The sequence below is a fragment of the Amaranthus tricolor genome, chromosome 16, assembly GCF_026212465.1.
Source record: "Amaranthus tricolor cultivar Red isolate AtriRed21 chromosome 16, ASM2621246v1, whole genome shotgun sequence".
Classification (NCBI taxonomy): Eukaryota; Viridiplantae; Streptophyta; class Magnoliopsida; order Caryophyllales; family Amaranthaceae; genus Amaranthus; species Amaranthus tricolor.
Window position 1 is genome coordinate 7,725,317 of NC_080062.1, and position 62,500 is coordinate 7,787,816.

The 62,500-nt window shown below is 30.3% G+C and overlaps 4 protein-coding genes and 1 long non-coding RNA gene across 6 annotated transcripts in view; 2 read left to right on the top strand and 3 right to left on the bottom strand.

The window, feature by feature from the left end:
* Positions 1-1,337, top strand: part of LOC130802492 (protein ACCELERATED CELL DEATH 6-like) — a 2,054-nt gene extending 717 nt beyond the window's left edge. The window contains exons 2-3 of the mRNA XM_057666509.1: positions 689-1,189; positions 1,242-1,337. Coding sequence (XP_057522492.1) covers positions 689-1,189; positions 1,242-1,337 — 597 coding nt within the window. The remainder of the gene's footprint in view (positions 1-688; positions 1,190-1,241) is intronic.
* Positions 1,338-9,962: 8,625 nt separating this feature from the next.
* Positions 9,963-11,802, top strand: LOC130802804 (uncharacterized). The gene has a single exon (XM_057666889.1). It carries the CDS (start codon positions 10,103-10,105, stop codon positions 11,303-11,305), a length of 1,203 nt encoding a protein of 400 aa, XP_057522872.1. The 5' UTR covers positions 9,963-10,102; the 3' UTR covers positions 11,306-11,802.
* Positions 11,803-18,303: 6,501 nt separating this feature from the next.
* Positions 18,304-21,679, bottom strand: LOC130802805 (deSI-like protein At4g17486). Of its 2 annotated transcripts, none has more exons than XM_057666891.1 (3): positions 21,151-21,679; positions 19,574-19,750; positions 18,304-18,756 (listed from the first exon to the last, which is right to left on the bottom strand). In XM_057666891.1, exons 1-3 carry the CDS (start codon positions 21,281-21,283, stop codon positions 18,494-18,496), a joined length of 573 nt encoding a protein of 190 aa, XP_057522874.1. In that variant the 5' UTR covers positions 21,284-21,679; the 3' UTR covers positions 18,304-18,493. The 2 variants fall into 2 exon arrangements, with proteins under 2 accessions (XP_057522874.1, XP_057522873.1); XM_057666890.1 differs by having other exon boundaries at positions 19,463-19,750.
* A 15,356-nt stretch (positions 21,680-37,035) lies between these two features.
* Positions 37,036-38,593, bottom strand: LOC130802807 (zinc finger protein 3-like). The gene has a single exon (XM_057666892.1). The coding sequence runs from the start codon at positions 38,336-38,338 to the stop codon at positions 37,589-37,591; it is 750 nt and encodes a 249-aa protein (XP_057522875.1). The 5' UTR covers positions 38,339-38,593; the 3' UTR covers positions 37,036-37,588.
* A 3,642-nt stretch (positions 38,594-42,235) lies between these two features.
* On the bottom strand, positions 42,236-44,748 carry LOC130802808 (uncharacterized). The gene is made up of 5 exons (XR_009039806.1): positions 44,443-44,748; positions 44,053-44,164; positions 42,987-43,393; positions 42,511-42,626; positions 42,236-42,426 (listed from the first exon to the last, which is right to left on the bottom strand). It is a non-coding gene; the product is annotated as an uncharacterized LOC130802808 (long non-coding RNA).
* Between the last annotated feature and the right edge of the window lie 17,752 nt (positions 44,749-62,500).

Below are 62,500 nucleotides of genomic sequence, written 5' to 3' on the forward strand. Positions count from 1 at the left end.
AAATTTTTTGAGTTTTAAAGTGCAAATTTAGAGAGACATAGGGAGTATTACACTCCACAAGTTTGTTTACGCAGATGGTTAAGGTCAGGATCGTCTTGTTCATTTATGGGCTTCAAAGTGAAAGATAAAAGGGCCCCTAAATATTTAAGGTGTAATAGATAATATAAAACTCGTTTTGTTTTGTATTATTGATATTTAACTTTTTATAAAAAGCCCTAACTCATATTACATAGCAAAAGCTGTAAATTATACCTAAATTTAATTTAAGTTAATCCAATTTTATACATAAAAATATATTTTTTGGGCCTTAAAAAATTTGGGTCCTTGATAGTCCACTTTGTCCGTACTAACCGACGGCCATGGTTAAGGCCCTAAAATATTTGTCATATACTCTAATATGCCCATTCATACGACAACCAATAGGGTTTGAATTATGGATGCACCACATGCTCTCTTCATACTTGAAGGCTGGTTGAGAATTGAACTCAAGTTTTCTTGTCACATTGCCTCTAATACTACATCAGCAAACCAACTTAATAAAAAATTTAAGCTGATAGCCGAGATCTTAAGATATATGTTATATAGTTTTTTTAATTGAATTTGATTTTTATCAAATGGGGCCGTGGGTCACTGCCCCACCGGCCCCAAATCAGGCACGCGATCACCTTCTAATCTAAATTTCTTGCAGTTTGTCCCAGGAAGATATAAGCAAGTCGAAAGAGGAGGAAGAATTCACAAATTCGAAAGAGATTTAGAAGTCGGGAAAGAAAATTCACACGATGGTATCGAAGAATTCGATATGGTATCACTAAAAAAGACAGCTGAAAGTCGTCTAGTAGTCGCAGCACTAATCGCAACCGTATCTTTCACTGCTGGTTTTACCCTTCCGGGTGGATTCGACCAATCAATAGGCCAAAATATGGGAATGGCAGTCCTTAAAAATAAGCGTAGTTTCAAAGTATTCTTAACATCAGATGCTATAGCCTTTTCTACCTCTACACTAGCTATACTCTTTTACTTTGTGCTTGTATCAGCTAAGTCTAAGTGGACTATTCAGAATTTCTCAATTATGGCCCTTATTTGCAACACCATTTCTTTTGGCGCATTGATGATTGCATTCATCGCCGGTGTGTGGGTCCCGCTATCGAAATCTTACCGGCTCATCTTTGCCATCATTTCCATCTCTATGGTGTTCTTTTTTTTCTATGTTTATCTAATCTATCGATCTCTTGTATTTTTAGCGGAAAACATACGAAGACCAAGGCTTTGTTATTGGCATTCTTGGTATAGATATCGTACTCTGTGAAAGGTTGTCGTTAGGATGGGATCTGACCTGAGTGCAGGGCGAGAGTATAGTGTGTGCGAGCCGAGCACTGGAACCATTACAAATAGTGTGAAATATGTTTTATACTTAAAGAAGGTCATGTTTGTAGCTATATGTAATATGTTATGTGTATGTTATTGTGAAGAATTTTACGTCTAAATATTATGAGATATGTTTTATATATTAGGAAGAACATGTTTTAATAGATGTATGTATGTTTGTATGTTATTGTGATGAACTTTGATGTAAAAGTTATAATAAAGACTTTTGTGTGAATATTAAGATGTTTGGTAAAATTTAGAATGCTAATTGATGAGATAGCTCAATGTTACCTTTGCTTAACTTAAAAGGTTTGAATATAACAAAGGAAAAATTGTCCAGAATAATTCAAACTTTGTCTAATTTCTATAAAATAATTTCATGTATTGATTAACCATGAATAATCCCATATATGGTACTTGTTTCCAATGGCATTGTTGCACGTTGAAGCTACCGGTTGCATCAAGTCAGTTTATGCCCATTAGTTGTACTTAAACTTTTCATTTACAGCTTCATCTTCCCATGAAAAATCATCCATTAAAATCTGAAAAATCCTCCATTGAGAAAATTTAGCAATTAAAGGCAAAAAAGGGACTTTGGAGGAGAGTGAAACTTTGTTGAAGATTAAAATGATCAAACATGTAAATGCACAAAAAGCTTTATGTTTTATGTTTTTAGCTTTTTGGTTATTATTTGGAATTTTCTTATTTATGTTAAGTTAGTAATGAAAAATGGCATAATGTTGTGTATGTGGGGGAAAACATGTAACATAGATGGTATATGTGCTCTTATAAATGAAAAGCATTAGCAACTGCATTGGCATAAAAATAATTTCCATCAACACTTTGTTCAAAGTAGTACATATGTGTTCAAATGCATTACATTTTTTGTTAGTTCAATATCAAAAGCTTGATATTTGCGTTTAAAAACTTCTCACTACAACAAATTTAACTTTTCGCTATTAAGTGATTTACTGACACTTTATTTGGTTTTTAGTGGATATATAATTGTAACTATAGTCTATAGTGGCATTTGTGAGAAATGTCACTAGATCATATGTCCCAAAAAGCTTAAGTGTAATTTTATATTATACTGCTAAAGGGTCTAATAAATGTCACTAAATCCTCTATTTAAACTATTAGAAATTTAAAGTTATGACATTTAAATTAAATGTCGTTAATTATATCTCACTAAAAGCAAATTATGTTGTAGTGTCTCTTATATGAGAAGTTACATTAGTAACAAAAGCAACACCAGCCTACTTAGAATATAAATCGAAATGCTACTGAAGTTCATCTGCACAATATGAATGTTACTAAAATCAGAATGTGTAAATCAAATCAAAATGACCCAATTCGGTTCAAGTTCTGGGCAATGGTAAGATGAAAGTAGGAGGTAGATGAATGGTTAGGTTAGTGGAGAGTAAATGGGATTTAGTAAAATAAAAAAATAATATAACCGGTAACAAGCAAACCAAGTATGACACTCGAAATAAGTACCAATATACAATATTATTCATGATTAATCAATACTTGTAATTATTATTGGAAAATTAAACAAGTTGAATTATTCTAGGCAATTTTACATATAACATATTATATTTTTTTGTTATCAAGTGTCCTCACATTGGCGGAAGGCAAATGACGACAATCGGATAATAGGGCAGTGTGTTTTTAGTTGGCTTGTTTAACAAGTTGCAAGTGTTTGGCTTTTTGTTTGTCATTTAAACTAGCTGGGTCGGGTGTTTATAAGATGTATGAGAAAATTAGATAATCGATGTTAAATATTTATTAGAGAAAAAATAAATCAAGCCAATAAGTCTATAAAATAAGCCAATCAAATTAACTTTACATTTTTGCTTAAAAGCTAGCTAGCTGAAAGTATTTCGCCAAATATATATATATATATATATATATATATATATATATATATATATATATATATATATATATATATATATATATATATATATATATATATATATATATATATATATATATATATATATATATATATATATATATATATATATATATTTTACTTTTGACTAATCAAAAGGTCAAAACCAAAAACGACAAAAAAACAACCTACATTTACGAAATATTATACTCCCTCCAATTCAGCACTAACGTCTCATTTGCTTTTTGAATACTATTGATCTCTTACTCTTAATTTGTATTTTATTATTAATCTACAAGTTAAAACATAGTCATGTGGGATCTTGTTTGATTCGTCTCAATGCAAGGATTATTCATATCAACTTTCCATAGTTTTTAATAATGCATAATTAAAAATATTAAGGATTGAATAAATGCATTGGATAAAGTGCATAAAGTAAATACGACGTTAATACTGAATTATTGGGAGTATATCGCTATGTATTTATCACACTTAAATGTTCCTCTAAATGCTACTAAGAATTAAATAAGTGGGCAAAGCATGTTTAGTGAACAAACATTTTTGCTAGTTTTGTCAATATCAACTTATTAAGTTGACATCAATAATTTTAAGCAACGAAATTTCCTCCTCCTTAATTTAGACGATCAATAAATGTTTCTTTAGATTTATACAGTGATGACTACGGTTCAGATTGGGCCGATTTTCATATTGATTTTGATTTTGATTCCATCCGATTCCGTTTTTATAATCTGAAATCTAATTTGGACCGTTCCAAATTGTTCCTTGACGGTTTATAAAAGTTGATTAACTATCACAAAATTAAGGGAAATACAATGGTCAAATTAGTAGAAATAAATATAAGGTTTCTTATACCCTCATGTCGTATGTTTCCTCTTCTTTTTCATTTCACAAACAGAGTTAATTGTGGGTACTTTTTCACACGGATGTTTTATTTGATAATTTGGGTTTTTTATTTTATTTTGGTTTGATATTTATCTTTTTTTCGGTAAGTAATGAATGGAATTTTTTTTGTTAAAAATACTTAATGTTTGTTTTAAGTCTTTATAAACACTATGAAATAATTTTTTTTTTAAAGTTACATAAACTATTATCTTAAATCATAAAATTTCTCCATTTAAAAACATCACAATTTTTTTAATATTATTTTGCTAATTTAATAATATATCAATTCATGTATAGTGATAAAAAAATTTGTTGGATCTATGCAATAATTAATTAACTTGACAATTGACATTCGTTATCAACTATGAAATTTCCTATATTTAATATAAAGGGTCATCTTTTCTTTAGATCCTTAGAATGAGTACCGTACATGATCCACTTCACTTCAATGTTACCCCAAAACATGCACAAAAATTAAGAGATTGGGCAAGCATACATAGTGCAAACACTATTAGTTGCATCTCCATAGAAAATATAGTGCTTTTAAAGAAAAATGATTATGTGTTAATAAATGAAAAGAAATTGAAATGTGGGTATGAAATTATAAAAAATTAAAAATATAAAAATAAAATTAAATTAAATTAGTTGATCATTTTCAAAAATAAAAATAATTCATAAAAATAAAACGGATACAATTATAGCGTCGGAGTTGAGTCATTGACACAGTATTCCGTACAAGTCATGTTCATAGAGAAGAGCATAGCATACAGATCATACCGGTGTTCTTTTCAAAACAGAACAAAAAAAATACGCACATTCAATTTATCCATAAAAAGATAAATTCTTGTAAAGAAAAGGTGAGTGATAGGAAGAGTCCGAAGAAAGTTTATCTTATTAATGTTCAAAGCCGGTGGGTGAGTTTCCACCCACTTAGCTTACAAGTTTTACTAATTATGTTTTATAAGTCTTCTTAAGCCTAAAGAGTTATGAATACTTTTGATATCGAATTTGAATATTTGAATCAACTCAGATTGAATTTGATATCAAATATCAAACTAGTTAATTTTTGAATATTAGATATTCGATTCGTCTATATATTTTAAATTGGATATTCAACTTAGCACAACCCCAATATATAAATAGCTTTAAAGAGTCTTTTTTATAAAGCTGGTACATTTATATTTTTTTAGATAAATAGCTTAAATTTTTTTACGAAAGAGTAGTTAGAAACAAAATATAAAATTTTTTTTCTCAACATATCATATATATATATATCATATATATATATATATATATAGAGGCATAGGCACGATGTTACACCAGACTGGGGTATAATTATGCGATTTATTGTATGTTTTACTCGGTCCATTTATTAATTTATAATATCATCGAATGTATTAATTTTGAATTTTTGATATATGGTTACAGTCCTTACAGATGACAGGCTAAAGGGAAATGTGACAAGTTTAATTACATCAGTGGTAATAAGCTGATGAGGTGGATATATTTTATTTCCCGCAACCTATCTTTTCTGCAGATGTAAAAATAGTTTTATTGGTATTTTAAACTGCAACAAAATCATTAATTTTGAAATAGAAATTTCTAATCGATCAATGTTATTTGTATATCACCATAAAAAAAAATATCAATAAAGTATATAAAACAAAAAAAATAAATTAAAATCTTAAAGTCTCATAAAAAAATGTCAATAAAGTATATAAAACAAAAAAATTAAATTAAAATCTTATAGTCTCACTCTATCAAACTCTTTTACATAAGAGTGATTTGTCAATATTTCAAGTCAATCTTATTAACTTCACATTAATTATTTGAATCACACTTAAATTATTTGAATTGAATTAATTATAGGGATTTATTAATTTTCCTAAAACAATTAATTTTGACTAATTGAATTTATTTTTCTAAATTTGTTTTATTTTTACGTAACTAGAATTAATTTTAGTAAACATTCATCATTATCATCCTACCCATACTAGTGGAAAAAACCTTATTTGTTGCGCAACATATGCTGCGGTTTTATAAAAACGCAACATAAAAGTAGTAGAAAAATTAGGCAAAAAAAAAGGGTATATGCTACGGTTCCTATAAGAACCGCAACATATAATATATTATATGCTGCGGTTTTCTAAGAACCGCAACATATACCCAATTTTTTTTAATAAAATCCCGCCTTCATTCATACAGCAGATTCAAAACCCACGAAAATATAATATTTGTTTCCAAAACCCACCTTACTTCCACATAATTTGCTCATTTCTCTTCATCTTCTTCAACCTTCTTCAACCCATGAAAATTTGTTGTTCTTCCTCTTTTCTTCTTCAATCTTTAACTTCTTCAAAACCCACAAAAATTGTTGTAGTTCTTCTTCTTCTTCAAAACCCACGCAATTGTTTTAGGGCTTCATTTTTAAAAGTATAATTTCTTTTTCAAATTTTTAAAGTATAATTTCTTTTTCAAAACCCACAAAAATTGTTGTTTTTCTTCTTCGTTTTTTAAGTTTTTCAAGCTTCAAGGTGTTTTAGGGCTTAGTTTTTGTATGCTAGTTATGTGAATCTCACTTAGGTTTTTTGATGGTAATGGTATTTATTGTTGTCTTCGTTTTTTAAGGTACATATTATTGTCTTCGTTTTTTGATGCAAGTTATGTGAATCTCACTTAGTTTTTGACAAATTGGTATTTGGAGATTGGTATGTGAAGCTATTCTTAGAAGCATACAATATGTGAGGGCTTTTTAAATAATCTAAGGTATAATTTCTTCAACCTTTTAGTTTTACAAGCTTCATGGTATTTTAGGGTTTATTCAAGCTTCAACCTTTGAACATATGTTGTGTACGAGTTTGTTTGTGTGTATAAGTATGAATTTTAAACTATAAGTTTAAACTTGAATGTTGGGTATAACTTGAAATGTTGTGTAAAAGTTTATTTTTGTGTAATTTAAGTATGAATTTTAACGTGTAAGTTTATAACTTGGAATGTTGTGTTTAACTTGGAATATTGTGTAAAATGTCATTGTTTATAAATTATGCAAATATAAGTTTATAACTTTAAATGTTATGTATATAGATTTGTTTTTATGTATTGTAAGTATGAATTTTAAAGTATAAGTTTATAACTTGAATGTTGTGTATAATTTGAAATGTTGTGTATAAGTACGATTGTAAGTATACGTTTATAACTTAAAATGTCATTGTGTATAAGTTATTTAAGTATAAGTTTATGACTTGAAATGTTACATAAGTTTTTTTTTTTAATATTAAAAGTATGAATTTTAAAGTATAAGTTTATAACTTGAAACGTTGTGTATATAAGTTTTTTTTGTGTATATAAGTATGAAGAAGTAAAAGTATGAATTTTAGCGTTTAAGGCATTGTATAATTTGAAATGTGGTGTATAACTTGGATTATTGTGTATAACTTTAATTATTGTGTATAACTCATTTGGAATGTTGGTAATTTTACTAGTTGATGGATATATGATATAAGTAAGAATTATGTTATTGTGCATGTATAAGTATGAATTTTAAAGTTTAAGGCATATTGAAATTGTGTTGTATTTGGTTGTAAATTGTATTATTAATTTATTAGGTTGTATAAGTATGAATTTTAAAGTTTAAGGCATATTATTTTTGTTGTAATATTAAGTTTGGTATGCACAATAAATTTCTTATGTTATGTGTTTTTTATAACTACAGTATTGAATTGCATTCCTTGAAATGCATCAAGTTATCGATCGGTGAAATGAAAAGGTTGACATGCATCAAGTTATCGATCGATGAAACGAAAAGGACAAGTTAAATCGTCGCGTTTGAACTGAATTTTTGCATAAGGTATTAGTAGATTGTAAAATATTTTTTATGAATTTTAATCAAATACGATTAGAACTATTAAAAATTAAAATATTAAATTAATTGTGAAAAAAATAAATAAGAGTGCTATATTGAATAGGATAGGAGGGAGTATGAAGTTATTACTCATTACGCATTAACATAAAATAAGGAAAGGGAGTTACTAAATATGGCCACCCTTTTCATTTTATCGCCACCCCTCTAAATGTAATTACGAATTAGCCCCTGATTTTTAAAAAATTACAAAATTGCCACTCCCTACAAATTTCTTATTTATAATAATAATAATAATAATAATAATAATAATAATAACAACAATAATAATAATAATAATAATTAACTTTTTTATATTCTTCAAAAAGAATATAAATAAAATTAATAATAATAACAGTAATAATAATAATAATAATAATAATAATAATAATAATAATAAAATTAAAATTAATAATTATTATTCAAAAAGAAAAAAAAATGAATCACCCATAATCGGGCGAATTGGATCCCGGTTCAATCGCCAAAAAGTGGCGATTGAACTGGGGTCCAATCGCCCAATTTTGGGCGATTCATTTTTGTTTTTAAAATATGAATCGCCCAAAATTGGGCGATTGGACCCCGGTTCAATCGCCACTTTTTTGGCGATTGAACCGAGGTCCAATCGCCCGATTCTGGGCGATTCAATTTTTTTTTCTTTTTGAATAATAATTATTAATTTTAATTTTATTATTGTTATTATTATTATTATTATTAATTTTATTTATATTCTTTTTGAAGAATATAAAAAGTTAATTATTATTATTATTGTTGTTATTGATATTATTATTAATATTATTATTATTATTATTATTATAAATAAGAAATTTATAGAGAGTGGCAAAATTATAATTTTTTAAAATTAGGGACAAATTCGTAATTTCATTTGGAGGGAGGAGGCGATAAAATAAAAATTGGGAAAACGAAATTCACAACAAAAACTTGCACAATTCAAAAAAATATCTCCAACTTTAGTTGACCCATAAATGATAAAACCCCTTCTTTAGGAAATCAAAAGTGCAAGTCACCCTTCGTCACCCGGTGACAATGCAATTCCAACATCCTCAAAATTTGTTAAAATACCTCTATCCTCCTCCCTCATCCTCGATTATTAATTATTATATTATTTGTTTCGATTATTTAGCCTCATTACCATCCAACATATAGACTAAAAACTTAGGTGTAGTAAATTAAAGTAACAAATTATTTTTAAAAAAAATATAAAAATAATACGATCATATTTGAAAAATATTACTTCCTTTATTTTTCAAATGTTCTTTCAATTTATTTTTTACATTGATTTTAATGCAAATTTTTAAATTAAATAGTTTTAATTATGAATTATTAAAATTTTTAAAAAATTAATATTTAAAAAGTATATATTGAAACGAGTCTAAGAAGATCCCACGTGGATATGTTTTTTCTTATAAACCAATGAGAAATCGTAATTAAAGTTTGACACTAAAATTCGTAAATTATATTTTAGAAGAACATATGAAAACGGAGGGAATAAACAATTTTTCTTATAAACCATAAGACGTGCCCCATAATTGAGTTAAGTAACTTATAATAGAAACTTTAAGCATAATGAGTCTTTTATATAAACTTATCTCACAATAAGACAGTCTCATACAAATAACTGAAGTATACTTTCATCGTTCCAATTTAGTTGCAACATTGAAAGTATTTACACTATTCATTTAGCTTCCGTAATCTGTGATTAATTTTTAATCTATAGTTAAAACATAGTCAAGTGGGATCTTATTTGATTCGTCTCGATGAAAGATTATTAATATCAAGTTTTAATAATTTTTTATTATACATAATTAAAGATAATTAAAGATAAGGGACGGAAAGAAGTAGTACCCTTCTATTAAACTTCTTTACTAACCCTACCTTACACACTCTCCCAAGACCATTCCAACCTCCAAAATGACCCCACTTTCTCTCTCTTCTTCCCTCATTCTTCACGTCTTAAAAACCCATTTCATTCTCCTCCCTCTCTTCAAAATCCCCCATGAAACACTTTTTTCCCATAAAAAATGAAGCCCAAAACCCACCCAAACCCAAAACCCGCCCAAAAGAGAAAAATGACCCGTTTTTATCCAACACCACTTCCACTTTGTTTTCGCCCTTGTACTACTACTCTTGAATATCATCACAAAAAAGAACACCAAAATTCAAGCATTAAAACAACTTATTCTACTCCAAATTTAACTACTTGTATATACCAAACTCATTTGGGTATGTTCTCATTAACTTGGTCACATTCCCTTTTTTCCCACTCTTTTAATCTTCATCTATATCCTCTCCCTTCTCCCTCTACACCCCCTTTTTCTCTCTCTACACCTTCTTTTCATGTTACCTTAAAACCCTTCATTTTTTGGAACAAAATTGGGGTTAAAAAGCTTCCACCTTTATTACCCTCCCAAAGCCCAATTTACATCTTTTGGGATCTTGCAAATGCATGGTTCGGACCCGGACCCGGACCCGTTTCTGGGTTTTACATTGCGGTTGTATTTGAAGGGGAGATTGTACTTTTAGTTGGGGATATGGAAAAAGAAGCTTTTTTGAAGATTAAAGGGAAGAAAGTTGCAATTTTTAATGATTATAATGAGAGAAAGTTACAATCTTTGGTGATTAGAAGAGAACATGTTTTTGGGAATAAATTTTATTCTACAAGAAGTGAATTTGGTGGGAAATCTAGATTAATTTTGATTGAATTAAATACAAGTAATGAAGAGGATCCGAGATTAGAGATCCGTTTTGATTCAAAACGGGTCTTACAAGTGAAGCATTTGAGATGGAAATTTAGAGGAAGTGAAAGAATTGAAATTGATGGGTACCCAATTCAACTTTCATGGGATGTTTATAATTGGTTATTTGAGGAAGATTGTGGTACATTTAATGATGAAGGTTATGCTTTATTTACATTTAGATTTGAAAAGGAAAATAATGAAGAACAAAAAGTGAAAAAAAATGAAGAAAATGGTCAAAGTAATAAAGGGCAAAATGGTAATAATGATGACAAAAAAGGGGTAATTTGGTCACAAGATTCATGTGGGTTGAACTATGAAAGGAAGAAATTGAAGAAAAAATTGTTGGTAAAAACAAGAAGTGCATCTTCTTCTTCAATTTCATCAACATCATCAAGTAGTTCAATTTTGGAATGGGAAAGTGTTGAAGAAAATGAATTGAAATGTCCAAATGGGTTTTCTTTACTTTTTTATGCTTGGAGAAGTTGATATTCTCGTTATAAAAACTATAATTAGATTGCCACTTGTGAGATCCTTAGATTTTTGAGTAAATATTTTACTAATCTTTTTGTTGATTTTTTTTTTTTTTTAATCATTGAAACTAATACATTTTGATGATAGATTGTACTCCTTATACAAAAAATATAGGTGGAAAAAAAATCAAAATCAAAAACATTTTTTTTTTTTTGTTTAGATTGATAATGATTGATGATCTACTATGATTCATAATTGTGAGATTTGAGCAAAGTTTGTTGAATGTTAAGAAAGGTTTGAATTTGTGTTTAATTACAATGCCAACGCTTGATTATTACTTCTTTTACATTGCTTTAATTTGCCTCAAAATGGTAAAGAAATCTAGGAATAGTATGATTTTATGATGAATACTTTTGTTGGCAAATTTCTGGTCCAAGTTATGACTAGATTTTCTTAACTAAAAGCGGCGGAGAATAGAAATACTAGTAAGTAGTAAGACTAGTAACTACTTGATCGGTTTATTATATTTGTAATATTTATTTTTACTTTATTTAATGCGTTATTTTAACCATATATATAAAATATTACATTATATATGATAAAAAATTATGAAAGAATTAATATTTTAAAAGTATTTGAATAAATGATTCAAACGATATCAAACTTGATTATATTATTTCTTACACAATAGTCGCAATATATAAAATAATCTTAAATGATAAGTAATATTAATAATCGTCATGTAGTGAGTATTTCAAAACTGAAAAGTATGTTTTTAAGAGATTGCAACACAATAATAATAATAATAATAATAATAATAATAATAATAATAATTGAAAAATAATAATAATAATTGAAAAATAATAATAAATTAGTAAAAACTACATAATTATATGAATAGTATTAAAAGTAATAGAAGATTAAAAAAAAATAAGTGAATGACACATAGTTTCTCCGTTTCATTATACTTTCAATTTATAGTTATATTTTTCAACATAACATGTCACTATCGGTTATAATTGATAAGTATTTCAAAAATAACTTATAAGTATTTCAAAAAGAAGGAAATATTTAATTTTGGCTATAGCATTAGAAATGAGTCAATTAAATCAATCTTAAATTATGTTAATTAAGAACACTAACAGTCAAATAGGAGTAATAGAATTTGTAAAATCTTGATATACAAAAAATATCTTACATCATTAATGCTTCATATTAGAATTTATATATTTACTTATTAATTTATTGATTTTTAAAAATAGGATGTCACATTTAAATTTTAGGAAAATTTCACATAATAATTCTGAGGTTTTAGGAAAATTTCACATGATAACTCTGAGGTTTCGGGTTTTTCACGTGGTAACTAAAACTTTTAAGAAATCTATATGGTGACTCTGAGATTTACTAAATTGTTCCACTGTGGCCATTTTGTACATAAAATGTTTATAAATGTTAATTTTGAAGCTTTAAGGCTGTTGTACGTCTATTCATGCAACTTACGATTTCAAATTTCATCAATTTCAACCTTTTTTCCTCAAAATATAAATCCTAACTCACCATTTCAAGTACTATATATGAATTTGGGAGAAAAAAATGAGATTTGGGTGAAAGATGGTAGAATTAGGGTTTATATTTTTAGGGGAAAAGGTTGAAAGAAACTGATGGAATTTGAAATTGTAAATCGCATAAATAGGCGTACAATAGCCTTAAAGCTCCGAAATTAACGTCTGCTAACGTTTTATGTGCAAAAAGGTCACGGTGGAACAATTTGGTAAACCTTTGGGTTACCGCGTGGATTTTTTAAACATTTTGGTTACCACGTAAAAAACCCAAAACCTCAAAATTACCACGTAAATTTTTCCATTTTATTTACACTAATTCTTAAATGAGACGATCTCATTATGAGATCATCTTTATTGGGCTGGCCCAATATACACTTTTTGTCTTAAAGTGATCACTTATAACGTTAAAATGATCACTTACAATACATAGAGTGATTACTTATAAACTTAAAACGATTACTTATAATCTTAAAATAATCAATTAAAGAAATAGACTAATTATATAGAGCCGTCTCATGATAAGACGATCTCATACAAGACGAGCTGTTTTATTTATCTTGATTACGATGAATCCTAAGTTTTGTTGATGTATTGTGCGACTGTGTCCAATGGGCTGTGTATTCGCCCATGGGTTTTCAGTTACTTCCATCAGTTTTAGAAGTAACCCGTATTTTAGGCATCCAAATAAATTAAGATTCCCTCCATTATTATTCTCTATTATCCATAATAAGATTTAGACACATATTTTAGAGCAAAAAATAAAATGTCAAAATCCTCCCGAAAACTCCATCAACCAATTATAGTTATTAGATTGACTAATGAACCCTCAATTACATTTTAAGTAATGAAGAGGATCCTAACTCCCAAATAACGGCCTTCATTATTGGAAGATAGAACCTAGGTTGCACTAAAACAGACACGGACACGGACACGGACACGACATGGGTACGGGTATACGCCAACTTAAAAATGGCGGACACGGGGACACGAAAATGGTAATATAATAAATATATCAAATTAAAGATAATTTTACAATCTTTCATTTGATATATGTAAATAAACACTTTAAAAACATAAAACACACATAAAATGCAAATAAGTACCAAATAAACAACATGAGTATTTAAAAATAGTCATACAAACCAAATCAAAGAAAACCAAATAAATAGGTAAATTTAAGATTTAAAAATCAAGATTAACAAATAACACATTAACAATTTAACATTAACAAATAATAATTAACAAATATTCAAAGAGGATATACAAAAAAATCATGAACAACATTTCAACTTTTCAAAATTCAAATTACAAACACATGAACAATTTAACATTAACAAATAACAATTAATAAATATTCAAAGAGGATATACAAAAAAATCAAAAACAACATTTCAACTTTTCAAAATTCAAATTACAAACACTAAGATTAAGAATTTAAGATTAACAAATAACACATTAACAATTTAACCTTAACAAATAGCAATTAACAAATATTCAAAGAGGATATACAAAAAAATCAAGAACAACATTTCAACTTTTATTTATATTTTTTTTTTCAAAAAAACGTGTCCTTGACTGCTTGTCGTGTCCTTTGCCGTGTCCGCGTATCCGAAAAAATATTAAAATATTGGACACTTCATTTGGCGTGTCGGACACGGATTTTCGCGTGTCCGTCGCGTGTCCGTGTCCGACACGTTTCCGACACGGGACACGCCAGTCTAGAGAAGTGTCCGTGTATTCTAGGATAAAACTATAGCCTCGTAAATTCAAATCAACGATCGTTGCTAATGTTACTTGTCTTATTCGACCTAAAAATATCCCCTCTTGTTCATTCTAAGTGTTTCATTTTCTTATCGGGTCAAGTCATCAAAGTCATCCTAAATATCTTATTTCTATTTTTGGTATGTTAACTTTACCAATTTATACCTACTAAACTTAACATTTTTACATTTTTACACCAACTAACCCCACTTTACACCTATATTTAAAAACTCTACACTTTTCTCTTACGTATGTGGTCCAATTTGACCACCTAAAAAATAGTGAAAAGTCAAATGAAACACTTAGGGAGAATAGGAGGGAGTATGGATTTTGTATTTAGATTTTTTAAATTTTTGCTAAGTTGAGCTACGTGGTCTATATATGTGATGCATCTCTCAGTACGATAGCTTTATACAATAATTTGTGATAATCAAGACTTGTGTCAAACCGCCTTACGATAAGATCACTCATACAAGAGTAGTTCATCATCATCATCATCATCCAACCCAGTATTTCCCGCTCATAAAAAAAACTATGGACAGGGTCTGGGGAGGAAAAGACGACGGCAACTTATACCCATAGAGGAGAGTACGGTCAAAGGAGTCCTCCGGCTCTCATACAAGAGTAGTTCAATTGGCTAAATTTCAATTTTTTACAATAAATAATTACTAAATCGATCAATTTAAGATTATAATTGACATCTAAAGGTCCAATTTGATGGTTTTATAAAGCGATAACTAATTAATAATTTTTTTCTTGAAAGTCAAAATTAACTACTTTAAGATTATAATTGTTCCCTTTGATGTTATAATGGACTCATTTAAGATTATAAGTTATAATTGATCATTAAATAAGAGATGATTTATAAGTTTTGCACTATAATCTTTAAATTGATTTCTTTAAAGTTGTAATTGATCATTTTTAAATTCGTTAGTTATCAAGTTAAGATTATTCACTCTAATGTTATAATTGATCACTTTATATTTAATTGATCACTTTAAGGTCTTAATTTTCATTTTAGTGTTAGAATTAATCACTTTAAAAATGTCATAATTGATCCATTTAAGGTTATATCTTATAAGTTGAATTTAGTACCTTAATTATGATTAAAATTTATGACTTTTAGGTCAAATTTCATAATGAATCAGCTCGTATGTGTTTAGCTTACTATTAGACAACCTTTTATTATATTTTGTGCAATTATAGTATTTGATGTTTATTCATTGCCACATTTTTCATTGTGTCTGTCATTTTTTATTTTTGTATTTCTAATAGCTTATTGGCAATTTTAGCTTATTCTACTATAAATAGAGAGTTGCGTGGTCAAATCAGTCAATATTAATATTTGGTAAAAACTAGCTGATTGAATAATAAGTTGTTTTTGAACAAATTACTTATAGTAACGAGTATAAATCAGTTGGTTAGACCAGTTAATCAAATCAACCACTATAATTTAGTATCAGCTATTAACTATTAACCGTTTCCCATACTAGGATACACCCCTAACTAGAGGTGTTCATTCGGTAGATCGGACGGGTGTCATTGGGTTCAGTTGTATTTCAGATCGGTTATTTTTCAACTGTGCGTTACAACGAGTCACACTCGGGTCGAGTCGGTTAGTCACGGTTCGGTTAGAGATCAGTTATTCAAGCTATCGTATTAGCATCGGTTCGGTGTCGGTTGAAGTTCGTTTCGAGTGTCAATCGGTCTCGGGTTGTCATCGGTTACTGAATGGTTCGGTTTTGTCGGGTACAGATCAGGTTCGGGTTTTTTTTAAAAAAAAGAATTCGGCTACGTATTACTAATTATTATCGATCGAATTAATATCAGATTAAGTTGTTAATCATTTTTTTATTGATGACAAGATTCCCTTAACTTAAAGCAAAATCGTTAAAATGCAAATCAATTAGTAATCATTATTACTTTGTTACTTTTACTTGTTTGACCGGAAATTTAGATTATAAAGTTCTATTAATTTTCATCTAATTCGATCAAAAGTAGTTAAATAAACATTGACCATTGATTATTAACTCCAAATATATGAAACCATGTATTTATAAAATTTAATTTATTAAAATATCTAACACTTTATTAGATTAACTAATAAGATGATTCAATATGAGTCTATCATACTTCTATGTTAAAAATTGGTTCAGGTTTACAGCAGTTCGATATAAAAATTCGTTCGGGTTAAGTCGATTATAGCCGAATCAAATTCAATTTCAAGCATGATTCGGGTCGGATATGACTCAGGTAGGTCATTATTAGGTTTGGGTAATCTCGGTTAACGGTTATGTGTCGGTTATAAAAATCGGTTACAGCTCGGGTTCAGCTTTCCCATTTTCAGTTGTCAACCGGTTCGGGTACAATTTCGATTCGGGTACTGTGGATTCGATAAATCTAAAAAATGAATACATTTTCGGGTCGGTTTACTTTCGGTTTCGATTCGGGTTTTCGAGTCGGTCACTTTTATACAGCTCTACTCCTAACAAACTAAGGTAAAATAGAAAAGCAAGCAAGCAGCAATCACATTTTGTCAGCTTTCATTTGTAATGTCTGGCAAACAGCAACCCCCATAAGGTTAGGACCTTGCAACTTGGTCAAAGTTCTCGTAGTTTTACTTACCATAACAGTTCTATCGAATATTATCCTTACAAGTTACTCAGCTCGGTTTCATTGAATTGACTTGTTTATTTTTTTTTACAATTTTTAAAGTAAATTTTAAGTGAATAACAAATATATGAAAAAAAGTATATATTCAAATAAATTTAACGAGATTTTACATGGATATATTTTATCATCTATATATGTCTTAAAAATTTTAATTAAATTTTTCTCTCTAAATAGAATATTTTAAATAGGAAGAACATTAAAAAATAAAAAGAGTATATAATTTACTCTAAAAAAGTCGGAATTGAAATAGTGGGTTAAGCAACAATTGACAAAAAATGTAGAAGTAAATTGAAGCTTGGTCAAAGACATTGACATTAACATTTCCTCGGTTGGTAACTTGGTATGGACTTCCAAATTTCATTGGTTCATTCGAGTCATCGAGTTAATTTCAGATAGGTATTTTAGGTTGAAATGTTGAATTGTCAAATTTATTTTAAACATCTCTACTCCCTTCTGTGCAACTTAATGGTGAAATTTCATTTTGCAAATTTACCATTGTACTAATTCAGTTATAAATATTTTTAATTGTGCATGATTAAAAATTAAAAAATTGAATATCAATAATATTTATATTACAACTAGTCAAATAATATTTTACTTATATATTTAATTTATAGAAAATAAATTTGTTATGGGCAATAATATTTTTCCTTATAATATATTACTGTCAATAAAAAATTCATAAAACAAAGAGAGTATAGAGACAACAAAAGAATGATAGATTGTTTAAGTCGGATATTTCATACCTCGGTGACTAGTGGAGAATCCATACTAGTATACTACTAATATGAGATGAGTAAAATAATCATCTTTACATATATGCAAAACCAATACCTTTCATTTTTATTCATTATATGTTATACAATTTAATGTTAAATTTTAATTGCGTTTGTATATCCGAGCTTAAATTCCCCTGTAGATGACGATTTACGAGAAGTAATCCAAGATTTTGGAAGAGAACAAGGGTCACGAATTATTTCTTTTGTAATGTTGCAACTAAAAAAAACAGATAATGAGTATACACTAACTTTTGTTTTTTTAGTAGACTATACTTCACTTAGACAACCATTTACCCTCTAATTTTAGGGTTGGTGGGTTTGGAACTATGAGTGAAAACTACAAAAACAATTGAAACTTGCACATTCTACCAAAGAAGTATGCATCACACCTTTACATTACAAATCTAAACTAAGAAAAAGATAAACCTCTATGAAACAGCTTCCGGCTGAGGGTAAGCGCAAACCAAAGACGATGAAGGAGGAATACATCGTCTCTGCCTCCTACTTCTGCTGGCGGAATTTGAAGAACATCCCGACAATTTAGATGAATTAGAATTTGAGGGCTCAAGCCTACTTGATTGGCTTCTCAACTTCTTTTGATCTACTTCAACACGAGTCTTGTTTTCGGGTCTAAAATGGCGAACCTTTGTTTCGTCTAAAGCTGCTGGGAGAACACACTTGCACAATAGACCTTGAAATTGATGGATGGAAAAACCAATGACTTAGCCAAGATATTCATCTTTCGGAATGGATCAAAAGCAAATAAGCAATTAATAAAACCTTACTGCACCATTATAAGAAAACCTAACTTCACTCTTTTTTTTATCTCACCATTTCGAGTTCTCAACTCACTTAAGAACAACAAGTTTTATATGAGACCGTCTTACCATTAGATCAGACTAGACTAGACTTTGAACCCTTGTATGAATCATTACTTAGTTAAAGTATGACTCACCTATTAATCCATTTGCATTACATACTACATAAAGGTAAAAAGCAACAAAAAAGCAAAACATATCATGGAAATAATAGGATCAATGAAAATTGATTGATGAATTAGTGTTAGAGCATATAACATATCCTTAAACCTCAGACATAAGCTCAAGCTTTTGGTTGAGTTGGTTCCTTGACATGGTATAAAAAGCCAGTGTGATAAGAAGTCACGGGTTCGAACTCAACTACCCATCATTTAAAGAGGAAAATTTAGCAGCAAGTATGAGGAAGGCTTGTGTTGCATTCATACTTCTAGCCCAAAGGGCTCTTGTGTGAGGGTACGTATTAGAGTATACAACCTATTATGGAGTCTCAACCATCAGTTTAAACTTTTGGTTGAATTCATTCTTTAACAGTTAGGAGTTAGATCTATACACTTAGAATAATCAAAGTACTATACTTACCTAGTCGAGCTAGTCTATTGACCCAACTTGGAATCGGCTTTCCAGTCAAGCGTATACATAAATCATTGCAAAAATGGTTACAATTTTTGCTAATGAGATGATAAGTATTACCAAAGTACTCTTTGGAAAGCTTCTCTATCAATGTCCGAACCTCCTTCGCATCCATATCTGTTCTTCCGACCAAAATTGATTTTCGAAATGTGAAGCCCGGGCAATGCTTGGGTTCCACTTCGAATACTCCAGTTTTGGCATGATCATGAGCTCCGAATGCATACTCGACCTCATGCACTGATCGCGATTCAACATGCCAATATTACAAAGCAATTATAACACTAAGTATCAAGAATTAGGCTAACAGGTTACATAAGACGTTACGCAATGGCTCTAATTACAACCAACACATCAACAATATTGTCAGAGCCTTAATTTTAACGATATGGAATCACATGGGAAGCGGGAATGTGGGTGCACTTCAAATTACAATGGTAAAGAACAAAAGCACAAAAAGGTATATGGAGTGCAAAATTTTGCATCCTAGGCTAGATTTTCAAGACCCTTTACAACTCCTATAGTACATAGCTATGTTACTTGGATATGGGTAGTGATGTCGGATATTAGTATGTGTCCAAGTGTCGGATACGTCTAGATATTCAATTTTACGCCTAAAATAAAGTGTTTAAGTGTCATACCAATGTCCGAGAATCAAGGATCGAATGCTCGGACATGAGTACATAAAACAAAATGAAGAGTCCGAGTAACATAGTTAGTTACATAACAATGCTCACTGTAACAGAATTCTGGCATATGATTACTTCAATCCCGACCAAATTCTAGGTAATCAAATACAATTCTCAAGCACATTAAATGGTAGAAAAAGTCAGTCATGTCTGATAGCTAATTGGAGTAACTCATTTGACCAGTTAATTTTAAGGGAAATTTCACATAGTAGCATCGGACTTTTATAAAACACCAGTGGTAGCATTTTTGTAAGTTTTTTCCACATGGCAGCATCCAGTTTATGCCTTATCTAACAGTCGCATTTTTCGTTAAATTTTTTTCAATTTCCGATTAATTCACAATTTTTACGTTACCTTTATTAAGTGTTAGTTTTTGTCTTTATAATTTGCCCTAAACCATTTTTATGCTTATAAATGTTTAATTCACCATTTTAACGTTTAATTCCCGTGGAATTTCATGATTCACTTATCTCCGCATGAGTTGCGAAACGAAATGAGAACACAAAACAAGATATGTAAAAATTAAGATATTTTTCGCTCTGATTTTCTGAGTAAAAATCCCTGATTTCTGAATAACTGAATATCAGAATTTTAACTTTCATTTTTTAAAAATTCATGCTTTCAATTACAGGAAAAATTCTCAGCCAATAAAACCTATCAAAATTCGACATATATATGCAGTTAAAAACTCACTTTTTAATCAATAAAAAAGTAATGTAAAGACCCAATTTCCAGCAATCAAACAAACATAAAAAAACAAAAAAAAAAAAAAAAAAAACAATTTTGGAAAAATCCCATTAAAAAATAACCCAAAAGAAAACAAACCCATGATTAATTTTCAAAAAAAAAAAAAAGACAACCACTAAAAACAGATCTGAAACTAATTAAAATTTACATAAATTCAGCCATGAAGAATAAGAAAATACAATAAAAAGAAAATAAAAATATTACCTTGAACACCAGAATGGTAAATACCAAGACCAAGCCAATAAGCATAGCCATTAATGGGAGTAAGATCATACACATTCAAATAAACTGGTACTACACCAGTTTTCTTCTTCTTTGATATCATTTTACACAACATTTTTAAATTCCTCTTTTTTTCTGACCTTTTTTTTGTGATATTTAGATAAATATATTAGCTTTAAAATCAATATAGCCCAGAAAAAATAGTTTATAATCTCAAGAAATTAATTAAAAATTTAGGCCAATAAAATTCATTTTCTTTGTTTTTTTTGACTAGAAAGGGAAAAACTCAGGAATTGCAAGGAAAATTAATGTAGAGAGAAAATTTATGGCCTTATCTTAATTTAAGGAAGGATAGATAGAGAGTAGATACCGTAGAGAGAGGAGGGGTTTTTAAATGAATGGAAGACATAATTTTGGTGGGAAATTAATTAAGAGATTGCTTGTATTCTAGTATTGTGTTCCCTTTCTCTCCCTAACTTCACGTTCAATCTTTTACCCCTTTACTCTTCCACTCATTTTATAATTGTAATTGTAATAACGGGTTGATAGTTGATTATAAGGGCTGATTTGTCCAGTTGATTTTATTAATTGGTTTGACCAGCTAATTTTAAACTCGCTGTTAGCAGTTTGTTCAAAAACAACTTATTTATATCAATAAACTGTTTTAACCAACTAGTTCACCAAACACTAGCATTAGTTGATTTGACCACCTAATCCTTTATTTACATCAAAATAAGCTAAAATTGCTCAATAAGCTAAAATTGCTCAATAAACTAATTTGTCAAACACCCCAATATCAATAATAATATTTAAAAAATAATAATAATAATCCAACCTTTTACCGATCTGTTGTGAATAATCTCATCTTTGAATTATTTTTTTAATAATCCAACCTTTGTTCTTAGTTTGCTATCAACATAAACTTTTATTTTATAATAATTCAACCTTTGTCCTTAGTTTGCTATCAACATATCCTAACAGTATGACAACAAATTAAGGGTAAAAGTTTATTTATTACAAAACAAGCCAAAATTGTAATTATTCATAACGAATGGTAAAAGATTGAATTATTAATATCAACTTTTCAATTATTGTGTATTAACCTCACTTATTTCAGTTGTACAAATTCTCTTTTAAGATGGTCATTTGTCTCGTCAAGACGGTGATCTTATATAAGAGTTGATAATTATTATGTTTAGTTTCATTTTTTAGACTACATTTTTTTAAAGTAGGCATGGATCTCTTCAACATGAGAGTGATAGGGAATGTCCCACACTTGTTGAGGTTACTACGTGGTTTGACATGAAACACGAACCTTTATGCATTGGGTTTGAAGTATTACAATTTTGTAAAAATGATCTAATATACGAATCAGATAAGTATTAGCCCTTTAACACACAATTTTCCAACTAAAATCGTAAAATAAAAAGATCATATAGAAAATACAAATAAATCGTGGTAAAATATCATGTCGTGTCCGAAGAAATTAATAATGCGGAAATAAAAGTGTTTGGGTTTTGAATACTATTTATTTTACTTCTAATGACCGTTACAACTCCAATTAATATAGATGTTTAAGAGATAACTAAGGAAACAAATAAACTAGGAAATAAGAATATTACCTTAATACGACATGCTAATTAAGGTAATAAAATAACTGAAGAATAAAATAAATATATACACATATTTCTACACTCCCCCTCAAGTTAGGCATTGGTTAGGTCATAGGATTCTCAATGCCTAACTTGGATAAAGTACTTTCAAAAACTTCGGCTGTAACGACTTTAGTGAGAATGTCGGCTAGTTGATCTTCAGATTTTACATGTGGGATAATGCTGATGATTTTCTTCTCAAATTTCTCCATTATGAAGTGGCTGTCAATCTCCACATATTTTGTTCGATCATGTTGAACCGATTTTTCTGAGATATTGATAACTGCCTGGTTGTCACAAAATAGTTTGCATGTTTCTGTTGGTGGGAAGTTCAATTCACATAAGAGTTTCTTGAGCCATATTATCTCTGTTATCCCTTTGGCCACGCCTCTGAACTCTGCCTCAACACTTGATAGGGCCACTACTTTCTGTTTCTTGCTTCTCCAAGTAACCAAGTTTCCTTCTACAACAGTGAAATATCCAGAAGTTGATTTCCTACTATCTCGATCACTTGCCCAGTCAACATCTGTATAAATCATGAGGTCAAGGTGACAATTCTTTCCAAAGAAGACTCCTCTACTACTGGTGCCCTTTAGGTATCTCAAAATTCTTATAACAACCTCCATGTGTGGTATCTGAGGGAGATGCATGAATCTACTCAGAACTCCAACTGCATATGAAATATCAGGTCTAGTGTGGGATAAGTAGATGAGTGTACCCTTTTGCGACAAGACGAGCTTTGTATCTTTCAATCATTCCATCAGCATGATACTTTATTGTGAATACCCACTTGCAACCCATAGTTTTCTTCCCTTTGGGTAGTATACATCTTTCCCATGTACTGCTTCTCTTAAGAGCTATGATCTCATCTCTCATTGCTTCTCGCCATTTTGAATCTAGGAGAGCTTCTTCAGTATTATGAGGTAGGGAGCTCGAGTACAACGAGGCTTTGAAGGCAACTGCTGTCTGTGCCAGATTACCCATATCATCTCGGTTGATAGGGTATCGAGACCTCTGTGATTCAAAATCTGGATCGTACCTCCTTAGGGGAATGCCTCTCGTACTTCTAGGAGGTAGTTCATATCTGCATGGACCCTCAACAATACTAGATACATCATTACAAGCATTATTTAAAGGTTCATGTTCACATAATACCTCCTGAGGTTCAGAGATCACCTTTTGTTCACTAGATGCATCAGACAAGGTAGGAGAAGTTTGAGGAGAAGGAAGCACTATATCTTCAATGACAACATCAGTGGGATTACCTACTTGCTCTTTGGGGTCCAGATCAATAGTTATAGGATGTGTTAGCCAGCTAAGTCATCACATATAGTCTCCCCTGAGGACGAAGCTGGGGGTAAAAGTATGAACTCTCAATAAAGTCACAGTCCATGGCGGTATAGAGTTTGTTTTGGATTGGATCAAAACATCAATAACCTTTTTGATTCACCCCATACCCAATAAAAACACACTTAACAAGACGAGGTTCAATTTTGTTCCGAGCTTGTTTGGGAAGGTGAACATATACAATAGATACAAATACTCGAGGAGGTAAGGAATGAGAGGATGGAATAGTGGTATGGGTTTGTAGTGTTTCCAAGGGGGTTTTGAAGTGGAGAGATTTTGTGGGAAGGCGATTAGTGAGGTAAGTGGCAGTGACAATTGCTTCTGGCCAAAATTGAGTTGGGACATAAGCTTCAAACATGAGTGCTCGGGTTATCTCAAGGAGTATACGGTTTTTCCGCTCAACAACCCCGTTCTGTTGTGGAGTGTTTGGGCAAGTTTTCTAATGAATTAAGCCATGAGTTGAGATAAAATTTTTCATGTCCATGTTTATGTATTCCCCCCATTGTTTGACCGGAGAATTTGAGGTTTGGTTTGGGATTGAGTTATCAGCGTGGTATAAAATTTAACAAAAAATCAAAGAGCTCAGATTTATATATTAAGAAATACACACAACTCATGCGAGTACAATCATCCACAAACAAAACAAAGTACAAGAGACCATGTGTATTAGACTCAGGAGCTGGACCCCAAACATCAGAGTGAATCAAAGCAAATAGTTTTGTACTATGGGTCAGACTCGAAAAATAAGTGTGCTTATGGCTCTTAGCTAGGACACATGCTTCACAATTCAAGGGTACATCACAATTATTGAGTGATGGAAAGAGACGTTTTAGATACCCCAGTGAAGAATGACCTAGACGCTGATGCCACATTCACAAGTGATGATCGGCAAACCCATGAGCAAGCAAAGTGTGATCCTTTTGAGTTGCCTCGTCCACATAGTACAACCCTCCCCTTTCAGTAACACGCCCAATGTTCTTCCCTGTTTGAGCATCCTGCACAACACAATCAGTAGAAGACATAAGAACAATGCAATTAAGCTCTTTAGTCAATTGACTAATAGATAATAACTTATGAGATAGACTAGGAATAAGTAGATAATTTTTTGATTGAATGGATGAGAAATATCAATAGTTCCCGCTTGAGCCACACTAATACATTCTCTATTGGTCGTTTGAATGTGTATCTAATTAGTAAAATCATTAGACCGAAGGTCTTAGGAGTCAAAAGTTATTGTATCCGTAGCTCCACAATCAAAGATCTAAGGAGTTTGACCTGATTTACAAGACAAACCCAATCCTTCCACACTGGATTTTATGGAATAAAAAGAATTAAAGGAGACATTTTCATTTTTGGCTTCAAGAGTTTGCGGGCCACAAATTTTGTGAGCCGATTATTGGTCGGCGGAAAACACTTTCGACTATGGTACCATGAAGAAATTAATAATGTGGAAATAAAAATGTTTGTGTTTTGAATATTGTTCGTATTACTTTTAATGACCATTACAACTCCAATTTATACAGACATTTAAGAGATAACTAAGGAAATAAATAAACTAGAAAATAAGAATATTAACTTTATACTACATGCTAATTAAGGTAATAAAATAATTAAAGAATAAAATAAATATATACATTCCTAAATGCCTTGCTAATGTTCTAATAGCATAGCACCATACAACCGGTGCCTGCCCAGACTCGCTCAAGAAAGGTTAGACTAGTGCTCAAATTTACATCTATTTATTAAATTTATACTTTATCAATTTTTTTCACCTTTTACAAATAAAGTTTGACTTTAAGTATTTACTTAAAAAAAAAAAATATGGTGAAGCATGGCTATATTTATTTAAAAAATATATGAGTGAAAATATTTAACGTTAAACCTGAAAATAAAAATACAAACAATGAATTTAAGTATGTATTAGTTTACAAATCAAGTATGTTATTTCTTTAGAGGAATTGTTTAAAATAAATCAATATTCACTTGTTATGGTGAAAATAAATTAAACTATTGTTTATATTTAAATAAACTTAATTATTTAGTATTAATTCTGAAAATAAACTCAATTATTATTTTTTTTTTAATTTTTGACTTACAAACAAGCTTTGAAGATAATTATAATTAAACAATATGGTTTTAGGGGATTTATTTAAAAATAAATAATAAGTGATTTTATTTTTAACGGATTAAATAAAGGTTAATTTATATATTATTTACAATTTCCCCTATTTTTTATCCTCTTATATTCACCATATGTGTCCCATTTGTTTTTTAAACACTATTTATCTTTTATTTTTATATTGTATTTTATTCTTAATATATAGTTACTCTTAAAATATTGCTAAATAAGATCTTGTTTAACTCTTTTCAATGTAAATTTTAACTAATGGGGGTGTTTGGCAATTGGATGTTGGCTGTTGGCTTTTTTAGTTGGCTTGTTAGACCAGCTGAAAATGTTGGATGTTTTTATTGGCTTTTGAGTTAACCAAACCGGTTATTTATGAAGATGTTTGGTAAATTTAAGTATCAATTGTTGGTTATTTATTAGAGAAAAAATGAGTCAACAAGCCAAAAGCAAACATAAAAACTAACTGGAGTAACTTTTTTATTTTGGCTTAAAAGCCAGCTTTTCAGCTGGCTTAAAAGTTATTTATTAAACACGTTTTTTTTGTTGTTTGACAAGCCAACAAGCCAAAAATGAAAAGCCAATATAAAAGAAAAGTACCAAAACTCTCATTATCACCTTTTTATAATTTTAAATTATGTATAATTAAAGATATTTAAAATAAAAATTACATTAAAGAGAATAGAAAAGTAATCGAGACACTTATTAGATAAATAAAAGTATTTGTTACGATATTTCATGTAGTCAAACCCTATACCTATATAATCACAAAACTCGATCCAAATCAAGATGAACTTTCATGATGGAAAAATGAAAGGGATAGAGTAGTCAATAGTGAAGAATGACAATTGCATATGGATCGGAGTCTCCATACTAAAACGTGCAATGTCTACTGCTAGATCCTTGATCAATTCTTGTTTGGGGTGATGGATGGTACTTTTATGCGCATAATTATTATGGAAGGTTTGCAAACCTGTGAAACAGATTAAGTAGGGTCATGTTCAGGTTCAGATAATATATAAACAGGTTAGAAATCTTTTGATCCAAACCTAACTCGTTTACTTAATGGGGTCGAAAATCAAAACTCTGACCCGACTTGCAACAGATTAGGTTGACCGAATTGTGACCCACTTAACCCATTTAGAGTTTTTTGTTTTCATTTTAAAGTTTATAATATTGACTACGTCTTAATTTTTTAGGCTTTAACCTTTTGTTTTTTAGTTGTTTATTTTGTATTTGTTATGAAAAATAAAAAAATATTAAATGAATTAAGTTAAGGTTATACTTATAGATTAACACGAAATTAACTTGTTTAATTAAATAGACTACAGTTTGTTTCAGATTTTAAATTTTGACCTGAACCTAACCCATTTAATGATCGGGTCGACATATTTAAGTAATTCGGTCAAAAATTTCGACCCAAACCTACTTATTTTGGGTTAGGTTCAGCAGGTTGGGTCAACTTTTGTCAATCCTACACATAAGTTACACTAATACTTTCGGTTTAATTATACTTACTACATTTTTCTTTTTGTCTCTTTCAAATTACTTGTTATATTATTATCATTTGACAACAAAAACTATGTAAATGTCTATTTTTCATTAATTTTTTTCCTACTCCTTATCTTATTAACTTTTATACCCATCTTTTTAAGGATTATATTTGACTTTTAACCCAAATTTATAAATTTCTTAAATCTAATACAAATTCTTTGGTAGAAAAAAAATCTAAATATAGAACTGCAGTGTATGGTAGGGTGGATGTACCAAAAAATCGTATGGGCTAGATTTGAGATTGGACTGTATTTTCATACATTCAGATTATCTGAATATACAATCGAATCAATAATATTCCAAGAGTCTACTCTACAAGTCAATATTAGTCTGTTAGGCAAATACTACTTCATTCGTTCTGAAAACTTAACTAGATTATGATTATTACTGAAGAATTTAAGATTGCGGAAATTAGGGTTTATGAATACAGTTTGTATTAATTTTCATTGTTTACAGATCCAATTATTTATACACGAATTAGGACTTAATTTAGGAAATAAACTAAACTTGGTAAACCAGAAATTACCCTAATTACAATGTTCTAAATAAGCCAACTAAATATCTTGTGAATAAGTTGATTATTCCTACACTCCCCCTCAAGTTAGGTGATGGGATTTCCAATGCCTAACTTGGATAAAGTAGTTTCGAAGACTTCAGCTGAAACACCTTTTGTGAGAATATCCGCTATATGATCTTCTGTTTTTACATGTGGGATACTGATGATCTGCTTCTCCAATTTTTCCTTTATGAAATGTCTATCAATCTCTACATGTTTCGTTCGATCATGCTGGACAGGATTCTCTGAGATATTAATAGCTGCTTTGTTGTCACAAAATAACTTGCATGCTTCTTTTGGTGGGAAGTCAAGTTCATGTAAGAGCTTTCTTAGCCATAGTATCTCTGTTATTCCTTTTGCTACTCCCCTAAACTCTGCTTCTGCACTTGATAATGCTACCACTTTCTGTTTTTTACTCCTCCAAGTAACCAAGTTTCCCCCTACTAGAGTGAAGTATCCTGATGTAGATTTTCTACTATCTCGATCGCCAGCCCAATCTGCATCTGTATAGGCTACAAGGTCCAGATGCCCATTTTTCTTAAAGAAGACTCCTCTATTGCTCATGCCTTTCAAGTACCTTAAGATTCTCAATACAGCTTCCATATGTGAGATCTGTGGTAGGTGCATGAAACGACTTACAACTCCAACTGCATATGATATGTCGGGTCTGGTGTGGGATAGGTAGATAAGTTTTCCTACCAGTTTCTGGTATTTCTCTCTGTCAGCTGGTTCTTCTCCAGGTGTTGTTTGGAGCTTATGATTGATGATTATTGGTGTTTCTGCTGGTTTACAGTCAAGCATATCTACCTCTGCTAACAAATCTAGGACATACTTCTTTTGATTGATGAAGATTCCCCTTTTTGATCGAAGAACCTCAATTCCTAGAAAGTACTTTAAGTTTCCTAGATTTTTCATTTCGAACTCCATGAATAACTTTCCCTTAAGTTCCTCTATTTCTTTCTCATCATTTCCAGTTATCACCATATCATCCACATAAATGATTAAACATGTAATCCGACCGTCCCTTTTCTTCAAGAACAGAGTATGGTCAGACTGGCTTTGTATATACCCGAATTCCTTCATTGCTGTGGTAAATCTCCCGAACCAAGCTCTCGGCGACTGTTTCAAGCCATACAATGCTCTGTTAAGTTTACATCCTTCTCCTGGAGCAAATTCATCTGAGAAACCGGGTGGAGCATGCATATACACTTCTTCTTCAATCTTGCCGTGTAGAAAAGCATTCTTTACATCAAACTGATAGAGAGGCCATTCTTTGTTGGCAACTATAGAGAATATGACCCTGATGGTGTCTATCTTGGCAACTGGGGAAAAGGTCTCAGAGTAATCGATCCCGTAGGTCTGTGTATACCCTTTTGCCACAAGCCTTGCTTTGTATCTGTCAATAGTTTCATCTGCAAGATATTTAATTGTAAAAACCTATTTGCAGCCAACTGGTTTTTTCTTCTCGGGTAGAATACACTTGTCCCATGTGTTATTTTTCTTCAACGCTGAGATCTCATCCTCCATTGCTTCTTTCCACCTTGGGTTTTGGAGGGCTTCTTCAGCGCTCCGAGGAAGGGAACTTGAGTATAGACTGGTTTGGAATGCAATAGCTGTTTGTGCCAAGTTACCCATCTCCCGGCTAATAGGATACCGGGATCTCTGTGATTCAAACTCTGGATCATACCGTCTTGGGGGAACACCTCTTTTGCTTCTTGGAGGTAATTCGTATCTGCATGGAGAATTAACAATACCCGATATATCATTATTAGTTTGAGGCTCTGGTTGAGATGATACCTCTTGGGTCTCCGAAACAACTTCTTGATCACTGGATGCCTCAGACAAGGTGGGTTCGGCCTGAGGAGAAAGTAATACTATGTTTTCCGTAGCAATATCTGTGGGATTACCTACTTGCTCTTTGTGGTTCAGATCATTAGTTACAGAATATGTGAGCCAGCTTAATTCATCATCTGTAGTCTCCCCCTGAGGACGAGCTGGGAGTAAAAATAAGAATGCTCAAGGAAGTCACAATCCATTGTAGTATATAATTTGTTTTGAGTCGGGTCAAAGCAACGATATCCCTTTTGATTATTACCATAGCCAACAAAGATACACTTAACAGCCCGAGGTTCAAGTTTATTCCGAACAGGTTTCGGCAAGTGAACAAACACAACACACCCAAAGATTCGGAGGGGTAAGGAGTGAAATGAGGGAACAGTGGTGTAGGTACGGAGGACTTCAAGAAGGGATTTGAACTGAAGGGCTTTGGAGGGTAGTATGTTTGTGAGGTAGGCAGCAGAGGTAATGGCTTCAGGCCAAAAATAGGATGGGATATGGGCTTCAAACATAAGAGCTCGCCCTATTTCTAGGAGAGTGCGATTCTTTCTTTCAGCTATGCCATTTTGTTGTGGGGTGTGAGGGCACGAGGTTTGGTGAATGAGGCCATGGGTAGTGAAGAAGTTTTCCATATGTTGGTTCATGTATTCCCCCCCATTGTCAGATCGAAGTATCTGAGGTTTAGCTTTAAACTGGGTGACAATCATGTTGTAAAACTTGACAAAAACATCAAACACCTCAGACTTGTGTTTTAAGAAGTATATCCAGCACATTCTAGTACAATCATCAATAAAGGAAACAAAGTATGACTAACTCTGTTTATTAAATTCAGGAGCAGGGCCCCAAACATCAGAATGTATTAAAATAAATGGTTCACTGCTCTGATTTGAACTAGGAAAGTAGGAATGTTTGTGACTTTTCACAAGAATACAAGCTTCACAGTCTAAGACTACAGTACTTGTAACTAATGACGGAAAAAGACGTTTCAGATAACCTAGTGATGGATGTCCGAGACGTCTATGCCACGTCCATAACTGATGATCTGTGAACCCTTGAGCAAGCAAAGTGTGACCCGTTTGAATCGCCTCGTCCACATAGTATAGACCGTCACGTTCAGTACCACGCCCAATAGTCTTCCCTGTCTGAGCATCCTGCACAACACAACCAGAGGAAGACGTAAGCACAGTACAGTTTAATTCTCGAGTCAATTGACTGATAGACAATAACTTGTGAGATAAGCTAGGAATTAAAAGACAATTGTTAATTTTGAGAGAGGGAGAAATAGCAACGGGCCCAGCTTGGTCAACACTCACGCACTCCCCATTAGAAGTTTGAATATGGGTTCGGGTTTTTGGATGAGTGGATAAAAGATCACGGGGGTCAAAAGTCATAGTATCAGTGGCCCCGCAATCGAATATCCATGGGGATGATAGACAAGGTTTGCATAGTAGACCAAGTTTATGGGTTTTGTAAGTGGGTTTGTGAGTGTTTTTGAGAATGGGCCGTTTATGGGTTTGGTTCAAAATGGGCCGGTAGGTTTGAATGGGCTTAGGGTTTTTTGAGGGTGGGGTTATAAAAAGGTGGGAGTGTGAGTGTTTCCCTTTCCCTTCCTCAATTGTTTCGGTTTCCAGATCTTTCCCCTCCTTCCCCCTTTCTCTCTCTTCTGATACGCCTCTTTGTGCTTTCTGTTTCATTTCACCTTCAACACTATTTCTGTCTTCCTTTGCTTCTATGTAAGTGGTTGGTTTTTTTGTGGGAGATTAAGCGCCAGCGGCCAAGTGAGCCTTGCCACCGGTTCTTGACGGAGCCTTGGTGGCGGCTCTCCTCTGCCGGTGTTCCTCCCACCATTCCGGGAAGCCAATGATTTTGAAACATCCTTCTTTTGTATGACGGCTCCCTCCACAGTGACTGCATCTCAGGTGAGTTTTATCCTCTTCATTACGCCGGAATGAGACATCCGACCTGTGTTTAACGGCCAACCCACTTCCTATCTCTGAGGGAATTTTTCCCGGTGATGAAGTGTGGCTCATAATCCCACGCCTAGAGATTTCTCGTCTGATTGTGGCATAGGCTACTTCCACTGTTGGGAGTGGGTCTTGATGTAGCAAGTCACGCTTTTCTTTGTCAAAAGTGTCATGGATTCCGGCCAAAAATTGAAATAGCCGTTGCTTTTGAATAAAGGTGTTAAAAATCGTTATATCCTCCGCATGTATCATTGGATTTGGTTGTCTTCGGTCTATCTCTTTCCAGATTGTGTTAAGTTTCCCATAGAAAACCTCCAAAGGGTCTTGATTTTGTTTCAAATTATTGGCTTGAGAACTCAGATCGAAGATCTGGAGTTCATCCCTTCCACTGCTTAATAGAACTTCGATCCCTCTCCATAAATCTTTTGCAATAGTGTAGTCTAAGAATTGGTTTATAAGGTCTGTACTGATATTCGAAATAATCCAAGACAAGACTATCGAATCTTTTTGTTTCCATGCTCTGTAATTTGGATCTGTGATGCTAGGAGGATCGTCGATGATGTGATTGAGACGTCCCCTGCATTCTAAAGCAATCTACATCATTTTGCACCAAGTCGTGTAATTTTGATAATTTAGCTTTTCGGCCAATTTTAGGTCAGGAGATATGGTTTCAAGGTTTGTGTTGGGTTTATTCATTTGTTGAAACAGTTTGAACATTTGTTCCATCTGTTCCATGTTTATGAGTTGTTTTGGGTTGGTTTCTGCCATTGTTTTTTGGACGGGTATGTTTTTAAGGTAGATGATGATAACCAATGGTGTTGTCGGTCCCGGAAAACACCTTTGGCTCTGATACCATGAAGAATTTAAGATTGCGGAAATTAGGGTTTATGAATACAGTTTGTATTAATTTTCATTGTTTACGTATCCAATTATTTATACACGAATTAGGACTTAATTTAGGAAATAAACTAAACTTGGTAAACCAGAAATTACCCTAATTACAATGTTCTAAATAAGCCAACTAAATATCTTGTGAATAAGTTGATTATTCCTACAATTACTACTATTTATTGTTTAACTAATTTTATATATTGCGGTTAATATATAAGATAAAATATAGTCTAGTGAGATTTTTTTGAATCGTCTAATCGCATATTTTCATAATATTAACTTTTTATAATTTTTAAATTTGTATAGTTTAATATATAAATCACTAAATAACATATTGAATTTCATAAAAAGTCAAATATAACAAGTATAATGAAACAAAAGGTTTACCAATCTAGGATCAAGCTAGGGAAATTATATATTCATAAGATTTGTTAATTAAGAGGATTTCTAATATATTAGATTTTAAGCTTTTTATAATTTAGGTTTCGATTCCTTTAAGCTTTCTTTACATTTTATACGTTTAGATTTCAGGGTTTTTGAAGAAGATTGTCTTTATTTATGTTCAAAAATTTATGGGTATTATTAATATATAAAGCTTTGGATCTCTTTCATTTTATTACTCAACACAAGTTATTGGTAATTTCTTTCTCTTTTCACAATTTGATTATGTTTATGCTGTTGAATATATTTCGGGGGCGTTTGGTTGGGGTTAATGATCAAAGGGAAATGGAATGGAAATATCCCATTCTCTTTATTGTTGTTTGTTTGCCCCATTCTATCATTCCCTTTCCCCCATTTTAGTTTTGGGTTTACCCCAAACTATTATACCCTGATTCCCCACCCCCCTACACTTTCCCATTCCATTCCCCCCTTCATTCATCACCCTCTCCTCTCAAACCCTAGTACACTGCTGCTGCGCCTCCCCCTCAAGTTCTCGTCTCTTCTCTTCACTCCTCCTTCCTGAAGTTGCTGCGCCTGCCGCCATTGTTCGTAGCATTCTTCTTCTCAATCTCAATTTTGCGGCCGCCATTGTCAAATGTGACGGTTCTGTGACGGTTCGTGTTCTTGATGAATCTCTTCACTCTTTTGCCGCGTCTTTTCTCTTCACTCATTTTCCTAATTTCTACGGCTTTTTTGATGGATTGAAATTCATATTCGTGTTCTTGAAGAATCTCTGTTCTACCGCCATTGATGAATCTTTGTTCGTGTTCTGCTGCGTTATTGTTCTACCGCCATTGTTCTTGTTGTTTTTATGACTTATACTAGCATCTGAATTGTTGAATTGTTCCTAATGTTTGAGTCAAATGTAATTTCTGTTCGAGTGAATGAACTTGCATCGAAGATTTCTGTTCATAATTTTTGTTCCTAATCTCTGAATTTCTGTGATTAATTGGATTTCTGGGTTCAATCTGAAGTTGTTTTTATCAAGCTTGATTGTATTTTGATGGGTGTAATTGGATTTGCTTGATTGTTTTTATCAAGCTTGATTGTATTTTGATGGGTGTAATTGGATTTGCTTGATTGTTTTTATCAATCTAGAGTAATTTCTGTTTGATTGTTTTTAAAGATTTGCTACATGAAAAACTCATAATTTGATTCCTTAACTTGAACCAAACAGTCACAAAGGGAATCAATGAGCAGTTCATTCCGTTTCCTGAACACAACCAAACGACTAGGCTAAATTAGGGGAATCCATTCCTTTCTCCTTCATTCCCTTTCCTCATTCCATTCCGATTCCCTTGTGTGAACCAAACGCCCCCTTAGTTTATTTGCAATCATGAATTCATCTAGAGAGTAGTCCAATAGTCGTGTATGCTAGGACATTGAATGTGAACCCAATATGTACTTTCTCCGAATTTTAATAATTGCTACAGATTCTGTAAGAACTATTGCTCATCAATTTATCTTATTTGGTATATATTTTTCTATATATGATGAAATAACATAATCAAGTTAATGAACCAATACCTGACAATAGAACTAAATATGTTATTGTAACACAAAAATGTAGTATGTCATCCACTTGTTTATGATATAAAATTGTTGCTTGTTATCTTATTTTTGCTAAACGTAACATTATAGATAAATTGTCTTTCTACTGGTTTGAGTTTGCATAAATTTTTGCAATATTATGAAAATAAAAAAATATATATATTTGAATGTCTAATTATACATTTTTATAATATTAAATTTTCAAAGTTATATATAGTTTAATAGTATATACTTCTATATTTGATGAAGTATATTGTAAAATAATGATAATGACAAGTTTGATCTTTTAAATTGGAAATTCATGTTTATCGACTGCAATTAATACTCCTATTAAATTGTTCTAACAATAATTTTGAAGATAAATCATTCTTGACAATAATTATCAAAAATCGATGAAGTGTCTTTTCATGCTTTGAATCGAAATAAAACATGATTAAAAATATTTTCATGCTGTATATTAAAATAAAACATTATTAAGAATATAAGAATATAATTAAATCAAAATTAGAATTCTAAAACTTGAACCATCTTATTTAAACTTTAAAAAGCGATGGACAATAAAAGAAATTTCCTATGGCTATTACACTCGGCTAGGGAGAGAGAATCAAAATTGTTTTCATCTTTTGGGAATTTTTATTGATTATGACCTAAACACTAATGGATTAAATTTAATAAATTTTTAAATGATACGGTTTGTTTAAAAGATCATCTCTAATTGGATCGGCTAGGAAAATATAATTTAAGATTTCTAGTAAAAAAATAACTAAGAAAAATGACAAAATCAACTTGTTGGGCCACTTGGCCTCCTCCTTGGGCTCCCGAAACTATTTGGCCATAGAGGTTAAGTTAGGCAATTAGTCTAATCTATTGATTTGAACAAAAATCAACCGCATAAACTAATTGGCCATAGGGATTATATTTTAATTGATATTAAACTCAATAGAAATGGTTTCACATGAGATTGTCTTATTTCAAAATTTATTTATTCTCATACAATATATTAGATAGTTTATTTAACCCTAGATATTTAAACGGATCTCGTCACGAGACTATTATAAATTTTTATAATATGGGTTAAGTTGGGCTATAAGTCTAATCTACACCATTACCATATATTTACGATCTAGTGCATAGTTAAACACATCACCCTACTTAAGGCCCATTCTTGACCATAGGTATGGTAGACACTTAAAAAGTAGCAATTTATGATTAGTGCATTTATCAATTAAGAATCAAGAATTGTATGATACATCTACATTTATATTGATTATTATAATATATTGGGTCCGTCTCAGTTATTTTTCCAAATATCTGTTTATGTTCAGAATCGACCTTTTATAGAGAGGGTCCATATCTTTCAGTTTTCTTAGGCCCCATAAAACATTAAAAACGACACTACCCTACTAGGACCGTGTTCAAAGTCATTTAATTGAAAATCCTATTGAAACTATATTATCTATAATGTATAATAGAGCAAAATGACAGAGTTAGTTTCTTAAGTACATATATAGAGCAAAATGACAGTAAAATTAGTTCTTGTAAATACATATATATTAATGACTATTCGATCTATTCGATCTATCCTATACTAGTATTCTAAATTTATTCATTCATTCTATGTTGGGTTTGGTGTTTCTACTCTCTTTGCTGAGTTTCTGCTACATTTTCCTCCTAGTATGTAGTAATGTACTATAATATGGTATCAATAAATATAAACTAAAGCACTATTGTTCTACATGTTCATCATCTTTCTTTTATAATAGTTGAACCCCTCATAAATATTAAATATTTTATCACATTTTTTCATATAAGAGTTCTTAGGGTTTGAAGTGCTATAAATACATATTGTATTAAAGATCGTGTCTTCCTCATTTTTGACACTAAATATTTCACTTAAAATGAGAAGTGAATAAAATTCAAACTTATTTTCTTCTGTTATATGGCTTTTAATACCATATTTAAGAGCTAGAAAACCAATTTAATCAACAACTTAAGCATTACAGCCCAATCATATATATTCTATAAGTCTCAGTTTTAAATTGGTGATTCTTCACAATATTTTTGTTTCTCTAGACTCTTCCAAAAAAACATAATATGTGTACCAGAAAAACCCTTGCAAGAAGAAAATCATTTTACTTCATTCTATCATTAGCTCATTTACATAATAGTTAATCACATCCCTAAAGGAAAAACAACCAAAAACTTTTACAATCATATTGTAGCAAACCTCTCACTCATGGTGTTTTTTCTTGATTGCGCGTATTTCTTTAGCCCTTTTTCTCATGGAGTATGGATATGTATGGATATAATTTGTCCGCTACCTCCTCTTTCAGACCCTGATTCTGTGCATGACACCGAGCAGCTGACCATGACCATGACCACTCCTTTAAGAGAAACGAAAATGATCCGTTCGCTACCTCTCCCTCTAAATCCTATTTTTTTTGAGATATCGAGCAAATGACCATGACCATGACCATTATAGCAAACCAAGAAAAAAAAATTCTTAAAGCTTGAGGGATAGATCAAGCTTTGTGGGGTCATCTTGATTACTTTTAATAAGGCTATCTCCACTCCACCACCCACCTATTGAAGTGGGTCCCAATCTCATTGTGCTATTCCCATGATAAGTCTCCGACACTAGTTTCCCTATTGCAGGTTGTTGTTCAATAGGTAACCTTAACCACCCATGATGTCCATACACATATCCTGATGAACAAATTGATGTTATCATAGAAGGTGTTTGTTTGTGAATCATTGAGTGTGCCTGAATTCCAAGAGACCTATTGTGGGACCCATGTAAGGGTAATGAACCAATGTTTGAATAAATTTGTTGTTGTTGATGAATATGATGATTTATGTACGGATGTCCAAAAACAGTAGTTGCTGCAGTGATTGTGGCTCCTATTCTTTGATTTCGTTTCACTATAGTACGCTCTCGTTTGTGAGCATTTTGATGTCCACCTAAAGCTTGTGAACTGTAGAATTTTTTCTGGCAATAATTACAAGAGAAAATTCTAGGCTCGCTTGATGAACTCTGACATGAACCTACTTTTAAGCAATCAATAAATTTGAGTTTCGTGTTGGATTCATGGCATGAATCCAACACCGTCTCTTGGTCTTGACCTTGATATTCGAGTTGTGCTTGTTGGGTATTCGACGATTTTGCTAATTGTCTGCCCGGTGCACCATCTTGTGCTGCAGAAATAGTGTTTGATGTGCTTGAAAGACATGGTTCTAGTTCTTTTTGTTCCATTTTTAGAAAAAAAAAAGAGGATTTTTTGATGTAGAATTTGTATTTAATATTTATAGTATGTTTTAATGTTTGGAATTGAAGAATTGGATGAATTTAGAAGAGTTGTTTTTGATGTGAAGAGATAGGTTAAATGGATCGGTATTTTTAAACACCCCTCCCTTATAGTAAGTGTATTGGGTTTGAATGTCTCAATGTTTGATCTAAAAAATCTAAGGACTTATTTATTGAGTTTGTAGAGCTTTTTATTTGACACTGCACGTTATGCCTATATCTAATCTACAAGGGGCCTATGGCTACTCTATTCTTCATATTTATAATATACTATTGGTATTATAATTCTTGTGGAATACTAATGTGCCCCATTTATTATGACTTCAATCAATTAAAAAAATAGGTGGAATATGGGAGTCTGGGAATGTAATAATTAATTTATCATAAATTTAATTCTTAAAATGATTTAAATAGATGGGTTCGAAATAGACTTGATGATTACATATTTATTCGACTTTGTAATCAAATTCAATCTGACCCTAAATAACCTAACTGAAAAAAATCTAATCCAAAATTTATCAGATAATCTTAATGAACACCTTTACTTTAAGAGTATAACTCAAATAGAAAATGAACCGCTTCCAAAATAACCCAACTAAAAATAGTCTGAATCGAATCTGCATGTCTTAACTTTTGTCAAATTAATTTCATATTAATTTTCTATTGTGTGCAACTCAACCAGAGAGCTTTTTGTTTAAATGTAACAAAATAAGAAAGATGAAGTATAAGAATATTTTTGGTGTATAATTTATAAAATTATTTTAGTGTTAAGGCCAAAGAATTCCTACCATTAAGAAGCTAAGGAGACAGAAAATTAATCATTCTTATAGTTGGTAAAAGTTGCGCTATTTTTAAAAAGTTGAGAGTGAACCTTCAACCATTAAATTAATTTATAATTTTACATATTTTTCTTCTTGACCGAATAGCTAACTTTGTGTTCTATGGATGCTTTTCAATGGTAATTGGATCCCAAAACAATTGTAAAGATACATAGTTGGATGAGAACTTGAAACATTGAAGAGACTTTTGTATGAGGTGATAAGTTTTCTAAACCTAATGTCATAAGGTAAGAACTGAAATCTATGTGGGTTTATATCTATAGAAGGTTATGGGGTGCTCTAGTTATGGGGGGACAATTGACAAAGGTAAACCTTGTACTTGCAAATTATGCTATAAGCTAGAAGCAGCTTGTCCCATGCTACTTGGAGTTTGTTCCTTTTGTGAGTTTTCATGAAGTGCCTACTTCTCTTTCCATTGAATGTTCCCTACCTTCATTATTTTGCCACTTACAAATGGACTCCTTTTGCACTTAAACCTAAACTATTTGTTCTACTTTTGCCAAAAGATGGTATAACTCCCACTCCTACCCTATCATTGCTAGGAGCTATAGCCTCTTTTGAAAATCAGCTAGTCTCTTGAGAGACGCATCTCAAGCTCAGTCCATTAAAGATTAATGTCTACTTACTGTATTTTTAATGCCTACTTATATTATTCTTAATGCTTACTTATCGTATCTTTAATGCCTACATTCTATATCTTAAACGTATTCCTTCTGTTTCATGAGATTTGCGTCAAATACAACTCTTATTCAAATCAAAAAAATCAAGAAAAAAGACGTAATATTTTATGGAGAAGTAAGAAATGTCTGAGTGAAATAAAAAGATAATCAAATTGAATTGTGCATGAGAATTAAAGTATGAGTGAAAATTATTGCTAAAAATATAATGTGAAAATTATTGCTAAAAATATAATTGGAACAAAATTTAGAGAACAACTAAAATAGAAAATGTGGATTCCGTGAGATGGTATAAGAGTATTAAGTTTGTATTTACTCCTAATTCTCTACAAAACAATTTAAAAATGGTAAAATTCCCATAGAGCGTACTAAAGTCGATTTGAAAATTTATAAAGTCATCCACAAAGCTTTATATATAAATGAAAACCACCCCCTTAATATTAAGGGCTCTAAGCAATTGCTTTGGTTGTACCTTTAAGATTTCTATTACACTTCCATTGACAAGTTGCTAGAATTCATATGTGAGAAAAATGAATACAAATGGTGATGGATTGAGGCGTCTAAAACAAACTCGACAATTTAATATTTATCCGACTTTATAATCGAAATTGATTTGACCCAACTTAAAAATAGGTTTACAATTAAGTAAAAATTAATGTGAGCACAAAAATTAATTTTGAACCAACCTAAATTAATTAACTCGATAACTTGAATGAACACCACCGATCATTGATCATTTGGAGTTTTTAAGGTTCAGTGTTTAAGGTAAGTTGGTGTTTCAAGTGTATAATTTGATGATGGGTCCCACTAAATAGGTTTAATTTATCATAGTAGAATTAATATGGTAGAAGGTCAACTATCATGAACTAATTTAGTCTATATTGTAATGATTGTAAGAGCACATAAAGGCTCAAAATTGAGGAAATTGGTGAAGAACATTAGGAATTAATCGCTTTCTCAAATTATCTCAAGTCTTTATCAAGGAAATTTCGTTGTTTTAGTTATGTTCTTACTTTAATTTTTTAGTACTTGGTTGCATGAGTGCATTATTCATATTTTTGGTTCGTATTATTAATTTCTAGGAAAAATTATAAATTTAATTTTCACCTAATTTTCCGTATTTTTTCAATCTATCATGTATAAAAAAAATCAAAAGGAAGGTGATATTCTTAATGCTTCTATTAGATTAGCTATCATTACTAAGATGATTGATGTTCATCATTAAGATTCGCAAAACATACTTATTTTTTATTCCAACTCTCTATGTTTCAAAAAATAGGTCCAAGTACAAAAATAATAAAAATAAAAAAGTATAAAAGCGATCAAAATATATATTTAATGAAAATATGACATAAATTTAAATATATTTGTAAAAATAAAAATAAGAAACCGTAGACATGAATAAATATAATGTGAATCTAATATTTATACTTATGGGGAAGCATACTTATGTTTATACTTATTAATTACTCTCTTGGTCCCTATTAGTAAAAAGTAAAATTAGTTGAAAAATAGACAAAAAAAAAAAAGTGGGTGATAAAAATAAGTGGTTAGAATGAGGAGAGATAATAAGGTTGTAAATGAGATTTAAAAAAAGAAAGTAAAGCCATTACCAAAAAGTAAAAGAGTACAAAATAAATAAGACTAACTAAAATAAAAAGAAGTGCAAATTGAAAGTAACATATTATGATTCATTTATTTGTTTTTCTTTGACAACTCTTTATAGATTGCCGGTTGCTATATACTATATTATTTGTAATATGTAGTGGTTGTACTTTTTACATGCATTTTCTTTTCTTCTAGTCCTAATTTTATTTTCTTATACACTTGAACCCCTTTGGTAGGATTTTCATCATGTTGCACTATATTTAGCCTATATTTATTAAGCGTGGGGAAATGCACATCTAGCCACGCTTATAAGCGTGGGAAAATGCACTTCTAGCCACTTATAAACGTGGGGACATTATCCTCACTTATAAGCATGGGTAAATTATGTACATTTCCATTATTTATACATTGTTTTATCACACTTATAAGCATGGATAATATAGATGGTAACTACTTTTTATACTAATTTTGGCGGGAAAATTTATACTATTATATTTTATTATTTTTTTTCTATCATAGTAATTATAATAATAAATATTAATGATAATTATTATATTAACAAAGTTAAAAAAAATAGAATCAAAATAAGATGACGCATATGTTTTCATTTCAAAACATATATATATATATATATATATATATATATATATACATATATATATATATATATATATATATATATATATATATATATATATATATATATATATATATATATATATTATCTTTGATTATTACATTATATTTTGTCAATTGTAACAAACAAAATATCTAAAACTACAAATATTAAAAAAAAATCACTGACATGATATTACAATATAAAACAAAAAGCCTATGTAAAAAGCCTTGATAAGTGCTTTTGGATACTTGTATTTGGTATTTATAATTATCGTAGTCGTTCCTTGGTGGCCACCTAAACACAGAAGAATAGTTTAATTTTTTAGTTCCGTTACAAAGTATAAATATACCTAGAACAATAAATATGAATGAAACTTACTTTTATTTAATCCTTTGTAATTTGACACACAATAACTTATCTAACATTTGTGCACTAGTTCTTTTTATGCTCTCATGCATTATCAATATATAAATGACATCAGAAGAAAAATGTACCTGCAAAATAAAAAACTTGAGAAGTTGATTATCAATATATAAATGTAGAACTGCCTGTAATTCTATAATAAGCCACACTTTCTCATGTTCTTTGAGATGACATCTAATCAAAAGGCTACTTTGCTTTGTCTTCCAGTGCAGCACGATGTAGCATCAAGACAATTACAAACTAGTATAAACACAAAACAGTACAAACTAGTAGAAAAAAGCCACCTCAAATGTGGTTCAATTACCCTCTTTTCATCCATACGGTAGTTTAAACTATTATATTGAATCAAGTACTTTGTATTTTTTTCCATTAAGTAACTACAAACAGCATTAATGGTTTATGAGTAGTATTAAGATAGTTGATTGAAATACCTTTCTGATTGGCCATCATCATTATCATTATAAGCACAATCTCATTCTACACTCAAAGACTATACTCCCTGATCAATTTTGATGGTCATCAATGCTTTGAGGTCTTCCTAATTCTGTAATCATCTGATACACAATATCTCAGTTATTCAAATTTAAAATTCCAATCAACCCAGTATCTGAATCTGAAAATAAAAAAAGACTACAACTTGGTCCATATATCAAGATAACAAGAAAACCCCAAAAAGAACTTATAAGAAGATTTGCCATGTAAAATAGAGTGGGAGTTTGATTTATAAGGTAACAAGCATTTAAAACATTCACAACAGGAAAATGCAATACAATGGACAATTTACAACTCAGTAATATCAATTTCTCACTCTGATCTCCGACGCCCCTTCTTCAACTTCCTGCGACAAATAAAAAGTTACTCAATATCACTCCCTGGGATAATAGAAAAGTTGTAATCATCTACTCTTCAAATGACATACTGAATGTTTGGAATAACTAAATAGCTCCACAATCAAGTATAACTAAACAACTACATATCTGTACACACTGCACCATATATGCCATAAACCCACCAGCAAAAACAATATCCCTGGAACTACATGACCTTTAAAGATCCCATACCTTCAGAAATATCAGTTTTCCCCTATATTTGTATATCTTTAGACTATGGCACCCTAATACGTAATACCTTTATGTTTCTTGGGCAAGATGATTTCTTTTCTATCTGGGTACCATAAGAAACAGAATTTCATTTTAGAATTGCTATCTTTTCAGAATCATATTCCCCAAAGCATTAATTATACAAAAAATAATAATCTATAGCTTTATACAAGTCAAAATTGGATGCTGATGCAACAAAATGTCAAAAATGATGGATTTGAAAAAGATTTTAGATTCCCATTTTACTTGGTAAAATTGAAACTAAATGGAGTAGATCCTTTAACCTTGAATTACACATAATGCATTGAAAAACATTATAATCCATAGGAATAAAATGAACAATTAATACTATTTTAAAAGTAAACCCATAAAGAAAAATTGAGAAGGAAGTACTTACATACACAAAGTAGAAAGTAGAAGATTGAGAAAAATTAGATGATGATTAGTGTAATGAATGAGTGCTGCAATCGAAATCCTCGGTGAAGCTGCCATTTTCATCCTATTTTGACCTAACAATACGATTGTGGTTACTGTCTGAAATGAACAGCCTATTATTCAGCACATCCACGACCAATATAATTAACAACATAGAAATTCATCTCAGATTCAATTGTAAATTACAACAAATATAATCCGATCGAAATTTTTGAACCAAGTAAAGTTCGAAATATCGATCAGAAAAAATCAAAATCAAAAACCCTAAAACAAAAAAAGTTGGCCAAATTTGGATTGAAGAGAAGACAATTCAAAATACAAAATTTAACTACAATTCTAAGGAACTTCAAACCTGATTAAGTGTAGAATTGCTGAATTGAAGAGATTTTAGATGAGCTGCTTAATTATACTTTTGGAGATAACGAAGAGAAGGAAAAAAGGGAAAAAATTAGGGCAACGTTTGGAGAGCAAAGAAGCTTAGGAAGGTAATGATGTTTAGCAAACAATTTCTCAGAGGAATGAAACTAGTGGAAGCTTAAGAAACTCAAGGAGGAAATTAAAATGGAGGAAAATGGATGGAGAAGAGAGTGAAACGAAAATGTTGCGTGCGGCGTATGAAGCTTGCAATGTCGAATTAGGGCGGGATTTCATTTGTATCGTTTGTATATAAACGATATTGTAAATCTACAGAAGATACAAAAATTTATACATAATACTCCCTCCGAACCAATTTAGATGTCCCATTTGCTTTGGCACGTTTATTAAGGATAGTGTGGGGTCCATTAAAAAGGGTAAGTAGTGAAGGGTAAATAGTGAAGGGTAGTTGGGTAAATAAGGTATATGAGGATATATTCGTAATTACTTGTGTAAACTAAGGATATTTAGGTAAAAAAAGATTGACAAAAATAGAAATAGGACAACTAAAAAGACTTTGCAAAATAAGGAAATTGGACAACTAAATTGGTTCGGAGGGAGTATATCATTTGTATTTTTTGTTATAATAGAGAATATAAATAGTATTATTTATATTTTTAATTCAATAAGTATAAATAAGAGGTTATTAATGATATTGACTAGAGGAAAACTAGGGCATAATCTTATAGGTTGAAGATGAATATGCATATATGGAGTTTGATTATGGGAAATATCACATTCACACCCTTTTTGTGTTTTTAATTTACTAACTAATTAGGTAATTTAAAGTTTTAGTCAAAAAAAAAAGTAATTTAAACTTATATACTAAAGCAAATACTCATGCTTATATGTGTGGATATTAGATTTATACCTATACTGTATAGCGTGGGTAATGTTCAACACATATATTAACTTTTTTCCTAGATTTGCTTTTCCTCACGCTTATGAGTGAGGTTATTTTACCCACGCTTAATAAGCGTGGTCAAATTAAATATCATACCCACACTTAATTAAGTGTGGGTAAATAAGTGTGGATAGAAGCAATTTTTTTTATATGTTCATTTCAATGTATCTTTTTCCATTCTTCCTCCTTTCCTGTTCTTTCTAAAAGGAAGAGCTAGTCATAGACTCATAGTGGGTTTGGATCATATGGGTTTGGATCATAGCTTACTAATATGAACAAATATGAACTTAAAATATAAAAATTAATTAAAATTATGGTGGGTTCCAATAAAAATAATGACGTGAAACTAAATTCAGGCTTCGGTCGGGTTTCTCCTTATTTTTCCGAATAATTTCAAGTTGGGTTATTTTCGATTACAGGTCAAAATTTTGGGTTATGACCTACTACTATTCTGGTCGGGAGTTCATCTGTGTGGGGTGTTATTATAATTTATTCTATACAATAAATTAAAGATAACTTGCACATTTTATAAATCATAGTCATATAATTTTGGGATAATATCTCTTTTTAACTTATAAAGTTTTATTCACCCTACTATTTTAATTTTCCAAAGTATACATTTACTATTAGTATGACTTAATTTAATAATAAGGGTAATTATTATAGAACATGTACAGTAAATATAATTGAATTCACGAATTACGAATAATAGTAGTACAATAAAACAGGTGGGATTGAAGATCAAGTACAGGCAGCGATTAAACAACGAACTGAAAACGCGGCCCAATGAAACAACACCACGTGTCGAAAGACAATGTGGCTTTGTCATATGTTTGGAACACAGTGGCAAAGTGACAAGTGGCCGACAACTTGATTGGAAGTTGATGTGTGAATTGTTCTTAATTAAAAAAATATCAAGTACTCTTAAATATTTATTATGGTATTTAATGTTGTATTATGATGGTGAAAGTCTTATCTAAATTAGTCTAATACTCCTTTTATATTTATTTGTTCGCTTTTTTTTGCAGATTTCAATATAAACTTAAAAGTCAAATAATTTTAAGGAAAAATTACCCTGAATAATACGAACTTTCACTGATTTTCCTACAATAATACGAACTTTCAATTAACCATGAATAATACGAACTTTAATTCATATTTCCCGCTAGCATACATGACCGGTTCTTTACCTGGAGAAACGGTAAATTCCCCATTTCTTCATTATGCTAGCGGGAAATATGTATTGAAGTTCGTATTTTATTTATAGTTAATTGAAAGTTCGTATTATTGTAGGAAAATCATTGAAAGTTCGTATTATTCAGGGTAATTTTTCTTACTTAGTTTTATTAGCCAAAAAATTTTTTTTGAAGGAATGAGTAAGTTTACCGGTAACAGGTAAAATGGTATGCCAGCGGGAAATATGTATCAAAGTTCGTATTATTCATGGTTAATTGAAAGTTCGTATTATTGTAGGAAAATCAGTGAAAGTTCGTATTATTCAGGGTAATTTTTCCTAATTTTAATTGAAAGTTTTTTAAAATTCTAAAAAGTTAAAATTTAGAAAATATATATTAAGACGAATCTATTAAGATCTCACATAAATATAGTTTTTCATATAGATTATATCATAGTCAAAATTTAACGCTAATATTCGTAAATTCAATTTGAGAAAAACATATAAAAAAGGGTATCATTTCAGTGTGTGCTAACTTTAAAAGATATAAAAATAATATGTTTTTCTACTTAATAAGTAAAATTATAAAGTACAAGTCATTGACTCTTTTTAGATTAATGTATATTAGAATAATATAGACTAAGTCTATCAAACTTTTGCATTATTATTTGTTTAACATTATCAAATCCTTAAAGTAAAATTCTTAAGATAAGTATAATATTAGCTTTTGTTTTTATTATGATTGAAAACCAAACTCGTTTGGCCTTTGCCTAATAATACCCCACATAAAAAAATGCCCTATGAAAAGAAAGAACCAGGCTATCGGAGGAGGCCATAAACAATTTGAATTTAGGTTCGATGCTGTTTAGATTAATTATGCTTATGAATTTTCAATTATTAAAAAAATATTAATAATAAATTATTCAATATATTACTCAATCTGTTTCGTTTTGTTATTTTTGATTATTTATTGTAAGTTTTTAAATTAAATTTTAAATATTAATATCTCTAAATACACATAATAAAAAGTTATAAAAAATACATAATAAAAAAGTATACATTAAGACGAATTTAACAAGATCTCACAAAGATATATTTTATTTTTAAAATATGTGTCAAAAATATTAATCAAATTTCTCTCTCTTCAAGGTGGAATATTCAAATGGGAAACATTAGAAAACGGAGGGAATAACACATAAGAATGACAAATAATAGTTAATTCAATGGACATGTAAAGATAAGTGTTCGGCACATAATATATAGGCTAATACTCTCCGTTTTTATTTGTTCATCCCCTTTATTTTTTTTAGATCAAAATGCAAACTTAAAAATCAAACAATTTTAATTGTGAGCTTTTTAAAAATTCTAAAAGTTGATATTTAGAAAATATATATCAAGACGAATTTATCAAATTCCAAATGAATATGTTTTTTTATATATATTGATGAGAAATTATAGTCAAAGTTTTAACACTAACATTTGTAATTTTATTAAAAAAGAATATATAAAAATAAAGAGGATATCTTAAATTCGCAATGATTATTTTATTTGTAAGTGCAGTTTTGGCTTTTAAAAAAATTGCGAATTATTCTATTATTAAAAAGTACTATTACTCCTGTTAGTATACTCCTAAACTTCCTCTTAAATGATTCCATTATCTAATCAAGTTAAACTAAATCTCTTAATAAGATCTTTGTCTATCTAAACAAATTTGTCTTTGACATCTGAAAGTCCATAAAGTTGAGGAACTTGGATTACCTCCTAAATAAAGTGTTAAAAATAGAACCAACAATCAAATATTTATCCAATTTTGTAATCGAATCCGACTTAATCCGATTTTTTACTTTAAAATAAAATTATGTAAAAATCAATATGAATACAACACCCTATTTTAAACCGATCCGAAAGATCTGACTTGAAATCAACCCAATCACCTGAATGAATACCTCTACTCCTAAACTTGTACTTCTATATCATTTAGTGTGTCTTATTTTTCATTTAAGTTCGCTTCAATTAATTTGTGTCATTTTTATTTTTTAATATGTTTTTACCAATTTTACTCTTTACAACTCTTAACTACTTTAACCAATTATATTTAATTTCTTATTTTTATGCTAAAGGTAAATAGGACTATTTGGTCGAAGACATTGCGGTATTCATATCGTTTTAACTACCAGGAAGAAAGTAGCCTACAATCATGAACTTTCATTTGGCTTTATTAACTTTTTGTATTAGTTGGTCTAAATGCGAACACAATTGTTCTTGAGGGGAATTAAAAGTACACTAAATTTATTATTATTATAAAGGAAAAAGAGTCTAAAAGATTGGGAATAATCCCTTTTATTTTAAAAGGAAATTTATATTAATGATTTAACATGTTAATAAGCACATGTTTCTATAATTAAAATATTACATTTTACTTTGTAAGCAATTCAATGTGTTGTTTTGATCATTTATATCTAGAATTATGCTTAACTATAAAAATATGCAATTAGACGGTTCAAATAAAATTTCATTTGACTCTTACACATTAACTGCAATATACAATAAAATAAACTTCAATAATAAACAATACCAAAAATTCTTGTGAAGTAAAGTGTATCAGAAACAAACATTAACAGATGTAGAAAATTTTTAAAGTGAGGTGAAAGTAAAATTGTTTGTTAATATGTAAGATCAATTTTTGTTTTTCACTTGTAAATTGTTAAATTTGTCAAACTTAATAAGTAAAAATCACAGCGAAAATAGAGATAATACTACATGCTTTTCAATTTATATATAAAGACACTTTAATAGGTGGATTATACACTCTTAAATAAGGTGGATCTAAATCCTTAAATGACCTGAACCTTAACATCATAAATATAGATCCGATCTGTAACCTTAGAATCCAAAAATAGATGGATTAAAATCCTTAAATTAGGATCGAATTGAATCCATATTTCCAGGATTCAAAACCCATAGTCATCTCTAATCTTTTTCTATTATTTTACCAAAGGATCTTAAGAATCAAAATTAATCTTGTACCGAGATCTAGGTAGTTTCGAAAATTGTATGATTAAATCTCATTTCTAACCAGGAATCCTTTGAAAATAACCAAATATGAAGGTGAGACCATCTAATTGAAGATTTAACCTTTTCTTATTTTTATATTTAAATTAAATTATTTTGGTATGAACATTTAGTTAATTGATCTATTGATCACCTAACCCCACTTTCATACTTGGTTATTTCCTCTTGTGACTTTTTGAACCCATTTTGTATTATACATTTTGTATTATATATATATATATATATATATGGTCTCAACTATCAATTTAAAGTTTTGATTAAGTTAGTTTTTGAAAAGATGTTAGAAGTTAAAGTAACAAAAAGGTTAGAAATTCGAATCTGAACTACCTCACAATTAAAGTGGTTCCCGCTATGTATGATTAAGGGTCTACACTACATCTAGAAGTGTTCAAAACAACTAACAATTCGATATTCACCAGACCTTATAACTGAATTCTATTTGACTCGACTTAAAAATGGATGTATAATTATGTAAAAATCAATGTGGACACAAGACCCGATTTTGAATTGATCTGAAACACCTTACTTGAAGTTGACTCGATGACTCGAAGGACACCTCTAACTACATTCACAATTCTAGGGTTCTAACCCAAAAGACTCTCAAGTGATGGAACATATTAGAATATATAATATATCATAGATACTTAATTATGAGTTTAAATTTTTACTGGAGTTAGTTTTGAGATTTCAGAACTTGGTAGAAGTAGTTGAGATTTAAGATTCACCTAGCATCATAATCAAGAAAAGATGTTTCAATGTACTTTCAAATGTGATTTCAATTTTTGGTAGAAGATATCTTGTTGTCAAACAAGCATTTTAAATCAAAAATTAAATAAGTATTTTAGTAACACAAATTTTTGTGTGAGACGGTCTTTATGAAAGATCATTTCTAATTTGGTCAGTTCGTTATATCTTTTAGTTTGATTAAGCTTTAATGGGTTGAGCCTGAGAGACGTACGTCTCAAAGAGAAGGTGCCTCAGGAGACCGACTGTTTTAGTAATTGATGACTACGTCCTTTGTAGAGCTCTGCAATGGGTCAAGATCCAGATTCTATCCTTAAATTTACGGACCTTTGCCAATTTAAGATAAAAAGGAGTCTTTATTTCTTACTCAAATTATATGATGTATTACTATAAATTTTTTATCATCAATAGTCGAATTATATTTGACAAAAACAAGTAATTAAGTTATAAGGCATATTTTTTAATTGAATATACTTATTTGAATGAAAATTTTAAAAAACATATTTATAAATGAGTTGAATTGGGCCGAAGCGGGCATCATTAAAGCTCCCCCCAACCCAGCCCTTAAATAAATGTCTAAAGAAAAAATATTTTGTTACAAAGACCAAAAAACAAAGTATAATAGAGGGACTCTCAACAAACATAACTATTCTAACAACCACTTGATTGGTTTTATTGATTGGAGTTTGAATGCTATTTTGTAAGATGTACTATCTTATACACATGGTAACCATACCTTCTAATTATAGTTTTAGAATTTTGAGTATGTTAAAATAAATATTTTTTCAGTACATTTAAATTTTCATCATATAATTTAATAATATAAAATTTTTATTAATTATATGGTGCAAACTCAAAAAAACTGATAAATAATAGTTGTGACATGTGACATCCACAATACCTTGATGGGGTTTGATATGAATTTCGATTGTGTTTCTTACTCTTCTAGATTTTGAAATATCATAAAAATAAGGGTTAATGTTGTTATATTTCTAATTCTTAACTATATCATTATTTCTCGAATTCTTTAATCACTAGTTAATCACCTTGCTCCGACATTTGATGTATTAGATTTTGCACCTCTTGGTCCCTCAACTCCTCATATTCATACTTAGCATATCCTGCTTATAGCAACTCTATTCAGGTTTTAAGGAGAAAGGACGGCGACAAACCATGCCTTTATCTGAGAAGATATAAGGAGGTTGAAATCAATTATGAGACCAGTGATTCAAGAAAGGTTTGCAAATAATAACAATGTCCCAAGACGAGCCATAGGCTAGACAAACAACAAATAAATGAAAGACAAGACAAATATAATTATTAATAGAAAAAAAAATGTACAAAAATTATAAAGTCACAAAAAAATATGGCCTACAGTCAAAGACATAAATTTGGTGTTTCCAAACAGTCTTAATTATCCCTAGTTAAATCCCCAACTCCCCATCGAAACCTCTTGTTTTACATAGACTTCTTTATGAGTTTTCACTATAAGCATAATATCATTATGCACAGAGGAACAAACTTAAACAATTCATCAACTATTATAGCAAATAAGAAATGGCCTAAAGTTGATCCATGGTGCACAACTGCACCCCATTTATACTTAAAAAAGACTTAATTACCCCTACATAGGCGACTTATTTTTAAGCCCATGAGGGTACTCTTGTTTTTTATGTTTCCATTAAGGCTAAGCTCAATTATCTATTTTCCCTAATATATATGATTTTCTATAAATTTTATTGAATTGTTGTTACATATATATTTTAATTTATTTATAAATTTAAAGATTTGAGATTTAGAATCGAATCACATAAAGGTGAGAGTTTCATTTTCAATTTTGCCTAAAGATATGGCTTAGTTATCAAGTGTATTGTTGCTAAACTAGAGTTTTGGGTTTAAATCTTGGCCCTTTTTAATTTTTTTTTATTTTTTTATTTTTTTTATTTTTTTTTTTTGTTTAAGTAATGAATTTGACATTATCTAACTTAGGTAACGCCTCCTACCGCCCTAATCATGTTGGCCGCTAATGCCGATTCCATCTCATCTTTTTTTGATATGTCCATGGAATGGGAAATATGAGAACTATAGCTTGGATTCTTTCTTTAATTAGGTTAGATTTTTGTTTAAAGTTGCTAATTTGCTACTTTTTATTTTTACTTTCAGTTCGTGTAGTACGTTTGCCTTTTTTTTTTTTTTTTGCTTCTCTTTAAAGCTCTTTCCTCTTTCCAATAATGTGGTACGCAAACATGAAACATGGTTTACTTATTATTCTTGTCACGTAACTTATACTTCTATCACTCAATGTAAATTGGTCAGACATGTTCAAAATAAATGCGAAAACTCGATATTTACTTGACTTTGTAATCGAAATTGATTTGATCCGATTTTTAAAATGAATTAAAATTCATACAAAAACAATGTGAACACAAGATTCGATTTTGAACCGACTAGAAACACCTGAACTGAAATCGTCCCACAGATTCGAATGAACACCTCTAAAAATGGTTGTTTTTTCTTAAGATAGTGGTATCAAGACTTAAGTTCGTGGTAATAGTGATGCAAATTTTATCAGCTGGGAGGTTTCAATTTGAGCTATTTAATGGTATGAATTATACGCTAGCTACATATATACTCCCTTTGCACATTTGAAAGTACACCCAAAAAAATTCTATTAAATTTGAGTAATGTAGCAAATTTAAAGTGATAAAAGAGTTATAATATTTCTATTACATCAACAAGAATGGAATTTTCATTATCTCAATACACCATTAGGAAGTGATTTCAATATCAACTTTATGAATCCACTATTTATGTGATTTTTTAAAAAATCTCATTGCAATGTAGCTAGAATTTTTAAGGTTTATGAAATGATTGAAGGTTATCAATTTAGTTAATGGTTGGAGCAATATTATGGTTTAGATGAGATGCAAGCAAATAAAAAATTGAAATCCCTTGTTTGTGCGGGCCAAAGACTTGGTTTAGCCAAAAATATTTATAGATCGATTTAATTTTGTTTTATTTCGTTTAGTTCATCATCTTATTTTTACTCTTTTAATTTAATATATTCGGTAAAAATAATTATTGGTTGTTGATTATTATTGGCTTTTTTAGTTAGTTTGTGGTTTTTTTTGTTAACTTTTAAGCTAGCTGAATAAGCTAGTTGTTTAAGGCTATATTTGATAAAAAAATCAACCAAATTAGATATTTCTTTTTTTATCTGATTGAAAAAATATTTGACGAACACATTTTTTTTTTTTTTTTTTTTTTTTGCTTTTTGACCAATAAAAAACTAATTAAAAGTACTAACCTAAAAAACATTTACCAAACACCTTTCATTCATGCTTATTTAAGCGCAAATAACTCGAATTCATTTAGTTTGGGAGAGCATGCCTTTTCATTATTAATTCTAATGTAAATTGAAAATAAGGGGAAAGAAGAGCCCTTATTTTTTTCACAAATTCTTTCGTGAAATTGTCTCGTCGTGACACAATTTATATATATATATAGGCTGAATAGTCTCACCAATACAATTATTAATATATAAGCTCTCTGTTTTGTGGTCGTCTTATCGAGAGACGATTTCTCACTAAATTAGCTCAATTTTCTTGACGTGAGAATCAAATCTTGAAACATAAATTTTTGTATGAAACAGTTTCACTGTGAGACGCGCCATATATATGGGCTAAATAGTCTAATAATACAAATTATTAGTATATAAACTTTTTATTTTGAGGTCGTTTCACTGAGAAGCGGTTTCTCACAAGAGTAGCTCATGTCTGAAGAAGCATAATGGGCCTAATTCTTACCTAAGATTCCCTTGCTAAGTTTGTACTTCTATTATGGGCTTAAAACTTGAGACATTATTATGACCGATATTTCTCTTTAGTTTCCTTTTGTGTTTGTTTATTTAGAGCCCTTAGATTATGTCATTAAGAATTTGGGTTGAATTGCTTCTGAATTTTTCATTGAATGTATGAATAAATTTATTTACTTGTTTCGTCACATAACAACAGTCAGTACATTACCTTAATGTTATTTAGTGATGTATGTCTAGACAAAATTGAAATAAAATCATATGTATACTCTTGTAAATTATATTAATAGAGTTGGTTTTTGACCGACAATAAATTAATTTTCGATTAACATTAAAGTCATTGAGAATAAAATAAAAATAGTCGATCTCTTGAGAGATTGTCTCTTAGCTGAGAGACGTCTCTTAGGCCCAACCCAATAAAATTTAATATCTACTTATTGTATCTTCAATGCCTACTTACATTATCCTTAATGTCTACTTACCGTATTCTTAATGCCTACTTACCGTATTCTTAATGACTACTTACAATATCCTTAATGCCTACTTACAGTATCCTTAATGCCTACTTTCATTATTCTTAATGCCTACCTACCGTATCCTTAGTACCTACTTACAATATTGTTAATGCCCACCGAGTAAGCGTGCAATACTTATAATATCTTAAATGTCTACTTAAAATATCTTTAATGCCCACCGAGTAACTTACTCTATATGTTTTTCATGAACCGATCCAACTAGAGATGGTCTCTCAAAGAAACCGTATCCCTATCTCACAAAATGAAAATATAATTATGTTGACATGATGATTAGGATTTTATAACGGCCGACTTTGCAGAGACGAGAAGTAGCAGTAAAGTAGGGAATGTAGAACTATGAAGGATCACAGACTTCCAATGACTTAGCAAGTATCCCTTAAAGTAAAGGGAAGATCCCTTTAAAAATAGGGATACCCTTTCAACTTAAGATAAGGTAATAACTTCACATGTTTCTTAGCTGTTGCTTTCCTTCAATCAAAAAACTATTTCACTTGAACAAACAAAAGATGTAAAGTTGTCTATTAAGTTAAAGATAACCAAAATGATCATGCTGCCATATTGAAGTGCTCAATCGGGTTATTGAGTTGATTTTGGGTTAAATGTTTCAGTACGGTTTAATATCTGGTCTTGTGTCTATATTGATTTTACATCATTGTAAATCATTTTTGAAGTCTGTTCAAAACGGATTCGGTTATAAGTTTGGGTAAATATTAGGTTGTTGGATCTGTTTTAAACACCTCTACTGCCATCATAAATCTCTCGTTGGTGTATCCATCATATTATAAATACTCTCTTCGCTTCAATGAGAATAACTGATTTCGAATCAACACATCATCTACAACGACATTGAAAACTTTCCGATATGCATCTTTAGCACTAAAACTATAGATAGTTGCATGAAGCTTAAAAGACTATTAAATAAGAATAGCACCAAGGAACATAGTCGCACACAGTGAATATACATAAAATGACGTATATCAGGATAATTACCCTAATCAGCATCTGATTATGCAACCAATGTAGAGTCAAAAAATAAATTTAATTAAATGAATATCATGTAGCTCAAATTACCTTTAAGGTACCAATTTATCCATTTTAGGGCCTACAAATTTTGCTCTTGAGGATCATACATATGTAGACAAATATACAAGTGTAAGAGGTTGTTTGGTTGCCTAGTAATTTCTTTGGAATTTCTATTTCTTAGGAATTATTTTTTTATCAGTAGTTTTTTAGTTAATATTTTTTTAGCAATCGTAGGAAATGGAAATTTCCTTAGAAGTGCCAAGTCCTCCAAAGTGTAGTAATTTATTTACTAAAGAGGAGGTTTGATAAATGGGAATTCTCATATCAATTGTAATTTTATGTGTTCACCCAATTAACAACAAAAAACCATTCCTTGAAATTTAACAAAAGAAATAACTTTCAAAGAAATTGAAATTTCCATTATAATTTAATTCTTGTGTCAACCAAATGAGCTCTAAGAATAATATCATCAACAAAAAAATAGTCTCAAATCCTATACGGAAAATAAATAGAAAAGGATCGCTCTTACTACTAAGAAACCTAGTAGCAAACCAATGATAGCAAGACCGTGGGGCGTGGAGCTTGTTTTAATCCGTTAGGAAAACGACAAAAAAGACAGACATATTTAGATTTATTACTATTAAGATATAAAAAATTCAAAGATTGATGAATGATAATAATTTCCTATGATTTCACACAAATAAATGCATTCTTGACAACCAATTAGTGAATGCTAGTGATTGTAATACTCATGAAAGTAAGAATAGTAGTATGCATGATAATTAGAATCTCAATCCTGATCTATGATTTTATAATCCTACGAACTAAAAATAGGAGATCGATTAGGATCGTAGGTAGAATTTAATGTTGCTGAAATCGTATGATCCTACTTAGTTCGAAAATTTAGGTGGTAGGTTCATAACATAATTCTAAGATCTTACGATCTAACGATCCGATTTTACAAAGGTAGTTTCAATCGTATAAGAATTTCATATAATCTAGATTTCACTTTTGTATAAATATGTATACATCTAAATAATTATATCAATACGACTATAAAATTCAAGTTTTCTTAATATGCAGTATAAAAATGATTAAAATAAGTATTCTTTTTCAAAATTTAATAGATGAAGCCAAATAAATTTTTTATTTACACCTTAAAACTTAAAAAAAGAACAAGTAGATTGATAATTAGTTACCCAAAGCATATTAATGCATATTTGTAGGATTACACGAACCTATGATCCGATTCTACCGATTTTAATCCTACCCCTTAACGATCCTACGTAAAATTTTGTTCCTATTGGTAATAAGCTTTACAATTGGAATAATGTGGAATTGGGCTTTATTTATTTATTTGAAACGGATACACAAGCTCTTTAATTCATGTTTTCAAGTGTTTGGGCTTCTTAGTGAAACTCGAATGAAGTTACCTGGGCTGATCAATGTAATATCTTACTCACCACAAGATAACAAAGCTCGTCATGAGCTTTAAAACAAACATCTACTAGGGAAGCCTTACTTATCCCTCAATTTCCAATCAATTTGGTATACGCAAATTCTTAATTGAGACGGTCTTATAGTAAGATATTTATTGGACTCACCCAATATATAGAATTTTTGTCTTAAAGTGATTATTTATAAATTTAAAGTGATTATTTACAGTTTTAAAGTCATAATTTTTTGTTGTCTTAGAGTGATCACTTATAACCTTAAAGTGATCATTTGCAATCTTAAAGTTATCAATTATAAAAATAGACTAATCATATGGGCTCGTCTTATGGTTAGACGATTTTATACAAGACTTGTTGGTTAGGCTTTACTTTGGGCTATTGATTTGGACTTTTCTCTATTTGTGGCTCGTTTAGTTATTGGTATTAAATGGTGGTAATGAAAATAATTTTTAGTATAAATTTTCATGATATATTCTTATTATTTCCTTGGTAATGAAACTTTGATCATAAAAAGTTCTTTTATTCACAATTTCCCATCCCCGTCTATATCACATTTTCAAATGGTAATACATTGGAATAAATTTTGTGTAAATGAGATTGTTGAAGTAAACAAACATGACCATTAAAGTTGTGAAAAGATATTCCTAAATTACAGTAACTTTCCATAATCATTTTTACCATTTAATACTGATTATTAAACGAATTATTGGAGTTTTAGACCTTATTGTAGTTGCAGGTCCTTTTGTTCGATTAGTCTCTGGTATCTATAACTGATTTTTTATACATAGCAACTAGATAGATTTTTATAGCAGTTCTTGTATAAGATCGTCTTACGTTAGACAAATTTATACGAGAAGTATGAATTTTAAAAATGAGTCTTTTAATACATGATTAAGAACTTTTGTAGATTATTTTTTTATGCCTTATCTTATCTTATTTTATTTTATCTTACTATTTTTCTTGAATCTTTTTCTAAAATAATGCTTTTAAAAACTTAATCACCGCCTTGGAATAGAAGTAACCTTATTTCCCTAAATGCCCATTTTATTTATTTATTTTCTTTTTTACTTTTTTGAAGTAAATCGCTATCTGACATACATAGCGGTTTATCTATTGAGCCACTATGTCAGATAGCAGTTTATTGAAATGTGAACCGCTATCTAAAATAGATCATAATGATGAGGGCTACACTTACATTATTTCTTTTCTCTTCCTTCGATTTTCATAAGATTCGCACTTGAGGCAAAATCCATAAAACATTAAAAGTCGACTTTTAAATTTCTTTTTATAGATCAAAATGATGATAGCTCCACCTAGAGTGTTCATTCGGGTCATCGGGTCGATTACGGGTCAAGTGTTTCGAATCAGTTCAAAATCAAATCTTATGTCCATATTAATTTTAACATTATTTTAAATCATTTTAAAGTCGAACTCAATTATAAAATCGAGTAAATTCCGAATCATCAAATCTGTTTTGATCTAGCTTCACCTACCTTAACATAAATTGGTTTACATGTAGGAGTAGCAAACATGAGAAATTCATGAGAACAAACAAAGTTAGCATCCTTGATTGGTAATGATTTTAATTCATGTTGACCTCAATTTCCCAATCCCCATCCCTACCATACATCACATTCAATACCTAAAATAAGGATGAAAATTAAAATGGTGAAACTAAAATGGGCACCCTAATTCTGGCATGATTTAACTTTAGTGGTAAGTACACGTCATGCACGTGACTTTAAAAAGCAAGGAATCTCAAAGATTTTACAACAAAGGTGAATCTTGTATAACCAATTTAATATTGATTTTAATTATATTTTAATTGTTAGTGCTTTTGCTAATTTTTTGCTTAATTACATGGTTTAAACTTTAATTAATGTTAATGGTCATTAATTTTGTTATGCAACCAATGAGATTAGTAATGGACAATGGGATCTTGTCTCCTTCACATTGTGGATGCTGCACTATTCCAGGAAGGCTAATCAATTTTGGTCTATAAGAGATTATATGGAAATATCCCTTTCCATCCTATACTTTTTATTAAGTTTGTTTTATTTTCTCTCACACAAAAAAGTTTTATTTTTGTTTTTATGTATGTCCTCTCCATATTTATATTTATGTACTTATTTGAATATGTATTCAAATTTATTTATTCCTACTGTGCACCCATAAATCATAATGACCAATTTTGTATACTCATCACGGTTGTATCGCTTCATATATAATATTCTATGTACGCATTATATAAACCCTATAAAATCATTATTCATAATAAAGTAATCGTATATGTGATTTTATTTGTATCATGCAATGTAGTAAGATAAATGATAAACTTTTAAATTTTATCAATAAACTAATTTAAAATTGATACTTCAGATAAGATTTCATCGATAGCTAATACTTTCAACTAGAGGATTATAGAAAAACAACATCCTTAATTTTTTAAAATTATTATAAGGTAGCATATTGTGTATTTGAAATGGGTGTTGTGTATGAGGTGTGGATGGGTGAGTATAAAGTGGGTCAAGTGGCTATGGGTAGGGGCGTAGGGCGAGTGGATATAGGGACGATAAGGCCTCATATCTAGAGCTGTGTCAAAAGTGACCCAATTCGAAAATCTGATCCGCAACCGAAAGTAAATCGACCCGAAAATTTGTTCATTTTTTAGGTTTATCGAACCGATATTACCCTACCCCAACTGGTTGACAACTGAAAATGAGAAAACTGAACCCAAGCTGTAACCAATTTTTCTAACCAACACGTAACTATTGACCGAGATTACCCAAACTTAATAGTGACCGACCTGAATCATATCCGACCTGAATTATGTTCAAAACTGAATTCGATCCGGCTAAAACCGACATAACCCGAACGAAATTTAGATTGAACTGCTGTAAATCTGAACCAATTTTTTACATAGAAGTATGATTGACTCATATTCAATCATCTTATTGGTTATTCTAATAAAGTCATAAATATTTTAATAAAATAAATTTTATAAATACATGGTTTCATATATTTAGAGTTAATAATCAATGGTCAATGTTTATTTAACTACTTTTAATCGAATTATATGAAAATAGATAGAACTTTATAATTTTAATTTCTGGTCAAACAAGTAAAAGTAACAATGTAATAATGATCACTAATTGATTTGCATTTTCACTATTTTGCTTTAAGTAAAGGAACCTATCATCAATTAAAAAATGACTAACAACTTAATCTAATACTGACTCGATCAATAGTAATTAGTAATTCGCAATTCATAGCCGAAATCTACTTGAAAAATACCCGAACCCGATTTGCATCCAGTAAAACCGAACCAATTATTAATTGATGACAACCCGAGACCGATTGAAACTCGACACGAACTTCAACCGACACCGAACTGATGCTAACCCGATAGCTTGAATAACCGATCTTTAATCGATCCGAAATATAATCGATCCGAAATACAACCGAATCGAATGATATCCGTTCGAAACCGACCCGATTATCCGAATGAACACCTCTACTCATATCCATTACCTACCCACTACTTATATGACTTTTCTATATATTCGATTACCATCCATCAAATTTATATTTATACTTGCTTTAACCGGAGCCAATACCAGTAAAATTTTAGATAAAGGATTGAAAACTAAAACATTACATTCTTTTGAGTTGATACTAGATTACTAAGAATAGCCCTAGGAACATAAGACAAGAAAAAAAATGCTTATGATTGGGGAATAAAAAAGAAAGTAAAGTGGTAAGAGATGACTTATATACTAATTAACTCAAGTAGCCAAGTTTTAAGTCAATAGCTACACATCCTTTTTTTGCTTTTCCAAAACTCATGTCATCAAAGTCTTCACAAAATCCTAATAAATGCTTCAATTCTAAAAACACTAAGTAGCTCAACTCATATGAAGATTCCTTTGACTATCCCCTTTTCAAATACACAAAGAAAGTCTCTTTTGAACCCATGATTTATTTATAAATCACACTTGATCACTTTTAAACACAAGTTATTGTGAAAGACGGTTTTTTTAAGAGACGCATTAGATATACGGGTTAAATTGCCCAACTAATACAAATTAAAGAGAAAATAAAAATATGCGCTTCTTATTTTAAGATCGTCTACCAGCTTTCACAAAAATAATTGTTTTTAATTTCCCTCCACTAACAAATGAGAACCAATATTAATTAACACTAATCCTTTTTTTAGTCCTTTAAATCTTCATCCCACTTGATTCTCTTAAAGTATGTAGACCATCCTTATCTTGTTGGTATTCTTTAATTAAATTAATGTTAAATTGTAGATTGGTTATTATTATATAATTTATATTGATCTATCCCAATCATAGAATAATGGTCAAATTTTTAAAGCAATCATTGAAAATTAATCATCTAAATATGAGATACTGAGGTGAGTTGGCACTAGGTAACTTAAACTTCATATCCAAGTGTACCTAGGTGGCAAATGATTCCTTCATCAATTACTCCCTTTACTTAACTTTTTTTGTATATTATTCCTTCTAAGATGAGTCAAATACAACACTTGAATTTTCTTTTTTCCCTTTGTAATTTAGAAACTATTTTGAATGTTTCGTTTGATTTATTCTCTTGAAATTAATATTAATTTATTGATAAAAAAAATGACAAACATCTATACTAAAATTAACAAGTAAATAAATAATGATCTAAATTGATAATCCACATTCATTGTAAATAATATCTTTTTTTTTAATGAATCGTAAATAATATCTTAAAACGTTGCATACCCTCTTTTGTATTGTTGGTTGATATATGACGAACTTTTGATTTGAGTTAGTTTTCAAATAATTGTGGTAATTGGTTTATTTGGGCAGTAGAACCAAATACAAGTGTAGCATTCACTATAAAAATCATTAGCGATTAATAAAAGTTCATAGCAAATTATGACAAAATAATGAGGATAAAATTGTTTTTTAGAATTACTCATGGAATTGTTTCTAAATGAGTACTTAAAAGTTAAAGAGCTATTTAGTGTGTGGGAAGAGAAAAAAAAAATGATAATCTAATTAAGAAGTCTATTTTTTGTTTTATTTTTAAATTTAACGAATTTTCATTATCAAACAAAGACGAAAATGCAATGAAATTTACTTAAAGAGACTTAAGGGTCGGGAGGATGCCCGACTCCTCGGTCCAAACATGGGATTTATTGAATATTAAACTTGACCCTCTTTTCTAACTAATGATACATGTATACTTCATATTGTAGGAAAACTTGCATGAGATAGACTAA

What these genes read in the sequence shown, in the direction of transcription:
- LOC130802804 (XM_057666889.1), top strand. Translation starts at nt 10,103, where the DNA reads ATGAAGCCCAAAACCCACCCAAACCCAAAACCCGCCCAAAAGAGAAAA.
- LOC130802805 (XM_057666890.1), bottom strand. Translation starts at nt 21,283, where the DNA reads ATGTTGTGTAAAATGATATCAAAGAAGAAGAAAACTGGTGTAGTACCA. An exon ending in TTACCATTCTGGTGTTCAAG is followed by an intron (nt 19,751 to 21,150) that starts GTAATATTTTTA and finishes AATCGCGATCAG; the next exon opens with TGCATGAGGTCGAGTATGCA. An exon ending in CAATAGACTAGCTCGACTAG is followed by an intron (nt 18,757 to 19,462) that starts GTAAGTATAGTA and finishes ATCAATTTCAAG; the next exon opens with GTCTATTGTGCAAGTGTGTT.
- LOC130802807 (XM_057666892.1), bottom strand. Translation starts at nt 38,338, where the DNA reads ATGGAACAAAAAGAACTAGAACCATGTCTTTCAAGCACATCAAACACT.